Source organism: Hemitrygon akajei, unplaced genomic scaffold (genome assembly GCF_048418815.1).
Source record: "Hemitrygon akajei unplaced genomic scaffold, sHemAka1.3 Scf000194, whole genome shotgun sequence".
Classification (NCBI taxonomy): domain Eukaryota; kingdom Metazoa; phylum Chordata; class Chondrichthyes; order Myliobatiformes; family Dasyatidae; genus Hemitrygon; species Hemitrygon akajei.
This window is the reverse complement of record NW_027332079.1, coordinates 499,997-563,437: the sequence shown is the minus strand read 5'-3', so window position 1 is coordinate 563,437 and position 63,441 is coordinate 499,997. Positions and strand designations below refer to the sequence as shown.

General features: G+C 47.6%; 1 protein-coding gene and 1 non-coding gene across 2 annotated transcripts; one reads left to right on the top strand and one right to left on the bottom strand.

The window, feature by feature from the left end:
• Positions 1-6,996: 6,996 nt before the first annotated feature.
• On the top strand, positions 6,997-39,879 carry LOC140724350 (NACHT, LRR and PYD domains-containing protein 12-like). The gene is made up of 13 exons (XM_073038801.1): positions 6,997-7,033; positions 9,724-10,065; positions 11,708-11,874; positions 16,141-16,312; positions 16,418-16,483; positions 29,369-30,031; positions 30,473-31,106; positions 35,176-35,262; positions 37,829-37,999; positions 38,155-38,325; positions 38,481-38,651; positions 38,807-38,974; positions 39,139-39,879. The coding sequence occupies exons 1-13, from the start codon at positions 6,997-6,999 to the stop codon at positions 39,230-39,232; spliced, it is 2,943 nt and encodes a 980-aa protein (XP_072894902.1). The 3' UTR covers positions 39,233-39,879.
• An 8,053-nt stretch (positions 39,880-47,932) lies between these two features.
• On the bottom strand, positions 47,933-48,014 carry trnas-cga (transfer RNA serine (anticodon CGA)). Its single transcript has one exon. It is a non-coding gene; the product is annotated as a tRNA-Ser (tRNA).
• Positions 48,015-63,441: the final 15,427 nt, after the last annotated feature.

Genomic DNA, 63,441 nt, shown 5'->3' with positions numbered 1-63,441 from the left:
GTTTGTGATTCTCCAAAGTGGGGGGGGGGGGACATGGGCAACTCTGCACCCTTCTGCCCATCAGAGCTGTTCATCCTTCGTAACACTGGCAAGTCCACATCTGACATGTGGAGGGTGTTTAAAGTCCATCTGCACAGAGTATAGGACGGATATATTCCAGTATGACGAAATGACAAGATTGGTAGCGTCAGAGAACCTTAAATATCGTGAGAAGTGATGAATTTAGTCAAGCAGGAAAAGGAAAAGTATGTAAAGCTCAGGAAGGTCGAATCAAACAGAGCCCTCGAGAATGTGTGTCAGGTCCTTAATGAGTAACTTACATCAATATTTACCAAGGAGAAAGATAAGGAGGATAGGGAGATCAGTGCGGAGAGTACACGTATACACAGGCATTTTGAAGTAAGGGAGGAGACAGTGTTGGGTCTCTTAGAGTGCATTAAGGCGTAAAAGTCTCCAGGCCCTGATGGGATATACCCCACGTTACAGAGAGAGGCAAGTGAAGAGATTGCTGGGGCCTTGACCAATGTACTTGTGACCAGCCTAGCCACAAGCAAACTCCTGGAGAACTGGCTAGTACCTCATATTGATCCGTCATTCAGACGTGATCCAGGGAATAATTCTGATGAAAATTGAAACTGCCGTGATACAGTCGGCTATGAACCAAGTGCTGATAAATGGGACCAGTGTAGACAGTGAGTGGGTGGTCAGAACAGGTAAGGCCTGCCAAAGGCTGTTCCCGTGCTGTGTGATCCACCACTCCGAACACGCTACGCTAAATTAAAGATGGTGGCACCACAAGGCATTGATTTCAAAACTCCACATTCCTCCCCAATTTGAAATAAACCGGACTGAACCCCTTTGTCACCACTGCGAATATCCGTTCTGTCAAGGTAACATACAGATTGGACACTTCAGCTAAACAACTGGCAATTGATGAAGTTGCTTAGTCTTCTTCGATTAATGTTGCTTCCTTACAGCAAAGCTAACCCTCTCACTGTGTCAGAATCAGTGATTTAAACCTGCTCCAAACACTATGCTTTCATCTGCACATTTCCCTGCACAATGTAACTTGAACCATCTCACTGAGGGTCTGATGGAGACACAACCCCTGCCCTCAACACATGTGATCACATCTCCCCTGCTTCTGACATCTCCAATTCCCTCAGAATGGTTTTCTGATTTAGTCTGAAGGTTATGGTCCATTCAACCCGTTCTCAGAGCTGACAAACCATGTCTTCCCACTGCCTCTTCCCCCTCTTTCCTCCACCTCCAGCCCTGACAAACCATGTCTTCCCACTGGCTCTTCCATCTCTTTCCTCCACCTCCAGGGAAGCTGCATTTCCATAGACCTCCTTCCAATCAGGCACTGATTTATCAATGCTGGAATCTTTCCAGTAATACCATGGGCTCCTAGCTTGCTTAGCAGCCTCAAGTGTGGCACCTTGTCACAGGCCTTTGGAAAATCCAAGTACCCAACATCAACATATTCACCTCTCTCTATCCTGCTTGTTCTTTCTTCAAATAAAAATAGCCGAATATCCTGCTACTAATTCAATATGCCAGCAACAACCTCCGACAAATAAGAGACACCGTGAATTTAATGTTTCGAGTTTTTCCATCGCTCACTGATTGAAAACGATTGATGTACGTGCAAAGTAAATGCGATATCAGGCAAATTCACCAGCAGGAAATGGTCTGAAATGCAAATGATGGCGCTGTGAATCCTGCAATTTGCTTCCAGTAAGTGAAAAATACACTGATGGAGAAGGGCATCCATATCTTGCTGTCGACTCTGACCGGTTGTTATCTCTGGGAGATGGCAATCTCGCCACAGCCGCTCCCCATTGCCCATTACCCGAAGTGTACAACTGCGGACAACTGTTAAAGATGGCTTTTAAATGGGCCAACTTAAAATCAGTGCAGGCCCAGGCACAATTAAATCTGGAGAAAGGGAATGTCCGCTGATCAAAAGAGAACATTATTCCAAATGCATAATATTCCATCAGAGTTGAGAGCGCCCTTGCTTCTGCTCACTCTGTGCAATAAACCCACAGCGATCTTTGCCCTGAGCTGTCGCTGGAGTTTATAATCTGACAATAAACTGGTCCCAAGGTGAACAATAACTCAAAGCGACGGCACCAACCGAACGGAACCAGGATGCGGGTTATGATTCCTCTCTGGAGGTGGTAAAATGTCGCGCACTGAAGTATTAATTCTAGTTCGGACCACAAGTTAGAAAGACTCATTGAAGCAAGGTGAGTCTTTGTGTGGTTTAACACAAGCGTTGTGGAACAAGGTGTGGCGTTACATGCTGAATAGACTCAAGTTCTGGTTTATGAGCGTGTTATCAACTGAACATTGCTCAGGGTGTGTTCACTTACTGTTAGGGACATAAAATTCAGACACTCGTATTCCCTGAAACCAGACTCAGGAGTCCTGCATCAGGTAGGAACATGGACTGTATTCGGCAATGTTATGGTGTTTTAATAATCCTACTTGTAACGGCAGTACTTCTAATGTTTATACCATATCAACATTACCATTGAAATCGCGCGGATTACCGATCTGTGTGCTCGATTATTCTGTATGTGTCACTGAGTTCTCAGTCCAGCTGTGATCATAGAGAATGGCGGAACAGGATGAGGGAGTGAATGTCCTGTTACGATTCCACACCCTATGTGGTGTAGCTTGTGTGTGTGTTTGAATTCTCTTCCTCAAAGGAAACGAGAAGCAGGGATTATTTTCCGCAGTTTAATTCCGCAGCGGAGAGATTTTTGACAGGCAAGGGAGTGAATTGGTCGAGGTGGTGGCAGGGATGGGTCACTGAGATCACAGTCCCCTGTGATCACAGAGAATGACGGAACAGGACTGAGGGGGCGAATGTTCTGTTACTAATTCAACATACCAGCAGCACACTCTGACAGAGAAGAAACGCAGTGAAATTAATGTTTTTACCCATCGTTCTCTGACGAGGAACGGTACAAGTTCCTTTAAAATAAATGCGAAGTTGGTGGATGTATGTGTGAAGTAAACGGGTTGCCAGGCAAATTCGCCAGCGGGATATGATGATAATTCCATATGATTGCTACTCTGATGTGGTAACTTGTTTCCAGTAAGTGAGCAATAAGCTGAAGGAGAAGGGCGTCCATATCTCGCTGTCGACATTGACCGGTAGTTATCTCTGGGAGATGGTTATCTCGGGACAAGCTGCTCTCCAGTCGGCCCATTACTGCAATGGTCCAACTGCGGACAACTGTTAAAGATGGCTCGTTATAAACGGGGTGACCTTGAAGTCTGCTCCAGGCAGAGGGGTCACAGTTAAATCTGGAGAAAAGGAATGCCTCCTGTTCAAAAGAGATCATTATTCCAAATACATAATATTCCATCAGAGTTGAGAGCGCCCTTCCTTCTGCTGTCTCTGTGCAATAAACCCACAGTGATCTTTGCCCTGAGCTGTCGCTGGAGTTTATAATCTGACAATAAACTGGCCCTAACTGGTACAATAAATTGAAGTGACGACGCCAACCCAACCGGACCAGGATGCGGGTTGCGATTCCTCTCCAGAGCAGATAAAGTATTCTGGAGAGAGGAAATTACTGCACCGCTTGCACTGTAGTATTAATTCTGGGTCAGACCGCTTTTAAGAGTGACTTGTTCATGCAAATTAAGCTTTTATGTGGTTTAACACAAGCGTTGTGGAACAAGGGGTGGCGTTACATGCTGAATAGACTGAAGTTCAGGTTTATGAGCGTGTTATCAACTGAAAATTGCTCAGGTGTGTTCACTTACTGGTAGGGACATAAAATTCAGATGCTCGGATTCGCTGGAAACAGAATCAGGAGCCCAGCACCAGGTAAGGACAGGGTCATAGGGGAAATGCTATGGTGCTTTATTACGCCCACTGGTCTCCCTAGTAATGCTCTTGTTTCTATCAGTTCAATATTGTCCTTAGGGTTGCGTGGATTAACAAATATGTGTGTTTTATTCTGTTTGTGTGTGTTTTTTTTAACAAATACTTTATATATCTAGAAGTGATATTTAGGATAAAAATTCCTAAATCTCACTGACAGTTGATAAAAGTATGGAAGTCTACACTTAGTGGGCACATTTTTAAGTACCCCCTGTACCTAATGATGTGACACTGAGTGAATGCTCGGGGTTTACTGCGGCTGCACCCCGTCCAAATTCTATGTTAGGTGCTCAGTGACGCTCTCCTGCACTCCGCTGTTGGAGTGCATGGTTATTTGAGTTCTTGCCGCTTTCCTGTCGGATTTAATCAGTCTGCCAATCTCACTGAGTTCTCTCATTAACGCGGCCTTTAGAACCGCTGTTCACTGGATTTTCCTTTGGTTTGATTCCGGACCATTCTCAGTACACCGAGAGATTTATACTTGAGAATCCAAGCTGCTGATCAGTTTCCGTAACACTCAGACCACCCGGTCTGGCACCAGCCATCACTCCACGGTCAACGTCACCTACATCACATTTATTTCCTCTTCGGATGTTTGGCCTGAATAACAACTGAACCCGTTGACCATATCTGCATGTGTTTGTGCTTTGAGCTGCAGGCAGACGATTAACAGATTCGTATTAATGAGCTGGTACAGAGTTGTACCTAACAAAGAGTCCATTTAGTGCATTTAGGCAAACCCTCACCCATCTCGAATACGAACACGGATGAGATCTGGGCCTGATTGTTGATGATTTGCATGTTTGTAACAACAGCCTGTCGCTGACAAGGCAGTGGACAAAACACTGTTATAAATTGGGGATAATCTGGAGAGAGAGACCCGTCACTGTCCCTCTAAACTGCGCGTCTGTGTAACCAAAATGCTCCCGCGAACGGAGCCTTTGTTGCAGCGCAGATGGAATTAAACACTGCCGGATAAACGTTTATGAAACCTGAAAGTTTTTCTTTGTTGTACTGCATTTTTATCCTGTCCTTTTAATTAGTAATTAAAATCAAAAGAATTTTTTTCTCTTGTCTGTCTTCATCCTTAAATATTCATAGTTGCATTTACAAAAGAGGACACATCTACGATGTTGTGCTTTTCTCAGTCCGTGTGAAAATTCCCGGCTCAGAGCAATGGTTGATCCACGCAGCTGCAAAAAATAGTCATTAGAGGGAACATTGGAGATGGACCAACGTTACATTCTATGCATATTAATCACGATTGAATATGGTACATTATCGTGCTTACTGTTATAGAGGAGATGTTAAAAATCAATAGAGTGAACGAAACTGTTTCACCGGGAGCCTCTCTGTATCCAGGAAATAGTAATGAATAACGCAAGAAAAAATAATAATAATTTCGCCTTGTCCGTGGGAGGGTACTGTGAGGCAAAGACGCTCAGGTGCTTAACAATACAGAACTAACGTTGAGCAGCGAATACATAGAAGGTCCATTTACTATAAATTCAAGAGCTTTTCGTTTTCGTTTCTCGAAATATCACTACTAATGCCCCGATAATCACTATTACTACCTTTTCAGAACACTGGGTGTAGTACCTCCCCCATTATAGGTATGAGCAAGGATGTGATCTGGGCCAAATTGCGCAATTAAGCGTTCAGCATATCACGCATCATCCTGGATAATCCCAGTTCATATACTGGGTCTTCCACAGTGTCTTTTTCCACAGATGCAATCTGCTGTACCGAGTTTCCAGCACTTTATAAGAGGACGCAGGAAAATGGCATTGGGGCGAAAAAAAAGATCAACCATGATTGAATGATGGAGGGGACTCGATGGACTGAATCACTTCATTCTGCTCTGATATCTTATCATGACTGAATAATGAGTCCTTCGTATCTCGTATCAGGATTTGTGACGTGTGAGGGACAATTACAGATTTGTTCCATGAGATCCTTTATTTGTCTTCAGTGTTTAAATTTCAGTGAGATTCGCTTTTGAAAAAATTGACCACAGATATTTTTTCTCCTTTGTATTGTTAATGTGCTTCATTATCTCTCTGGTTAAAGTTAGACCTGCGGTGAGAGATTTATTGGAAGAAAAGCCCACAGTTGGAAAGCCACGAATGAGAACGAGGGAACAGCGACAAGTGAACCAGCCTGAGGACTGAGAGTACCAACTGAAGAGAACCCTCTGACTCAGAGTTTTCATTGATTCAGTCAGGAGAAAGTTTGGTGAGTCTCATTCACTCGAACACTGGTCCTGTAAACATTACATATCTTTACAAAGGAAGGTACGAAATAGGTGGAATGCCTCGGTCAGACCCAGTTGCAATCACTCCAAGTCTGGTAATGTGCTTTCAGTAGCCCAGCTCTTTACAGTCACTCACATTCTCTGAGTGTTTGCTCATTTGAAGGTGCTGCATCATCTGAAGAAGCTTTTGGTTAGTTCTGATGTTTCCTTGTTTCGTTATAATCATCTTAAAATGCCTTGACAATTTCCTCCCTTTATAAGAAGCCCCAAATGTGTCGTGTTGTAGTGATTGTAGAAATGTGGAATTACCATGAACTGCAGCAACATGCCCTTGATCCCATTGGCTATTGCAATCCGCAGTGATATACCGGTACTTACCCTCGAATATATCGTCGCGCAGGCCTCTGCTGAGAACAGACCATTTATAAAGCAAAATATCCCAACACCGCATTTTATTCAGTCCGAACTAGCACATGGCAAACCATAGTTTACATTGACATACCTTGGCCTCATCAAGTACTTTTCTGCTAATTACATTGTCAGAACCTGTGAACGTGACATTAAGCAGAGGTGGAATTCAAAGTTATGTTCCCATGGATGTTGTGCATGGGACTTCAGTAAAGCCTTTGACAAAGTGTCACATGACAGCTTGGTCTCGGTGATCAGGTCCCATGCTGTCCGGAGAGAGCAAATTGGATGTATTCAAAATTAGCTTCAAGGTAGCAAGCAAAGAGTGGTGGTTGAAGTTTTCTCCTCGCAATGGAGGCGAGTAAATAGCGGGTGTGCCGTGAGGCTACAAATTGGGACCTTTGATATTCGTTATTTTATAGCAATGATTTGGATGCGGTTGCACAAGGATTACTTGACAGGTAAGTTTGCAGAATGCACAACATTAGTAGTTGCTGTTCACAGAGAAGATTATCGTTGCATCTAGGGGATCTAAATGGACAGGGACTGGTAAAGAGATTGCAAAGCCAATCTGATCAGCAGCGGATTCATGCAGATGTTGGGGATCATGTGGAGGAAACAGCCAGAGGAAGTGGATGAGCCAGGTGCAGTTGCATAATTCAAAAAGCAGTTGGGGTGTGTAGATGGAGTGAAGAGGCCAGAAGGGAGATGGCCCCATCACAGGAAATTGTGACCATCTCAGTGGGCACTGTGGTTGGCATTGTCTCGTTGGGCTGAACGCTCTGAATTTGGATTTTATTGCTCTGTGACTCTGTCAGTAGATGCGCCAGGTATCAGTGGACAGATATGGTGTGGAAGTGGTTACTAACAGGGAATGTTTGGACCCCATGCCAAATGCTGCAGGGGATGGAAATACTGTCATATTTGCAAAGTAGTCGTACTCTCTGACTTACTGTCTGCTTGTTGTGAAATTTAGAGCATCACCAGCAGGTGGAGCTGTCCTTCAGAGCGACCAAAGTGTAAACAAGACGACGACAATCAGCAATCGCCAGTCAGAATCAGAATGGACAAAGGTATGATCACAGGGATCTTTGAATTAAACTTTTATCGCGTTTGTACACAATAGTTCAGGTGGAAAAATAACTGACAGAGTTGTTAACAGTGCATAGAAAAGTTTCATCAAGCAATGTCATTTATCCCACTGTAAAGCGGCCTTGAGCAATTGATCAATCCAACAGTTCCAGCGCAGGGACCTGACACCAGTAATGGTCGAATCACTCCGCTCATCATACAAAGCTTCAGCTGAGTGAAAGGAGCAGGGGCTCCTGAATCAGGTGGTCGTGAGTGAAACACAGACAGGAATGTGACAGCGATCTTGTCGTTTATGTAAATGTTCAGGGTCAGGGACCATTTCACCTCCAGACAGGCCCTGAAATGTAAGACATCTTCAACTTTCATTTATAAATTCAGAAGCAGATGATAGGAGCATTTCCGGGATTTCCGAGATTCTATGATAACACAGCATTTCAGGTTTTGGAAGGAAAGCTACCAACTCCCCCTGGTTTTTCTTGCCTGCTACGCAAAGGAGGAGGGGTGTCACCGAAATCTGTTTTCTGTAGCGGAGCGGAGATCATTGCCGGTGCTGGAATGGCTGAGGATCAGGAGGCAGCTCATTGTAGATACATTTGTGATCTGCTTCGGAGTTTTAAACACCCCAGTGAATGTCTGGGCTGTGGAGAAATGGTGACCCTGAGTTTCTAAATATTTCCCTCTTGATATGATCTTCTACCTGAATTTAAATTCCCAGGATCTTGGCTGGGAAGCCCGGCATAACCAATGACCAAATGTCTCTGTCACCTGTAGACATTGTGATTGTGCTCAAATCTGAGATTCCAGCTGGAATAAAAACGATGCTCCAGCCTGGAAACGGTCCTTCGGCCCATATAATTCATGCTGATCTAAATGTCTCATTTCCCTGCAGTTTTCCCAAATTTCCCTCGTAAACTTCTTCTCCCCTTTTTCCTGCCCACATGCTCTCAATTTTGTAATTTTATTTGTGTTTGCGGCCTCCTCTGGATGCATGTAATTTATACCCATCAGCCACCACGTGAAAAAATGCCCCTTTGGTCCCTTTTAAATCTCTGCCCTCGAGTCTCAGACACCCTTACCCGGGCAAAAAGACTGTGACCATCTACCCTATCTGCACCCCTGATTAGTGTGTGTGTGTGTGTGTGTGTGTGTGTGTGTGTGTGTGTGTGTGTGTGTGTGTGTGTGTGTGTGTGTGTGTGTGTGTGTGTGTGTGTGTGTGTGTGTGTGTGTGTGAGGTTTCCCTTCAAGCTCCTGAGCTCCAGGGCAAGCTGCCCCAGCCCAACCATATAACACAAAAAACAACACCCTAGCCCAGTACCGTAGTGTTCATTCTTCACTACACACTTTCCAGCTTCATCACCTCCATCCTATAGATGAGCAACTGCAACTACACACAAAGCTCTATAACCAAGACTTTGCCAATGACATGCATAGTTGTTACATGATGATCAGTAGGTGGGGGATAAGATGGGAACCAGGGGAGAGGTCAGCATAGATCTCAAGGGAATGGTCAGCCTGCGACCCAGGGGACTGGACAACGTGCGTCTCAAGGGAACGGTCAGCCTGTGACCAAGGGGACTGGAGAAAGCAACTCCAGTCCCCTTGTCCAGTCTCCAGCGCCTTGTGTGACAAAGCAACTGGAGAATGTGTGATCCAGCAGACTGGACCATGTGTAATCCCGTTGCTGGTCTTTGTGTGACACAGACTACTGGACAGTTAGTGACCGAGGGAGATTTTAGCTTGTGGAAGATAATCACAGTGATATTTCCCAGGATCACCGGACATCGGTGCATTATGATCCCGTGGTCATCCGTGCGTTCAACTGCTGTGATTGGTATTACCGTGCTATTTTACTGGGAGTAAATATGTCCAGTCACCGGCTTATCGGGATGGTCACCTGACAGGGTGTACAGTTCATATTAACCAGCACAGTTCCACTCCAAATCTGGTCACAACACAGATTCTCGGCTCCATTGCAATCTGAATCAGTTTTGCTCAGATCTAAATCATACTTGTATAACGTGCAATTCATTATTTATTTCATGTGGAAAATTGAAACTAGTACGGAACGTACTGAAGAGGATTTTACCAGGCAGATCGTCGAGGGAAGATGATCGGGACTCGGGAAGCAAGGTACCAACGCAGGGTCAGATTGAGAGCGATGTCCCAATGGAATGCGGTCCGGCCGCAGAGAAGGAGGAGAAAATTCAGCCCAGAGACAGTGACGTCAGAGACACCGATCAGGACCCTGGAACCGGCACAAGTGAGGCGACTGCCTGTCAGCCCAGAGACGGTGACGTCAGAGACACCGATCAGGACCCTGGAACCAGCACAAGTGAGGCGACTGCCTGTCGGCTCGGAAGCTCATTGAACACAGAACTGTCAAGTCCCCAAGAAGGAGCAGGTGAGTGAAATATGAGGGTGATGTGCTCACAGAATGCGGTAGGATGGAGGGTAAAGGTGAGGCCTTGTTGGAGGGTTGGTCAGAGGAGAGGGAAAATGTGTGGGTGTGGTACATGTGGTGCACTGGGCAGCCGTTACCCCACTACAGGAAATGTACTACCTGCTCTGAGGATTTCTAGGATGTGAATTGGAGGAAATGCAGCTGTCCAGATGAGGAGAGTGTTTCCGGGATGTGAATCAGGGGAAATGTATTCGCCAGGATTGAGAGAGTATCTCCGGGAAGCGAATATTACCGACAGTCCCAACATTTATGCCCATCCAAATTTAAATAGGTGAATGGGTCGGATGGGGAATGGACTGGTTTTTATTAAATGTGGTCCTTCTATTACGTAATGCCTAGAACATTGTTGGGTAGGCTTTAAGGCAAGTGTTACATTCAAGTCAAGTCAAGTCACTTTTTTATTGCCATTTCGACCATAACTGCTGATACAGTACGTAGTAAAAATGAGTCGCTTTTCAGGACCATAGTGTTACATGACACATTACAAAAACTAGACTGAACTACGTAAAAAAAAAACAACAGAGAAAAAGAAAAAAAAAAACACACAACAACTACACTAAACTACACACCTATCTAGGACTGCATAAAGTGCACAAAACAGTGCAGACATTACAATAAATAATATACGTGACAATAGGGCAGTAAGGTGTCAGGCCAGGCTCTGGGTATTGAGGAGTCTGATAGTTTGGGGGAAGAAACTTTTAACAAGTCTGGTCGTGACAGCCCGAATGCTTTGGTGCATTTTCCCAGATGGCAGGAGGGAGAAGAGATTGTATGAGGGGTGCATGGATCCTTTATAATACTGCTGGCTTTACGGATGCAGCGTGTGGTGTAAATGTCCATGATGGCGGGAAGATAGACCCCGATGGTCTTCTCAGCTGACCTCACTATACGCTGCAGGGTCTTGCGATTTGAGATGGTGCAGTTTCCGAAACAGGCAATAGTGAAGCTGCTCAGGATGCTCTCAATACAACCACTGTAGAATGTGATGAAGATGGGGGGTGGGAGATGGACTTTCCTCAGCCTTCACAGAAAGTAGAGACGCTGCTGGGCTTTCTTTGCTATGGAGCTGGTGTTGAGGGACCAGGTGAGATTCTCCGCTAGATGAACACCAAGGAAATAGTTGCTCTTAACGATCTCTACCAAGGAGCCGTCGATCTTCAGTGGAATGGTCACTCCGTGCCCTCCTGAAGTCAACAACCATCTCTTTTGTTTTGTTCACATTCAAAGACAGTTTGTTGGCTCTGCACCAGTCCGATAGCCGCTGCACCTCCTCTCTGTAAGCTGACTCGTCGTTGTTGCTGATGAGACCCACCACGGTCATGTCATTGGCGAACTTGATGATGTGGATCGAGCTGTGTGTTGCAGCACAGTCGTGGGTCAGCAGAGTGAACAGCAGTGGTCTGTGCACACAGCCGTAGGGGGACTCCGTGCTCAGTGTGATGGTGTTGGAGATGGAGAATTAATCCAGTTTTGTATCTGTAGGCAGGTTCAAGACACGGTTTTTTGTTGAGTTGGGTGAGAGCGGTGGAGACGAGGGATATCTGAGTTCAAGCCTACATTTTCCTTTTTATATTCACAGAGCCAGAGTTTACAATCTCCGACCTCCTGGCACAGGGGGAGGAATATCGACTGTACCAACTGACAAAGTTCTACAGAGACAGACTCAAACAAGCAATTGAAGAAAAGGTTGAGAGATTGGGTTGGATGTTGACAAAGGAGGGACATTTCAGTAGAGAAGAAAATGAGGTGAGTGCAGTTCGTGTATTGTCACTGATCTGCTGCTATCAGAGGGAATAGTGATCAACATTAATCTCCTGCACGTTTTAGGAGATCCACTTGTGAATGGAGACTTTGATCTCTGACTTGTCTCTCGCAGATCTGGTTTCAGTTTTTAAGGTGGGGAGCACTGGGAACTGCAGGTTTAGCATCACCTTTTCTTGTATCACCTGCTGTATTTATCAGTGTGAAGTAAGAGCAGTGGCTGCATATCTGGACTTCCAAAAGGCATTCGGTCTGAAACTAATTTCAAATCTTGGCTGAACCGTCGGGTAGCTTCACCTCATCTCATTAATCCAGGATGAGTATTAAACTGTCAATTGGGCCAACCGGCTTCACTGCGGTACCTGAGGCAGGGAAACCAGCTAACCACAGCTTGTCTTGGCTCCGTGAGTTCCCAAACAATGTGTGGCTGACTTGTCATAGTCACAGCAAAGTACAGTGCAGAAACAGGCCTTTTGGCCCATCTATTCCATGCCAGACTACAGAATCTACTTATTCCCATTGACCTGCACTGGGCCATGGCGCTCTATACGCTCATTACGCATGCATCTTTTCAGAATTCTTTAAACCACTTGCACTACTTGCCCTGCTAGCTAGTTTCACACTCTCACCACACTCTGAGTAAACCGGTTTCACCTTTGTACCCGTTGAACTTTTCACCTTTCAGCCTTTAGTGAAAATCTCTTGTTGTAGTACCTCTTTACCTCAGTACAAAATGCCTGCTTGCATTTATCCTACCTATATCCCAATGTAATTGTGTACACTTCTATCAAATCTCCGCTCAGTCTTTCATGTTCCAATGAATAAAGTCCTCATCAGTTCACTCTTTTCTTATAACTTAGGTCTTCCAGTCCAGGTAACATCCTTGTAATGTTTTTTCTGTACTGTTTCAAACTTATTTCCATCTGTCTCTCCATAGGCCTCTCCAACGTCTTATACAACATCATATCGTACACGATATTTTCATTTACCAAGGTTAATGCGCTAAGAAACTTTCTTTCAGAGCCTATCAACGTTTGCTGCCACTTTTAATGGCTTATGTACCTGTATTCCCAGATCACTTTGTTCTACCGGTCTCTCAGTAAGATCTACCCTGATTGGTCCATCCAAAGTGCTACATCTTGCACCTGCCTGCATTAAATTGCATCGGCCCCGTTTAAGCGCATTCTCCAGTTGGTCCAGACCTCACTGCAAGCTCGTGTAATCTTCCTCTTTGTCCACTGCACCTTCCAAATGTTGGAGTCAACAGCAAATTTGCTGATGCTGTTAACCGTAATTTCATCCAGATCATTGCTATAGATGACAAACAACAACAGGCACAGCACCGATCCCCCTGACACTGCACGAGATACAGGCGCCAATCAGAAATGCAACAGTCTATAGTGACACTCCGGATTCTTTCCAAAAAGTTAGTGTCTCATCCAGTTTACTACTTTATCTTGAATGCTAAGCAACTGAATCTTCTAGACCGACCTCCTATACGGGACCTTGTCAAATACCGTGCTGAAGTCCATGTAGACAATATCCACAACCTTGCCTTCATCAACTTTCCTGGTAACTTCCTCGAAAAACTCTGAGATTGATTAGATGTGAAAGATCACGCACAAAGCTGATATCTTATGACCACAAACATCAATAGTTTGATCTAAAAGTGCAGAAGAAAGCACAAAACATAAATCTGCTGACTGGCTGATATCTCATGATCCCAAGAAATCAACAGGTTGTCCTGAAAGGGAAGAAGATCAATAGGATTTCCTGAAAGGGAAGGGGCAAACAAAAAAAAAAACTGCTAACTTGCTGAATATCTGACTAATGAGAGACAGGGACACACCATTTCAGGTCACTCTCCTTGGAGCTCACAAACAGTGATTGTCTTGTCCTAGAACTGACCTATTCTGCCATGAGTGGTATTAGAAAATCAAGTGTGTTACACCCGTGAGTAACTCTGTTCTCTTTGGGATTCATTGGCGCTGTCTGTAATGAATCACACAGGCATTATCCAAAGGCAAGAATCTGTAAATATGATGCTGATCTATAAATTCATAATCTGGAGACGTCTGCTTTACTGGTTAAATTTCTTTCACAACTGTTAACTCATCTGATCAGGGGATCAAAATATGCGAGTGCGGTCTGGCCAGTGCTTGTTCTTATATTCTGATCCTCTCGAAGTGAATGCTAGCATTGTATTTGCCTTTCCGAACACAGACTCAAACTGCACGGAATCCTGCACCAGGTCTCCAGAGACTCTTTACAACTCCGATTTCTGAATTTTCTCCCAGATTCAAAAATAGTCTACGTCTTCATTATTTCTGCTAAAGTATATGGCCATGTAGCTCACTATACTACATTCCAATTGCCACTGATGTGTCCATTTTTTCATCGGTCTATGTGGGACACCTGGTCAAAGGTCCTCGGGAAGTCCAAGTAAACAATTTGCACTGACACTCCGTTGTCGACCCAGCATGCTGTTCTCTTAAACAATTCCAACAGTTCTGTCAGGCAAGATTCCCTTCCATGGATGTTGGTCTTTTTCTTATCATGTACGTCCGAATACCCCGAAACCTTATCCTCAATTACCGACTGCTGACATCTTCCCAAACGCTGATCAGACTAACTGGCCCATAGTTTAAAATGATCAGTCCTCCGGAACCATTCCAAAATCTAGTGATTCTTGAGCGATCATTACTAATGTCTCCACAATCTCTTGAGCCTCCTCCTTCAGAAGCAATCGGGTGAGTTGATCTGGACTCATCTATCTTCAGAACTTTCAGCTTACCAAGCGCCTTCTCCGCAATAATTGCAAATACACTCACTTCTGCCACCTGACATTCTCAAATATCTGGCACGTTCTAGTGTTTTTACAGTGAGGACTGACGCAAAATGCCGACCAATACCTTCCGGCATTTCCTTGTCCCCTGACAGTACCTCTCCACTGTCATTTTCCGGTGGTCCAATATCCACTCTCCTCTCTTTCAATCTTCATATATCAGACGGACGTTTTGGTAAGCCATTTTACATCATTCTCTCGCCTGCCTTCCTGTTCCATATTTTCTCTATTTACAGTTTTTGAATTGCCTTCTGTTGATTTGTAAAAACATCCCAGTCCTCCAGCTTTCTAATATATTTTGTCATATTCTGTGCCCTCTCCTTTGCTTTTGTGCTGCTTTGACTACCTCATCAGCCACGGTTGATCATCCTCCCTTTAGAATAATTCTTCATCATTGTGATTGTTTGTCCTCTGAGAAACTTCAGCCATTCCTGCTCTGCTATTGTCCCTGTTAGTGTCATTTTCGAATTTATTATTGCCCAGTTCCTCTCTCATACCGAGGTAATTCCTTTATTCAACTGTAGCACTGATACCTCTAACTTTACCTTCTCCCTTTCAACCTGCTGGCTGAGTTCTGCTATTTTATGATCACTGCCTCTTAAGGGTTTATTTAGCTGAAGCTCCCTAATCAAATCTGGTGCAATACACAACACAGAATCCAGATCCGCCTTCCTTATAGTGGGCTCAAGCATAGGCTTCTCTCAAAAGCCATCTCATAGGCATTCTATAAATTCCCTCACTTGGGATTCAGCACCGACCTGATTTTCCAAAGCTACCTGCATATTGAAACTTCCCGTGTCAATTTTAGCATTGACCTTTTTTCATGCCTCTCCTCTCCCCCGTTGTAATTTGTAGGCCACATCCTGGCTACTGTTAACATGCCTGTATATAATTTCCTTCAGGGTCATTTTACCACATCGTCTAATCCGACATCACCTCTTTCTCAGGACTTTTCATTTTTAATGACAGCAGCTTTGACCCAACACTTTCAACTACCTGCGTATCCTTCCGATTCAATATTTATCCTTGGATTTAAGCACCCAACTATAAACTTTTGTCAGCCACGATTCAGTGATGCCCGCCATCCATTTGATTTTGCTCTCTCTCTCCCCTCTCTTCCGTTCTTGTTGTCACATCTTGCTGATGTAATGCTGCGCATTGACAGATCAAGGAAATTAATCACATTGCATCTACTGCAGGGCGTAATCCTTATTCTTACACATTATTGATTTAGAATTTCCTTCAGTTACTGTTTCTCTGTTAATGACTGAACCCAGAGAGGATGAGGCAACAGCCCAGTGGCTGCATCTGTTCTGAAGCTACCGGGGCCATGAACAGATACTTTCCTGCACATTCTCCATGTCTGTCTGTCTGCTCCACAATAAGTCCACTGTTTCCTTTTGTAGAAAGTCACTGAACTGACAGAGAAGGGAAACCGGCCAGAGAGTTCCAGACTCTTCCTCAGTTTGATGTTGGAGAAAGGCTCCCAGGCCCGGAGGGCGATGTGGGAATCCTTTCTGATGTGGAGGACTGAGTTACCGAAGTTGGACAGAATACTGAGGGAAATACAGGAACTCGGTATGTTAAAACCACGCACTAAACACAAAGGCACATCGAGATAAACATTTTAGTTATTTTAATTATTTAAGTCTGTTTCCATGGATTTCTTTTATATTTAAACAGGTCCTGATCCACAGGAATACATGAACATCGCCCAAGGTTTATCGGAATTACCCACTCAGCTGATAGGTGAGTGATGAAATGCACAGTTCAAACCACATCTCAAGTGTTAGTCTGTGACTTGGCAAAGCCTGGGAATCAAAATTCGCCATTAATCATTCGCTGATCTCTGGATTCAAGTAACAATTCGACGAATCTCTCTTTGCAGCCTGAATATTCTACATTGTATTTTTCTATTAATCCAGCTGTTGGTTCTGCTGAAGCCTTCACTCCAGGTCCTAACGCTCTGGGAATCCCAACACACCCCAGGCAGGCTCCTGATACACTGTATGACCCAGTCCAGGTGACTTTTCTATCTTCAGACCTTTCATCTTCCAAGCCCCTTTTCCTTTGTAATAGCACTACACGCAATTCTGTTTGCTGATGTTCTTTACCTTTTGGAATTCTGCCAGTGACTTGCACTGAGTTTGTCTGGCATTTCCTTTTCACCCGTTACTGCAACTACAGCAGCAGTTTCTAGTGATCCGATATCGACCCTCTCCCATTTTCCACTCTTTATATATCCGGGAAAGGAAAAAAAAATACTTTGGTCTCCTTTCTTATATTATTGACCATTTCCTTGCATTTCCTGCACATTCATGTATAACTAGGAGCATCTATAACATAGTTGCCTCCGACATGACCCTAGTCACTAGACTCTAGACACTAGAATACTACAGCACAGTACAGGCTCTTCCGCCCTGGATGTTGTGCTGACCCATGTATTCCTTTAAAAAGAGTACTAAACCCACACTACCCCGTGACCCTCTATTTTTCTTTCATCCATGTGCCTGTCCAAGAGGTTCTTAAATACCCTTAATGTTTTAGCCTCCACCACCATCCCTGGCAAGTTGTTCCAGGCACCCACAACCCTCTGTAAAAAAACTTACCCCTGATGTCTCCCCTAAACTTCCCTCCCTTAACTTTGTACATATGTCCTCTAGTGTTTGCTATTGGTGCCCTGGGAAACAGGTTCTAGCAATCCACCCTATCTATGCCTCTCATAGTTTTTTAGACCTCTATCAAGTGCCCTCTCAACCTTCTACGCTCCAAAGAGAAAAGTCCCAGCTCTGCTAACCTTGCTTCACATGACTTGTTCTCCAAACCAGGCAACATCCTGGTAAATCTCCTCTGCACCCTCTCCATAGCTTCCACATCCTTCCTATAATGAGGTGACTGGAATTGAACACAATACTCTAAGTGCGGTCTCACCAGAGATTTGTAGATTTGCAACTTGGCCTCTCTACACTTGAACTCAATCCCCCTATTAATGAAGCCTAGCATCCCATAGGAGCTCTTAACTATCCTATCAACCCGTGCAGCGACCTTAAGGGATGTATGGATTTGAACCCCAAGGTCCATCTGTTCATCCACACTCTTCAGTAAACAACGATTAAATTTGTACTCAGCATTCTGGTTTGTCGTTCCAAAATGCATCACCTCACACTTATCCAGACTGAACCCCATCTGCCACTTTTCTGCCCAAATCTGCACCCGGTCTATATCCTCTTGTAACCTTCGACAACCTACAGCTCCATCCACAACCCCTCCAATCTTCATGTCATCCACAAATTTACTCACCCATTCTTCCACCTCTACATCCAGGTCATTTATAAAAATCACAAATAGCAGGGGTCCCAGGACAGATCCCTGCGGCACTCCACTAGTCACCGACCTCCAGGCAGAATACTTTCCTTCCACTACTACCCTCTGCTTTCTTCCTGTAAGCCAATTATTTATCCAAACAGCCAAGGTTCCACTTATCCCGTACCTCTTGATTTTCTGGATGGGTCTCTCGTGAGGACCTTGTCAAATGCCTTGCTAAAATCCATGTAGACCACATCTACTACCGTACCTTCATCAATTGCTTTTTGTTACCTCTTCAAAAAACCCAATTAGCCTCGTGAGGCACGACCTTCCCTTCACAAAGCCATGTTGACGCAGACAGTAAATTCCAGGCACCCAGAACTCTGTTGAAAAACTACGCACAATTGCTGTAAATTTACCCCATCTCAACTTAACCAAATACCCTCTGGTATTAGACACCAGTCATATGTAAAAAATAACAAACAAAATACAGGCTGTCGACCCAGACTCATATCTCTCAAACTTGTACACCTCAGTCAGATCTCTATTCTAACTCCAGAATAAACAAACCAAGTTTATCAAAGCTTTACTTGTAGCACATGTCACCGAATCCAGGCAACATCCTGATGAACCTGTTCTGCACCCTCTCCAATCCTTCCAAGAGCTGGACAATCAGAAGTGAACACAATACTCCAGGTGCTCCCTAAAACCATAAGACCTTGTAGCAGAATTAAGCCATTCGGCTCAGTGAATTTGCTCTTCAATTCCTCTCTACCCCATTATCCCAGTAAACGTTGACGCTGTTCCTAATCAGGAACATATCCAATGAAGTGTCTTCCTCAGACGTCTATGACAATAATTTCACAGATTCACCACCCGCCAGCCAAGACATTTCTCCCAGTTTGTGTCCCGGCAGCCAGGACAATTCCCCACAGTTCTCAAGCATGTTAATATTCTGTATGAGCCTCCTATGTGGGACTTTGTCAAACACTCTACCAATATACAAGTTGACAATATCCATGTGTAACTTCATCCATCACCTTTGTCACCTCCTGGAGGAACTCAATCAAGCTGGCAAGACACAAACCCGAGCCAAAGCCTTGCTACTGAACCCCAAACCACCTCATACATCCTCTCTGTCATACTCCCATGGGGCAGAACATATAAAAGGCTGAAGGTCTGTACCACCAGTCTCAATGACAGCTTTATTCTGCATTTATAAGACTACTAAATGGTCACCTACTATGTTATTATTGGCTCTTAATAATAATAAGACAATTTTAAATCTAAAATTATAGCATCATACATCTCGTAACTAATAACAACTCAGATAACAACTTAGATAACCACAATATACTCACAGGAGAGCAGACAGAATACCGTTCGGGTTTGAACAACAGATAACAGATTATGTAATTCTATTTCAAACGCTGTGGAAAGCAGAAAACTTTCAGTGTTATATTGTCAATCAGAAAAATAACACATCTGATTCAGTTCCTTGTGTTTAAAAGAAGTTCCAAATATATATAAAGTCATACAATGCTTGTGAAATTTCTAGAACTGATGAAGCATTCACGTAAAATAATCGTCCTATTAACAACCACAGAGGAACAACGACCACTATCAAAAGAAATGGAGGGATTTTCCAGAGTGACTCACTAAGCCCACTATGGTTTTGTCTAGCTTTAAGCCCACTCATAATTTACTGAAAGAGATAAAAATCTGGTATCTCATCAGAAAAATATACGAATTATACCTTGACACAGCTATACATTGAGGATTTGAAATTATTTGCTCTTGCATCAGTAAAGCTGAAACAAACAATTCAAATACTGGAACTAATTTCCAAATATATAAGCATGAACTTTAGACTAGAAAAGTACAGAACATGATTAAACATAAAGAAAGGAGCAATAGAGCCGGTAGAATATCAAACAGAGCATCGGGATGCAATGCAACAGAATATGAAACGGATATTTAGGATATCAATAAGCAAAGAAAATAGACAATAGTGTGATAAAGGAAAACCTTCCAACCAAATTTACTTCAAGTCTGAAGAAAATCTGAATTTACTGCAAGGCTGAACAAACTTTGAATTTACATCAAGGATCAAGAAAATCTGCTAAACAGAGCTGAACAGTAAAAATATAACAAAGGTAGTAAACACTCACTGTGCCCATATTGACGTATAATTTTGGTAAAATATCCTGGTCTGAAACAGATCTGGAAAATACGCAAAAAACTAAGAACTTAAATAGCAATTTCTGGAAAACCCCATGTGCACTGGAGTGCACTTGGATTGATATGAACGAGGACAGTATGAGGATGATGAATAACAGATCTAAAAAAAATGAGACAACAGCCAGATAAAAATTTTCAGGATCAGGGTTAATATCATGGACACATGTCGTGAAAATTGTTTTTCTGCGCCAGCAGCACGATTACAGTAAAGTGTGTGCAGTGAGTCTGTATTTATGTATTCAATTGTGGAAATAGAGTTGTATCAGCGTGAATTAATCAGTCTGATGGCCTGGTGGAAGAAGCTGTCACGGAGCCTGTTGGTCCTGGCTTTTACGCTGCGGTACCATTTCCCGGATGGTAGCAGCTGGAACAATTTGTGCTTAGTGAGACTTGGGTCCAGAATGATCTTTCGGGCACTTTTTACCCCCTATCTCCGAAATGACCTGAATAGTAGCAAGTTCACATCTACAGATGCACTGGGCTGTCCGTACCACTCTCTGCAGAGTCCTGCGATTGAGAGAAGTACAGTTCCCATACCAGGCAGTGATGCAGCCAGTCAGGATACACAAAATGGTGCCCCTATAGAAAATCGTTAGCATTTAGGGGCCCATCCCAAACGTCCTCAACCATTTGTTTTTCTGTTTTTCTTTTTTTTTTGTTCAGACTAGAGAATATGCCAGGCAGGATGTTGGAATGCTCCTCTTGCAGGATGTGGGAAGTCAGGGAGACCTCCGGTGTCCCTGACAACGATACCTGCAAGAAGTGCATCCAGCTGCAGCTCCTAACAGACCGCATTAGGGAACTGGAGCAGGAGCTGGATGACCTCCGGATCATTCGGGAGACTGAGCAGTTTATAGATAGTAGCTTCCGGGAGGTAGTTACACCTAAGAAACAGGGCACAGGTAATTGGGTTACCATCAGGCGAGCGAAGGGGAAAGGACAGTTAATGTAGGGTTCTTCTGTGGCCTTTCCCCTCCAAAATAGGTATACCAATTTGGATACTGTTGGGGGTGGGGGGGAGGATGGCTTACCTGGGACAAGCTGCGGCAGCCGGATCTCTGGCACTGAGTCTGGTTCTGCAGTGCAGAACGGAGGGAGGAGGAAGAGGAGAGCGGTAGTGATAGGGGACTCCATAGTCAGGGGTTCAGACAGGAGATACTGTGGTTGTGACAGAGACTCCCGGATGGTTTGTTGCCTCCCGGGTGCCATGGTCAGGGATGTCTCTGATCGTCTGCACAGCATTCTGAGGTGGGAGGGTGATCAGCCAGATGTCATGGTACACATCGGTACCAATGACATAGGTAGAAAGAGTCAGGATGTCCTGAAGAGTGAGTACAGAGAGCTTGGTAGGAAGTTGAAAAACAGGACATAGAGGGTAGTAATCTCCGGATTGCTGCCTGTGCCACGTGCCAGTGAGGGTAAGAGTGCGATTCTCTGGCAGATGAACACGTGGCTGAGAAACTGGTGTAGGGGGCAGGGTTTCCGATTTCTAGATCATCGGGACCTCTTCAGGGGCAGGTGGGGCCTGTACAAGAGAGACGGGTTACACCTGAACTACAAGGGCACCAATATACTTGCAGGGAGGTTTGCTAGTTTCATTGGGGAGGGTTTAAACTCGATGGGAACCAGAGTGCCAGAGCAGATAGTGGAACGGGGGTAAAAATAAATGATGTTGATAGTTCATGCAAAGTCACAAATAGCAAGGTTGTGTGTGCTGGTAATAATCTTCTGAGGTGTGTATATTTCAAAGCGTGGAGTATTGTGGGAAAGGCAGACGAGCTGAGGGCCTGGATTGACACATGGAATTATGACATCATAGCCATTACTGAAACTTGGCTACAGGAGGGGCAGGACTGGCAGCTCAGTGTTCCAGGGTTCCAATGTTTCAGACGTGATAGAGACAGAGGGATGAAGGGTGGGTGGTGGCTTTGCTAGTCAGGGAAAATATTACAGCAGTGCTTCGGCAGGACAGATTAGATGGCTTGTCTACTGAGGCCATATGGGTGGAGCTGAGAAACAGGAAGATATGACCACATTAATAGGGTTGTATTATGGACTACCCAATAGTCAGTGAGAATTGGAGCAGCAAATCTGCAAAGAGACAACAGACAACTGCAGGAGACAGAAATTTGTGATTGTAGAGGATTTTAATTTTCCACACATTGATTGGGACTCCCATACTGTTAAACGTCTAGATTAGAGTTTGTAAAATGTGTTCAGGAAAGCTTTCTAAAACAATATATAGATGTACCAACTAGGGAGGATGCAATATTAGATCTCCTATTAGCAAATGAGTTAGGGCAGGTGATGGAAGTCTGTGTAGGGAACACTTTCGTTCCAGTGATCATAACGTCATTAGTTTCAACTTGATCATGGATAAAGATAGATCTGGTCCTCGGGTTGAGTTTCTAAACCTGAAAAGGGCCAAATTTGAAGAAATGCGAAGGGATCTAAAAATCGTAGATTGGGACAGGTTGTTCTCTGGCAAGGATGTGATTGGTAAGTGGGAGACCTTCAAAGGAGAAATTTTGAGAGTGCAGAGTTTGTATGTTCCTGTCAGGGTTAAAGGCAAAATGAATAAGAACAAGGAGCCTTGGCTATCGAGGGATATTGGAACTCTGATAAAGAAGAAGAGAGAGATGTATAACATGTATAGGCAACAGGGAGGAAATAAGATGCCTGAGGAGTATAAAAAGAGTAAGAAAATACTTAAGAAAGAAATCAGGAGGGCTAAAAGAGGACATGAGGTTGCTTTGGCAGTCAGGGTGAACGATAATTTTAAGAACTTCTACAGGTATGTTAAGAGCAAAAGGATAAAAGGGGATAAAATTGATCCTCTTGAAGATTAGAGTGGTTGGTTATGTATGGAATCAAAAGAAAAGGGAGAGATATTAAATGGGTATTTTGCATCTGTATTTACTAAGGAAACTAGCATGGAGTCTATGGAAACAAGGCAAACAAGTAGGGAGGTCATGGAACTTATACAGATTAAAGAAGAGGAGGTGCTTGCTGTCTTGAGGTAAATCAGAGTAGATAAATCCCCAGGACCTGATAGGGTATTCCCTCGGACCTTGAAGGAGACTAATGTTGAAATTGCAGTGGCCCTGGGATAAATATTATGTCGATATCCACGGATCTGGTGCCAGAGGATTGGAGGATAGCTCATGTAGTTCCGTTGTTTAAAAAAGGCTCAAAAAGTAAGCCGTGAAATTATAGGCCGGTATGTTTGACATCGGTAGTAGGTAAATTATTGGAAGGAATAGTAAGAGATAGGATCTCCAGGTATTTGGATAGACAGGGACTTATTAGAAAAAGTCAGTATGGCTTTGTGCGTGGTAGATCATGTTTAACCAATCTATTAGAGTTTATCAAGGAAGTTACCAGGAAAGTGGATGAAGGAAAGGCAGTGGATGTTGTATACATGGACTTCAGTAAGGCCTTTGACAAGGTCCTGCATGGGAGGTTAGATAGGAAGATTCAGTCGCTAGATATACATGGAGAGGTAGTAAATTGGATTAGACATTGGCTCAATGGAAGAAGCCAGAGAGTGGTATTGGAGGATTGCTACTCTGAGTGGAGGCCTGTGACTAGTGGTGTGCCACGGGGATCTGTGCTGGGTCCATTGTTATTTGTCATCTATCTCAATGATCTGGATGAGAATGTGGCAAATTGGATCAGCAAATTTGCTGATGAAACAAAGATTGGAGGTGTAGTGGACAGTGAGGAAGGTTTTCAAAGCTTGCAGAGGGATTTGGACCAGTTGGGGGAATGGGCTGAAAAATGGCAGATGGAGTTTAATGCGGACAAGTGTGAGGTATTGCACTTCGGAAGGTCAAACCAAGGTAGAACATACAAGGTAAATGTTAGGACACTGGGGAGGGCAGTAGAACAGAGGGATCTGGGAGTATAGATACATAATTCCCTAAAAGTGGCGTCACAAGTAGATAGGCTCATAAAGAGAGCTTTTGGTACATTGGCCTTTATAAATCAAAGTACTGAGTATAAGAGTTGGAATGTAATGGTGAGGTTGTATAAGACATTGGTGAGACCGAATTTGGAGTATTGTATGCAGTTTTGATCACCTAATTGCAGGAAGCATATTAATAAGGTTGAAAGAGTGCAGAGAAGGTTTACAAAGGTGTTGCCGGGACTTGAGAAAAAAAACAGTGGTCATGGGTTAAGGGTGAAGGGGGAAATGTTTAAAGGGAACATTGGGGAAGGTGCTTCTTCACGCAGAGAGTGGTGGGAGTAGGAATGAGCTGCCAGATGAAGTGGTGAATGCGGGCTCACTTTTGACATTTAAGAAAAACTTGGACAGGTATATGGATGAGAGGGGTTTGGAGGGATATGGTCCAGGTGCAGGTCAGTGGGACTAGGCAGAAAAATGGTTCGGCACAGCCAAGAAGGGCCAAAAGGCCTGTTTCTGTGCTGTAATGTTCTATAGTTCTATGGTTCTATCTGAGGTGAAAGAGGTGCTGTTGTGCCTTTTTTCACCACACAATTGATGTGTACAGACCACGTCACGTCCTCAGTGATGTGAATGCCGAGGAACTTAAAGCTGTTCACTCTCTCAACCCCAGATCCATTGATGTCAATAGGGGTTAGCCCGTCTCCATTCCTCTTGTCTTTGCAACATTGCATCCAGCTCCTTTGTTTTTGCGACATTGAGGGAGAAGTTGTTTTCTTGTCACCACTGTGTCAGGGTGGTGACTTCTTCTGTGTAGGCTGCCTCGTTATTATTTGAGATTTGGCCAATAAATATAGTATCTTCAGCAAATTTAACTAGCAGATTGGAGCTGTGGGTGGCGACACTGTCATGCGCATACAGAGAGTAAAGAAGGGAGCTTAGGACTCAGCCCTGAGGGGCTCTTGTGTTGAGGGTCAGAGGGGCAGAGGTGAGGGAGCCCACTCTTACCACTTGCTGGTGATCGGACAGGAAATCCAGGACCCAGCTGCACAAGGCAGGGTGAAGGCCGAGGTCTCTGAGCTTCTTGTCAAGCCTGGAGGGAATGATGGTATTGAATGCTGAACTGTAGTCTAATAACATCATTCTCACATAAGCATCCCTCTTCTCCAGATGTTTAAGGAGGTGTGCAGAGCAGTGGCTGTTGTGTCATCTGTTGATCGGCTGTGTCGGTAGGTGAATTGTAGGGGGTCCAGTGTGGGTGGTAACAAGCTGCAGATGCAGTCCTTGACCAGCCTCTCAAAGCATTTGCTTATTATTGAGGTGAGTGCGACAGGACGCCAGACGTTCAGGCATGTTGCCTTAGTTCTTTTAGGTACAGGAACAATGGTGGATGATTTGAAGCAGGAGGGAACTCTACATTGGGAGAGGGTGAGATTAAAAATATCCGTAAATACACCTGCCAGTTGTGCCGCGCGCATCCTGAGTACCCGCCCTGGGACGCCGTCAGGTCCCGCAGGCTTGCGACTGTCCACTCGTGGGAAACACCTGCGAACTTCAGCCTCAGAGATGACCAATGTGCAGGTAGCTTTGTCGGCTCTCCTCGGGGTCTCAGTGTTGGCGATATCGAACCGAGCGTAAAGAGGCTTAGATCCTCTGGGAGACAGGCAGCGATGTTGGCAGCACCACTGCACTTAGCTCTGACGTCTGCATTGGGGTGCAGAGCTTGCCATAAGCTGTGTGTGTTGTTGGTGGAGAGCTGTGCCTGAATACGATCTCTGTATTGTCGTTTCGCTGCCTGGATGACTTTGCACAGATCGGAGCTGAATTTCTTGAGCTCCTGCTGATCACCGGCAATGTAAGCAGTCGGTCACACGGCAAGTGCTGTTCACACAGAACTGTTGATACAAATTTTGTGGTTTGATTTCTGAAGGAAATCATCTCCCTTCTGTGACAATAACACACAACTGGGGGATGTTGTTATTACACAGCTGTGATAATAACAGCCGGGAACTCCCTTGGCAGCCGGAAAGGTTTACACAGCAGCACCAGGTACTCCAGATCTGGGGAACAAAAGGGTTTGAGGGCATGGACATTCCGGGGTTCCACCAAGCATTAATGATCATGAAACATACCCTAAATCCTGTTCTCTTCCCAAATAGTGTGTGTGTGTGTGTGTGTGTGTGTGTGTGTGTGTGTGTGTGTGTGTGTGTGTGTGTGTGTGTGTGTGTGTGTGTGTGTGTGTGAGGGGTGGGGTGGTGGTACTGGATGACGACATGATTGTTGGTGACGGTCGGGGCCAATTCTGGATCTGTGGACTCGGGAGCAGTTGGGACAGAGGGACAGCTGGGATGCAGGCGCTTGGGTAGTTGGATCCTTCTTGCATCCCCTCTTCTTTCCAGCAGTCGCTCTTCTGGGTTCCACAGAATTCCTGGCTTTTCCGTGGATCAGCGGCTGCCACTCGTTGACCTCCATATTTACCTGAGAGAGCCTCTGCTTAATTTGGTCCTTGTACCTCCTGCGCGGGGCACCACGATCTCTTTTGCCCTGAGAGAGTTCTCCGTAGAGTACTGCTTTCGGTAACCTGGAGTTATCCATGCGAGACATGTGGCCTGTCAGACGGTGGATCTGGCTGAGCAGCGAAGTGGCTTCAGGGCCTGGAAGTTGAACATATATAACTGTGCATGTCTGTGTGATTATATGAAATATTAAACTAAATAAGTAGTGCAGAAATAGAAATTTAAAAAGAGATTAGTGAGTCACTATCGATGGGTTCAATGTCCAGTCAGAAACTAGATGGCAGAGGAGAAGTTGCTCCTGAATCGTTGAGTGTGCGCCTTCCTCCGTTCCTCGTGAACCAGACGGTGAAGCAGCCAGTTCCAATGCTCTGCAAGTCACATCTGTAGAAATATTCGAGTGATGTTGGAAACTCCTGATGAAATATAGCCACTGTTGTGCCTTCTCTGTAGTTGCATCGATATATTGGGTCCAGGTTAGATACTCGGAGATATTGACAGCCAGGAATTTGGAATTGCTCACTCTTTCCACATCAGATCCCTCTGTGAGGACTGGTGTGTCGTGTTCCCTCATCTCGCCTTTTCTGAAATCCACAATTAGCTCTATTGACATACTGTCATAACGCAAGCAGGATTCAGCACTCCATGCACGCATATGCAAATCTGATAAGGGGTACACATCACTGAACGTAAATGAATGCATAACCCATAAAAATGAAGAAGCTATCATAATAGTAGAAAACGTTAACCAATGGAAGAGTCTGACTCCCCACGGAGGACATCCCCACGATCTGAGCCGATTAGATGTCGACAAGGAAGTGTCGAGCCCCTGGCTCAGAGTTGGAGACCTCTTCCCAGAAACAGAAGGGATCATTGTAGCAATACAGGACAAGGTTGTTGACACATGTAGTTATCAATAATACAGAATAAACGACTAATAGGTCCAAGACGATATAGGGGCAGAGGTGGGTTACTCGTGCCTTACAACCAGTCGCTTTGGGCAGATGGGGCTTGTCGGCAGTGATTGGCAGCTCACCCAGGAGCAGGAAAACTCTGATCTCAAAACTCCACTGCCTTGTAACTGTTACCCCTCATGGGGAAGAGTTTGGGAGTAAACCCAATGGGAAAAGCCTGGAGCTGGAGTCCCTGAGTCAGTGTTAAATGGTGTTCAACGCAGACTGGCATCTCCTGCGACACCTCTGGTGCCAAGCTGTGTCAGTCTATGTCGTTCCTTTGTGTACATCAGATGCATGGAGAGAAGGAGCTTGCTACATCGGCAGAAGCTTCCTCTCCATATCGGAGTGTCCCGGCTTGCAGGGGCAGGACATCCATGGTCGACTCTGACAGACGGAGGCCTCATTAGACAGAGCCCCACACCCCCACAGCAAGACTGATGAGTAGCAGTTGCCAAGACTTCACCACCCTCTCCCACAGACACGATGTACATCACTGAGACAGACCCTTGTGGCTTCTTCCATTAACACAGATTCCATCTTTCCACCAATCCTCCATCACTGCGATTGAAAACTACCCATTTTCATTCCTGTCATTCCGATGGGTTATCGATCCGCAACTTCAGTGTGATTCTCCCCCAGACGCTGCCCGACTTGAGTATTTCCCGCGTCTTCTGCTCCTGTTTTGATGCAAGAGCAGTGGACACCTGTGACTCCCCAGTGTGCAGATTGGCCAAAATGCACAGTGTCCCGCTCTCCATAGTTCCACACCAGATCAACATTAACATCCTCTGTTAATGAGGCAAACAATGCCTTAAATATAGTGAAATGTTGTTGTAACGGGAGTGCAGTCAGAATTGCAATAGGATATTCAAGATTCAAAAACTTTATTGTCGTTCCAACCGTACATCAGTTCTGCAGGGTAGAATGAGACAGCGTTTCCCAGGAACAGTGCAATCATAACATAACAAACGCAACACTAAATAATAAACACAACAATAAATAATAAAACACAACAGCCACATGTCGCTTTAAATCAAGTTATAAGTGTCCGGTGCGAGTTAAAAGTGCCCAAAGCAGAGTCAAATAGAGCAACTATTTAGCAGTCTGACTGCCTGTGGGAGGAAGTTGTTCAGTAGCCTTGTGGTTTTAGTTTTGATGCTCCTGTAACGTTTACCTGATGGCAGAAGAACAAACAGTTCATGGAGAGGGTGTGAGGGGTTTTTAATGATGTACCGTGTCTTCTGGAGGCATCGTCGTTGAAAGAGGTCTTGGACAGAATGTAGGGAGACCCCAATAACCTTCTCTGCTCCCCTAACCACCCCCTGCAAGGCTTTTTTGTCGGCAGCACTGCAGCTGGAGTACCAGGTTGTGATGCAAAAGGTCAGCACACTCTCAACCACGCCTCTGCAGAATGTAGTTAAGATGTTAGTGGGGAGTGATGGTTGTTTAAGTTTCCTCAGAAAGTGCAATCAGGGGAATGGTCACCTTCACAAATAACTAGAACCAGAACATGAGGATTGGACATTTTCAGGGATATCCATTGCTGTCAATTCCGTGTCTGTGAACAGAATTTTACTTTCTGTCCTAATATCCATGGAAGCATTGAATTTATTCATGTAATCACAAACACTGAATGCTGAAAAACCATTATAAAGTTCTTTGTCAGATGAGCCATTTAACGTTTTGAATATGTTCTCTGTTCCCATGGAAGATGTTCAACAGAAACACAAGGAGACTCTGCGGGCACAAACTGAAACACTGAGAGTGAACACGATCCTGATGACGGAGAAGGTGAAGGTTTTCCAGCTGGCTGATCGATACGCTGAGCTCACGGTCATTTCTACTGTTCGTGATCGGAGACTGGTGGAACATGAGCTGCTGGCAAGAGGCAGAGACCATGAGGATTATAGAGAGGAACAACTCCGCAGACAGCTGGAAAAAATCCGTACTGATCAGTTATTCCAGAGCAGCTTTTCCCGGAGTAAATTCAAATCTGGGAGTTCAGCAGCAGTGGCCGGAGTCCCGGGGATCGGGAAAACAACGATGGTACAAAAGATTGTTTATGACTGGGCCATGGGGAAAATATACCAACAATTCCAGTTTGTCTTCAGTTTCAAATTCCGAGATTTAAACACCATTAATTGTAGAATAAACCTGAGGGAACTGATTCTGGATCAGTATCCTTACTTTGGGAATTTCCTGAGTGAAGTCTGGAAGAACGCAGAGGGATTACTGTTTATATTCGATGGTTTGGATGAATTCAAACACAAAATCGATTTTGCGGACAGTCGGAGAGAAACAGATCCGAAGTACCAGTGCCCAGATCCCGAGTGGTGGTGTGAAGTATCTGACATTGTGTACAGTTTAATCCAGGGCAATCTGCTCCCAGGGTGTTCAGTGCTGGTGACCACTCGTCCCACTGCGTTACATTTATTGGAAAAGGCGGATATCAGTGTCTGGGCTGAAATTCTGGGATTTGTTAATGAGGAACGGAAGGAATATTTCATCAGACATTTTGAAGATCAGACGGTGGCGGAAGCTGTTTTCAAACACGTGAAGGAGAACGAGATCCTGTACACCATGAGCTACAACCCCTCCTACTGCTGGATCCTCGCTCTGGCACTGGGCCCCTTCTTCACACAAAGAGTCAGGGACCCACAGCGAGTTCCCAAGACCATCACCCAACTGTACTCCTACTATATTTATAACATCCTGAAAAACCACGGCCGTGAGATTGAGAGACCCCGTGATGTGTTACTCAGGGTTGGTCAGATGGCCTTCAGAGGAGTGTCTGATAAGAAGATTGTGTTTACAGATGGAGATTTGATCAACTACAATCTGCAGCCTTCCCAGTTCCTGTCCGGGTTTCTGATGGAGCTTTTGCAGAGAGAGGATTCTGCCCAGAGCGTGGTGTACACATTCCCACACCTCACCATCCAAGAGTTTGTAGCTGCAGTCGCACAATTCCTGAATCCACATCCCGGGGATATCCTGAAATTCTTCACTGACGCCCACAGCACGGCAGATGGGCGATTTGAGGTATTTCTCCGTTTTGTTGCTGGTCTCTCCTCCCCAATGACAGCTCGGGGCCTGGAGGAGTTTCTGGGTCCATTTCCTCATGAAACAATCTGCCGGGTGATTGATTGGGTGAAGGAGGAGGTTAAACGCAAGAGTGGAAACACAGGGAGTAAAGCTGGTAAAAGGAGCCTCCTGAACACATTGCACTACCTGTTTGAGTCTCAGAATCGTGGACTGGCTCAGGACACACTGGGATCTGTGGAAACACTTTCATTCCGTGGAATGACACTGACCCCGATTGACTGCGCGGTCTTGTCTCATGTCATCGGACTCTGTGATACAATAAAACACCTCAACCTGAGGAAGTGCCACATTCAGTGTGAAGGAATCCAGCGGCTGGGACCCGGGCTGCACAAGTGCCAGGAGTTGAGGTAACTTGATTTATCTCTCACTCGGAACTGTGAAACAGTTCTATTGTGTCATTTCAATGTAAAGGGATTTGGGTTAAACTGTGATAAATCAGATTGTGAAGAATTGTAACAAATGCCCAGGGGATCGGTCAGTAATACCCCAAGGACGGGAGGGTTCTGTGGTTCCTTGTGAAGGGATGTTGGAGACTTCATCAGATCAGTGAACAACGACCATTGGTTTAATGGTAGTAAATCACAGGAATGGCCGTGTTTCCTGCTGCCTGTGACACGTCCATTGACAATGTTCCTTCTCACTGTTACTGACACCCAGACCGACACTGACTGCAGCAGGTGGGTCAGAGATTCACACCCCCTTCCCGGTGAGGGACAAGAGACCGTCAGCAGACTGTCCCAGTGAGAAGGAAAGAAATACCATTATGAGATTGTCCTCACTGTCCTTTCCTGTTTGTGACTTTGCTCACTACCAGATCCACAGAGAGCGAGGCCTCATCTCCTCTGGGTCTCGGTTCAGACCCAGCACAAACGTACAAAAATTTTCTGCATTCTCTCGTTTTGTAGGATTATCGTTTACCCTTGGAATCCTCCTGTGGGACATTTTATCCCAATCCCCCTTCGATTCTTAGGGATCTCGTCCCCATCCCCATTCCTCCTGTCGGCTCTCTATTACCCTTTCCTCATCCTCCAGTGGAATGTCTTTTCCCCACCCCCCTTCCTGCGCGATCTTTCTTCCCCATTCCCCTTCCTCCTGTGGGTTCTCTCTTCCCCATTCCCCTTCTTCCCGTGGGATCTCTCTTCCCCATTCCCCATCCGCCTATGGGATCTCTCTTCGCAAACCCCCTTCATCCTGTGGGATCTCACTTCCCCATCCCCCTTCCTCCTGTGGGACCTCTATTCCCCAACCCCCCTCCTCCTGTGGGACCTCTCTCCCACATCCCCCTTCCTCCTGTGGGATGTCACTTCCCCATCCTCCTTCCTCCTGTTGGATCTCACTTCCGCATCCCCCTTCCTCCTGTGGGATCTCTCTCCTCCATCCTCCTTCCTCCAGTGGGATCACTCTCCCAAATCCCCTTCCACGTGGGATCTCTCTTCCCCATCCCGCTTTCTCCAGTGGGATCGCTCTCCCCAATCCCCCTTCCTCCTGTGGAATCGCACTCTCACATCCCCCTTCCTCCTGTGGGATCTCTCTTCCCCATCCCCCTTCCTCTTGTGGGATCTCTCTTCCCCATCCCACTTTCTCCTGTGGGATCTCTCTCCCCTATCCCCGTTCCTCCTGCGGGATCCCTCATCTCCATCCCCCTTCCTCCTGTGGCATCACTACTCCCCATCCCCCTTACTCCTGTGGGATCTCTATTCCCCATCCCCCTTCCTCCTGTGGGATCGCTCTCCCCCATCCCCCTTCCTCCTGTGGGATCTCCCTTCCCCATCCCCTTCCTCTTGCGGAACCTCTATTCCCAATCCCATCTTCCTGTGGGATCCGTCTTCTCCATCCCCATTCCTCCTGTGGGATCTCTCACCCCCATCCCCCTTCCTCTTCTGGGATCTCTCTTCCCCATCCCCCTTTCTCCTGTGGGATCGCTCTCCCATCCCCCTTCCTCCTGTGGGATCGCTCTCCCATCCCCCTTCCTCCTGTGGGATCTCTCTTCCACATCCCCCTTCCTCCTGTGGGATCTCTCTCACCTATCCCCCTTCCTCCTGTGGGATCTCTCTCACTAATCCCCGTTCCTCCTGTGGGATCTCTCTCACCTATCCCCCTTCCTCTTGTGGGATCTCTCTTTCCCATTCCCCTTCCTCCCGTGGGATCTCCATCCCCATCCCCGTTCCTCCTGTGGGATCTCCCTTCCCCATCCCCCTTCCTCCTGTGGGAACTCTCTCCCCTATCCCCCTTCCTCCTGTAGGATCTCTCTCCCCCTTCCCCCTTCCACCTGTGGGATCTCAATTCTCCATCCCCCTTCCTCCTGTGGGATCTCTCTTTCCCATTCCCCTTCCTCCCGTGGGATCTCCATCCCCATCCCCGTTCCTCCTGTGGGATCTCCCTTCCCCATCCCCCTTCCTCCTGTGGGAACTCTCTCCCCTATCCCCCTTCCTCCTGTAGGATCTCTCTCCCCCTTCCCCCTTCCACCTGTGGGATCTCAATTCTCCACCCCCCTTCCTCCTGTGGGATCTCTCTCCCCTATCCCCGTTCTCCTGCGGGATCCCTCATCTCCATCCCCCTTCCTCCTGTGGCATCACTACTCCCCATCCCCCTTACTCCTGTGGGATCTCTATTCCCCACCCCCCTTCCTCCTGTGGGATCGCTCTCCCCCATCCCCCTTCCTCCTGTGGGATCTCCCTTCCCCATCCCCTTCCTCTTGCGGAACCTCTATTCCCAATCCCATCTTCCTGTGGGATCCGTCTTCTCCATCCCCATTCCTCCTGTGGGATCTCTCACCCCAATCCCCCTTCCTCTTCTGGGATCTCTCTTCCCCATCCCCCTTTCTCCTGTGGGATCGCTCTCCCATCCCCCTTCCTCCTGTGGGATCTCTCTTCCACATCCCCCTTCCTCCTGTGGGATCTCTCTCACCTATCCCCCTTCCTCCTGTGGGATCTCTCTCACTAATCCCCGTTCCTCCTGTGGGATCTCTCTCACCTATCCCCCTTCCTCTTGTGGGATCTCTCTTTCCCATTCCCCTTCCTCCCGTGGGATCTCCATCCCCATCCCCGTTCCTCCTGTGGGATCTCCCTTCCCCATCCCCCTTCCTCTTGTGGCATCCCTCTTCCCCATCCCCCTTCCTGTAGTGGGATCTGTCTTCCCCATCCCCCTTCCTACTGTGGGATCTGTCTTCCCCATCCCTCTTCCTCCTGTGGGATCTCTCTCCCCCATCCCCTTTCCTCCTGTGGGATCTCTCTCCTCCATCCCCCTTCCTCCTGTGGGATCTCTCTCCCCCATCCCCCTTCCTCTTGTGGGATCACTCTTCCACATCCCCCTTCCTCCTGTGGGATCTCTCTTCCCCATCCCCCTTCCTCCTGTGGGATCTTCCTTCCCCATCCCCGTTCCTCCAGTGGGATCGCTATCCCCCATCCCCCTTCCTCCTGTGGGATCGCTCTCACCCATCCCCCTTCCTCTTGTGGGATCTCTCTTCCCCATCCCCCTTCCTCCTGTGGGATCTCCCTTCCCCATCCCCTTCCTCCTGTGGGACCTCTATTCCCCATTCCTTTTTCCTGTGGGATCCCTCTCCCCCATCCCCCTTCCTCCTGTGGGATCTCACTTCCGCATCCCCTTCCTCCTGCGGGATCCCTCTACCCCATCCCCATTCTGTGGGATCTCTCTTCCCTATCCCCCTTCCTCTTGTAGGATCTCTCTACACCATCCCCCTTCCTCCTGTGGGATCTCTCTCCCCCTTCCCCCTTCCTCCTGTGGAATCTGTCTGCCCCATCTCCCTTGCTCTTGTGGGATCTCTCTTCCCCAGCCCCTTCCTCCTGTGGGATCTCTCTACATCATCCCCCTTCCTCTTGTGGGATCTCTCTCCGCCATCCCCCTTCCTCCTGTGGGATCTCTCTCCCCCGTCCCCCTTCCTTCTGTGGGATCTCTCTCCCCCATCCCCCTTCCTCCTGTGGGATCTCTCTCCTCCGTCACGCTTCCTCCTGTGGGATCTCTCTTCCACATCCCCCTTCCTCCTGTGGGATCTCTCTTCCACATCCACTTCCTTCTGTGTCTTTCCATCCTTTACCTTAGGTGATGTATCTTCCTCCAACTCCCATCGACATTTCCCTATTCTCAAATCTTCCTCACTGTTTGACTTTCTCCCCTTCACCCATGCCCTTTCCGACTGTCTCGTGTCAGGAACCCTTTTCTAATCATCAGGGAATAAGAGAGAATATGTGGAGTTTACAGGGTCACACCGACATACAAAATCACTGACATTCAATGAAATCATTGGATCTGGGCAGTGAGGGACATTGACAGTGATGGGAACTGCGATCAGTGAATTAATAAAGCGTTTAATTTTCCCTGAAATATCCGAGTGAGAGAAACGCCCTCAGACCCACTGTTTTAATCACTATGTTCATCAATTTGTCTGATGGTGTTTAGACTGAACGATAATAAATTGGGAGATTCAGGAGTGAAACTGGTGTCTGCGGCTCTGACAAACCCGGAGTGTGAAATACAGAAACTGCGGTAAGTACCAGACTGTGGGAGATTGTGTTTACAGTCACTGGGTGTCTGACACTGAACATTAATGTGATCAGTAATTGTATTACTGATAAACACTGGGGATTTGTACCGTCTCCTGTCTCTTTGTGTCCTTCACCCTCACTCTCTCTCATCTGCAGGCTGAGGGATGTCGGTCTCACAGATTCTGGTGCCAAGGATCTCGTCTCCGCTCTCAGTACAAACCCATCACTGACGGGGCTGAACCTGATATCAAACTCGCTGACAGACTAGCCTTATAATCTTCCAGATTCATATCATTACCTAGTTTTTGACCCTTTTGGAAGCTCTTCTTTTCTCCTTCACTAGATTTACAACGGCCTTTGTGCACCTCGGATCTTGTACCCTCCCATCCTTTCCATGTCTCATTGGAACGTATCTACTCAGAACCCCACGCAAATATCCCTTGAACATTTTCTACATTTCTTTGGTCAGTTTCCCCGAGGACATTTTGTTTCCAATTTATGCTTACAAGTTCCAGCCTGATAGGCTCATAGTTCTCCTTACTCCAATTAGAGGTTTTCCTAACTTGCCTGTTCCTATCCCTCTCTAATGCTATGGTAAAAGAGATAGAATTGTGATCACTATCTCCAAAATGCTCTCCCACTGAGAGACCTGACACCTGGCCAGGTTCATTTCCCAATACCAGATCAAGTACAGCCTCTCCTCTTGTAGGCTTATCTACATATTGTATCAGGAAACCTTCCTGAACACACCTAACAAACTCCACCCCGTCAAAACCCTTCACTCTAGGGAGATGCCAATCAATATTTGGGAAATTAAAATCTCCCACTTCAACAAGTCTGTTATTATTACTTCTTTCCAGAATCTGTCTCCCTATCTGCTCCTCGATGTCCCTGTTACTGTTGGGAGGTCTATACAAAACACCCAGTCGAGTTATTGACCCCTTCCTGTTCCTAACCTCCACCCACAGAGACTCCACAGACAATCCCTCCATGACGTCCTCCTTTTTTTGTAGCTGTGACATCATCTCTGATCAACAGTGCCATGCCCCCACCTCTGTGGCCTCCCTCCCTGTCCTTTCTGAAACATCTAAAGCCGGGCACTCGAAATAAACATTCCTATCCCTGCACCATCCAAGTCTCTGTAATGGCCACCACATCATATCTCCGAGTACTGATCCACGCTCTAAGCTCATCCGCTTTGTTCACAACACTCCTTGCATTAAAATAGACACACCTCAAACCATCGGTCTGAGAGCGTCCCTTCTCTATCACCTGCCTATCCTCCCTCTCGCACTGTCTCCAAATTTTCTCTATTTGTGAGCCAACCTCCCTTTCCGCCATCACTTCATTTCAGTTCCCACCCCCTCCCAGCAATTCTAGTTTAAATTCTCCCCAATAGCCTTAGCAAACCAGGATATCGGTTTCCCTGGCGTTCAAGTGCAACCCGTCCTTATTGTGCAGGTCACAGCTGCTCCAAAGGAGGTCCCAGTGATCCAGAAATCTGAATCCCTGCCTCCTGCTCCAATCCCTCAGCCACGCATTCATCCTCCACCTCATTCTATTCCTGTACTCACTGTCGCGTGGCACAGGCAGTAATCCCGAGATTACTACCTTTGCCGGTCCTGCTTCTCAACTTCCTTCCTAACTCCCTGTGGTCTGTTTTCAGGACCTCTTCCCTTTTCCTACCTATGTCACTGGTACCAATATGTACCACGACCTTTGGCTGTTCTCCCTCCCACTGCAGGATATCTTGGACGTGTTCTGAAACATCCCGGACCCTGGCACCTGGGAGGCAAACGACCATCCGCGTTTCTTTCCTGCGTCCACAGAATCGTCTATCTGGCCCTCAAACGACAGAGTCACCTATCACTACCGTCTTTCTCTTCCTTTCCCCGCCCTTCTGAGCCACAGGGCCACTGTTGCCTCCACCAGGAAGGCTGTCCCCACCCCTCTCCAGCAGTACTTGAACAGGGGTACTTATCGTCAAGGGGAATAGCCACAGGGGTACTCTCTAGTACCTGCTTCTTGCCCTTCCCTCTCCTGACTGTGACCCACTTCTTCAGTCACCCGTGGCCCCGGAGTGACCACCTGCCTGTAACTCCTCTCTATGACCTCCTCGCTCTCCCTGACCAGACGAAGGTCATCGAGCTGCATCTCCAGTTCCCTAACTCGGTCCCTAAGGAGCTGCAGCTCGACACACCGGGTGCAGATGTTGCCGTCCAGGAGGCTGGGAGTCTCCAGGATCTCCCACATCTGACACCGAGCACAGAAAACCAGCCTCACACACCTACTCTCTGTCTGTATTGTAAACAGATAACCCACCTCGCCTCGACCCTTTATCGCCGAAGCCCGATTGAGCCAAAACCTTCCTACTCTGTCTCCCGCTCCTCTGAGGCTCGCTCTGTAAATCTGTCTTCCTTTTAAACTCTTCTCGCTGTTCTCACTGGCCGACTTGCGCAGTCGTGCTGAAGAAAAAAATCAGTAATTGTGTTACTCATAAACACTGGGGATTTGTAACCGTCTCCTGTCTCTCTGTGTCCTTCACCCTCACTGTCTCTCATCTCCAGGCTGAGGGGTGTCGGTCTCACAGATTCTGGTGCCAAGGATCTCGCCTCCGCTCTCAGTACAAACCCATCACTGACGGATCTGGACCTGAGTTATAATGAACTGGAGGATTCAGGAGTGAAACTGGTGTCTGCGGCTCTGAGGAACCCGGAGTGTAAAATACAGAAACTGTGGTAAGTACCACACCGTGGGAGATTGTGTTTACAGTCACTGGGTGTCTGACACTGAACATTAATGTGATCAGTAATTGTGTTACTGATAAACACTGGGGATTTGTGCCGTCTCCTGTTTCTCTGTGTCCTTCACCCTCACTCTCTCTCATCTCCAGGCTGACCCGTGTCGGTCTCACAGATTCTGGTGCCGAGGATCTCGTCTCCGCTCTCAGTACAAACCGATCACTGACGGAGCTGGACCTGAGTAATAATAAACTGGGAGATTCAGGAGTGAAACTGGTGTCTGCGGCTCTGAGGAACCCGGAGTGTAAAATACAGAAACTGTGGTAAGTACCAGACTGTGGGAGATTGTGTTTACAGTCACTGGGTGTCTGACACTGAACATTAATGTGATCAGTGATTGTGTTACTGATAAACACTGGGGATTTGTACCGTCTCCTGTCTCTCTGTGTCCTTCACCCTCACTCTCTCTTATCTCCAGGCTGACCCGAGTCGGACTCACAGATTCTGGTGCTGAGGATCTCGTCTCCGCTCTCAGTACAAAACCATCACTGACGGAGCTGGACCTGAGTGATAATAAACTGGGAGATTCAGGAGTGAAACTGGTGTCTGTGGCTCTGAGGAACCCGGAGTGTACAATACAGAAACTGGGGTAAGTACCAGACTGTGGGGGATTGTGTTTACAGTCACTGGGTGTCTGACACTGAACATTAATGTGATCAGTAATTGTGTTACTGATAAACACTGGGGATTTGTACCATCTCCTGTCTCTCTGTGTCCTTCACCCTCACTCTCTCTCATCTCCAGGCTGTACAATGTCGGTCTCACAGATTCTGGTGCCGCGGATCTCGTCTCCGCTCTCAGTACAAACCCATCACTGACGGGGCTGAACCTGAGATCAAACTCGCTGACAGACCGATCTGTCCCCGCTCTCCGCCGCCTCATACTGACCCTCCCGAGTCTGAAGCTGATCGAGTGAGTGTTTGTGTTAATGTTCAATGTGATAAAATATCAGCGGATCCGCGGGTTTTCTGGTGATATTTGTCTGTGAGTGTTGTTGAAACATTAACCCCGGTCCCCTGTCACTGACACTGTTGTGTAATCTGTTTATTTCATCTTTATTCTCCCATCTGTTTCAGGCTGACGGGGAATCAGTTCAGTGAGACCGGGAGGAAGGAACTGAAGCCTCTGCAGGGATTCAGACCCGGACTGAGAGTGGATCTGAACATCTGAATGTGTGAACATCCCCGCCCGCGGGATGGGGACATTTGGCCGACTCCCCGCCCTCCCCTTTAACTCCCGCCCTTACCTTTAACGGCCGCGCGCCGGCGCTGATTCCCAACGGTTTTAACGGAACCGGCTCGGGGCCTCGCGCTGTGTGCGTCGATCGCAGCGGTCCCGCAGTGACGCGTTTCCGCCTACTGTCCGGCGGGGCAGCTTCCGCCGGATGTGCGTGATCGAGACTCCCCACGTGACACCCCCAGGGAATTTCCCGGACAGGAAGAGCCCGGGGGTCCGGGGCTCAGTCTGGGACACCGGTGTCCCGCGGTGGGGGGGATGATCCCGGGAGAGAATCCTTTTGCTCCCTTTGCTGAGGATGGTGCATTCGGCAGCCTGGCCGATATAATGATGTTAAATGGACAAATCCCTGGGCAGTGACCCTGGATCTGCAGCGATCCCGGACGCGGCCCTGAAGTGTGATTTCATAATCATCGGTTCCCCGATGCAGAGTGACGGTGAGAAACGGGACTGATTATTCAACCGGTCACTCCTTGTCGCCGGTCAGTTAATTGTGTGTGACTGTGAGCAGATTATTTATTCCCACACATTGTTTCATTTATATTTCTCATAAAAAATCAATAAACCGCTGTATCTTCCTGTCTTGTGTCGGACTCGAGTTTTATTTGAGGTTTCTGTTGCCCTCCACACCCTGTGCACTGCAACAATGGGTCGGAGCTCCTCACACTGACACAGCAGCGTCTCAGCTCCAGGCTGAGGGAGGTCGGACAAGCAGAGTCTCGGAGCCCAGGATCTCATTTCCACCAAAGCCCATTCCTGGCTAATTGACCCCCACCTGTCCCCCGCAGTTAAAATCGACGTGAATCCACTGAGGTCCCGAGTACGAGAGTGATGGGGGGGGGGGGGGGTGTGGAAAACCGGCGTCAGACACAGAATGATTCTCCCTCCACACCGTCCCATCACACACTCCCGGGGTCAGACACAGAGTGAATCTCCCTCCGCACCGTCCCATCACACACTCCCGGGGTCAGATACAGAGTGACTCTCCCTCCGCACCGTCCCATCACACACTCCCGGGGTCAGACACAGAGTGAATCTCCCTCCACACCGTCCCATCACACACTCCCGGGGTCAGATACAGAGTGACTCTCCCTCCGCACCGTCCCATCACACACTCCCGGGGTCAGACACAGAGTGAATCTCCCTCCACACCGTCCTATCACACACTCCCGGGGTCAGACACAGAGTGAATCTCCCTCCTCACCGTCCCATCACACACTCCCGGGGTCAGACACAGAGTGAATCTCCCTCCAGACCGTCCCATCACAGACTCCCGGGTTCAGACACAGAGTGAATCTCCCTCCACACCGTCCCATCACACACTCCCGGGGTCAGACACAGAGTGAATCTCCCTCCACACCGCCCCATCACATACTCCCGGGGTCAGACACAGAGTGAATCTCCCTCCACACCGTCCCGTCACACACTCCCGGGGTCAGACACAGAGTGAATCTCCCTCCGCACCGTCCCATCACACACTCCCGGGGTCAAACACAGAGTGAATCTCCCTCCGCACCGTCCCATCACACTCCCCCGGGGTCAGACAGAGTGAATCTCCCTCCGCACCGTCCCATCACACACTCCCGGGGTCAGACACAGAGTGAATCTCCCTCCGCACCGTTCATCACACACTCCCGGGGTCAAACACAGAGTGAATCTCCCTCCGCACCGTCCCTTCACACTCCCCCGGGGTCAGACACAGAGTGAATCTCCCTCCGCACCGTCCCATCACACACTCCCGGGGTCAGACACAGAGTGAATCTCCCTCCACACCGTCCCGTCACACACTCCCGGGGTCAGACACAGAGTGAATCTCCCTCCGCACCGTCCCATCACACACTCCTGGGGTCAGACACAGAGTGAATCTCCCTCCGCACCGTCCCATCACACACTCCCGGGTTCAGACACAGAGTGAATCTCCCTCCACACCGTCCCGACACACACTCCCGGGGTGAGATACAGAGAGGAGCTGTTCTGATTGCGCTGGGAGAAATCGGGGAAAAAACTGCTTTATGAAGGTCGTGGGTTACTTGGAAATTGCTTTGAAATGTCTCTTGAACATCTAAGTGAGCAGCCGGTTTAGAGTGGAAGCTTCGTTTGGAGTTTTTCTGCCAGTTTGGATGGGGTTCGTTGACGGCTTCGAACTGCGTAGCACCCAGCTGTGGCCGCCGGCAACTCGCCGGGAAGCCGGGTCGCTCCAAAAACCGGAGACAAACGACGTTGCTTGTCCCCACTGACATCGGGACAACCTCCTTCCATCTCTATCGTCGGGATTCTCGTTCGGTGCAGGAGCCGAAACATCGTTTGAGACGTCTCGACGTCTCACGGCCTGGAAGTTCTGCAGGACTAACGGAGCCTTTCCTGGCGTTGGAATTTCTGGCACTGAGCCAGCAAGGTACTGTCGGTTACAAACTTTTCCCGCCAGTTACTCAACTCGCTCCAGGACTTTATAACCAGCACCACCGTATCATTCTCAATTCGGACACAGAAGCAACATGCCGGACGGTCTACAGGGAGTCGCAGGCCTTCGGGGAGTTATGTCAAGGCGGCTGCCTCTCCAGCATCGGACAACGCCCTGTTTCGGTCGGTGAAAGTTGAACGCGGGGTGCAATGTATTTTGCGAACTGGAACTACCCTGGAAAAGTGCGCGGAGGCTATGGAGGACTTGTTGGGGAGAGATGGTGTTTTGGCCATCGAGAAAGCGGTCGGGAAGGCAGTGTTTTACCTGAGGAATGAGTTGGTGCATCGGACCCTCAGTACTAGGATCACGGTGGAGAACATATTGTTTACAGATGGAGCTAGTGACAGCTCCCACACAGCGCATCGTCCTCAGTCACGTAAAGCCTTTCATCCCCAACGAGGACCTGCTTCCCGCACTGGCCCGCTTGGGGCAAGTACGGTCAGAAATAACTGCCATCAGGCACAAATTCAGGAGACGCACCCTCCGTACCGTAATCTCTTTCCGGAGACAGGTATTCATGCAGCTGGAAAAGGAGGACGAAGTTGAGGGCCAGTTTACTGTCCGGCACGAGGGGATAGGTTATCAGGTGTATTGGAACTCTGAGCGCCCACGGTGCCATGCGTGCGGGGAGGTGGGGCACTTTCGGAGGGATTGTCCGAACACCCGAAAACCCAGGGAGTCCACTTCGGGAACTAGTGCCCCAGCTACCTCTGCCCCTGATCTCATTCCTGCTCCTACACCTGTTCCGACCCCTGCTCCTGCCCCTGACCTTGTCTCTAACCCTGTCCCTGTTCCTACGTCTGTTCCAGTCTCTGCTCCTACCCCTGTGGTTCAGGCGAGTGTTCCTGAGGCTACGTGCAGGGAGGTTCAGGCGAGGGACGGGGTGGAGACTGTGCGGGGAAGGACAGTGAGGAAGAAATCCAAACACATGAAGAAGTCGGCCCCCGAGACCGCAGAGCTCACGCCCATTTGCCCTAAAGTGGAGCGGGAGGCTCGGGGAAGTGCACAGTCGGGCGGGGTGATGGAAGCGGAGAGTAACGCTCCATCGGTGAAGAGGAGAAGGGAATGTTCCCCCAAGAGGGCAGGGAATGTAGATGAGGGGGAATCCCAGAAAGGGGTGGGAATCCGGGTGGAAGTTGTGTCTAACCCTGAATCCCCGGATGTAGCCACCAGTCCTGTGGTGGGTGGTGGGGTTGTGCAGGAAGCTAGTGCTGGGCCTGTTTGCACAACTAAAACAGACCTGGAGCCCTCCACCCAGGACTTAGCAGTAAGCGCCTCCCTGGAGGCAAATGTATTAAATAGGACAAGCGGAGAGGAGACCAAGCTCTCTCACTGTCAGCATCAGGCAGCCGGTGAATCCATTGGACCAGAGCTGCTGGGGTCCCCTTCATGCCTGTCTCCTGGGGAGGGTGATATACCCTGCATGCCGACCCCATCGACTAATGTCCTGTAGGGAGTCCCTGGGGACTTTCCCTCCATCGTCGCAACTGTGGATAAGACTGATGCGACGGTGGAGCGGGAAGGTATGAGGGAGGTACCCGCTGTGCAGTGTGGGTTACAGGGGCAGCCACCTTATACACCACATGAGGAGGAAGATGGGGGATCTGTCTGCAGTGAGGGGTTGGAGGGAGATTCTATTGATAGCGAGACAATGGACATTCTCACCCCTCCTGATAAATCCCCATTGATAACTGTGGAGGAGATCAGAGAGTTTATTCACTCCTCCGTGGGTGCAAAGCATCGGCCTAAACTAGCCTCACTTCGCTGGCCTAGCGTGCCGAGGCTGGTGAAGTCCCTACGAGTCATCCTCGGACGGAAGTGGAAGGGGAAAGGGAAGGGGAGGAAGAATGCTGTGTCGGGGAATGACAGACGGCAGCTGAAATACTTCCTGGATGACCTGGTGAGGGACATCAGGGTGAGAAATAGCCTCGCTCCTTCGGGAGATGGTGGGTCACAGGGTAGCGATGGTAGCAGTCGGGCCCGGAAAGCAAAGAATGCTCTTGGTTTTCTTCGGGGTTGTGCGGCTGAGGGCGCCACCGCTCTCAGTGGGAAGGGGACTGGTGCTGAGGCCTAGTGTGCTCCCGATATGAAACTTATCATAGCTAGTTTGAATGTAAACGGTAGCAGGGGCTCTCTCCGCAGATAGAACAATCTCTCAGTCCTCAGGGATGGGAGATACGCGGTGAGTTTCCTGCAGGAAACCCATACCACCCCGGGGGACGAGTCCGCTTGGCTCCTGGAGTGGCAGGGCGGGGTCTACATGAGTCACCTTAGCTCCAACTCTAGCGGGGTGGCGATCCTGTTGGCCCCAACCTTTCGGCCAGAAATCGTAGGAATCCAAGATGTTGTGCCCGGCCGTCTGCTCCACCTGGCTGTGCGCCTCGATGGAGTACCGCTGCATTTTATCAACGTGTATGCTCCGAGGCGCAGGATGATGCAGACGCGCCTATTCTGTCTGCTGTCCATCTTGCTGAGTTCCATCGATCCTGGGGACTGCGTCATCCTCGGGGGAGACTTCAACTGTACCCTCGAGGTGGAGGACCGCTCGGGCCTCCAACGCGACCTAGCCTCGGCGAAAAAATTAAAGGAGCTAGTCGGCTCCTTTGACTTGGTGGACAGCTGGCGGAATCTTCACCCCGACTCTAGCGCCTTCTCCAGAAGATCTAGAGAGGGGGTGGGGTTCCCGGATAGACCGCCTGTATATCTCTCGGGCTTATGTCTCCCGCGTGTCGGCGTCCTCCGTGCGGCCGGTGTCGTGCTCGGATCATCACCTTGTGTGCATGGAATTTACTCCTCTGCACCCTCGGGTGGGATCCGGGTATTGACACTTTAACAACCGGCTGCTGGGGGAGAGCCGATTCCGGGATTCATTCCGAGCGTTCTGGGCCACCTGGAGAGAGAGACGGAGATAGTTCTGCTCCCTACGGCTGTGGTGGGATGTGGGCAAGACCCACATCCGGTTTTTATGTCGGGAGTACACTAGGGGGTCGACAAAGAGGCGGGGCTCTGAGATTGAGCGGCTTGAGAGAGCGTTGCTCGACCTAGAGTCCCGTATTGGTCCGACCAGTGGAGACCATCAAATGTGGCAGGAATACCAGGAGAAGAAGGACGCACTCAGGAATCTGCAGCTTCAGCAGTCCCGAGGTGCATATGTGAGGTCGCGGATCCAAATGCTGCAAGATTTGGACCGCGGCTCACCCTTCTTCTCCTCGTTGGAGAAGTGGTGGGGAGTTCAAAAGCAGCTGGTGGAGCTACTGGCTACTGATGGCTCCTCCATCACGGATGCTGACAAAATTTTCAAAGACGTCCGCACTTTCTATCGGTCCTTATTCTCACCAGATCCGTCAAATGCGGGGGCGTGCAGTGAGGTCTGGGAAGATTTACCAAAGGTCAGCCCAGAAGACGCAGCGCGTCTGGATCTTCCCTGACTAGGGAGGAGCTGTCTACTGCCCTTCGGCAACTCCGGAGGGGTAAATCCCCTGGCTTAGATGGTCTGAGTGTAGAGTTTTATCAGGCTTTTTGGGAAGTCCTGGAGGTCGATTACAGCCTTGTTCTAGGGGAGAGCCTAGCCACCGGGGAAATGCCCCTCTCATGGCGGAGAGCTGTCGTGGTCCTGCTGCCCAAGAAGGGAGACCTTCGCCTGCTAAAGAATTGGCGCCCGGTCTCCCTCTTGTGCGCGGACTACAAGATCTTCGCCCGGGCAATGGCCAACCGTCTTGGTTCAGTACTGAGACAGGTGATTCACCCTGACCAATCTTACACGGTCCTGGGCCGCTCCATCCAGGACAATGTCCACCTAGTACGGGACCTGATCCACCTGCAGCAGGAGACTGGGTCCCGGGCAGCGTTTCTCTCTCTTGACCAGGAGAAGGCATTTGACCGGGTAGACCACAGTTTCCTGGTGGGCACTCTGCAGGCCTTTGGGCTCGGACCACACTTTGTGGCCCGGGGTCGGCTCCTATACTCTGCCGCGGAGTGCCTTGTTAAGGTCAATGGATCACTGGCAGCGCCCATTCCCTTCAGGAGAGGAATACGTCAGGGATGCCCCATGTCCGGTCAATTGTACACGATCTGTGTCGAGCCATTCCTAAGCCTCCTACGGCGAAGGCTGACGGGTCTGGTTCTGCGTGAAATGGACATGGAGGCCGTCCTCTCGGCCTACGCCGATGATGTACTCCTCATGACGACAGATCCCAATGACCTGCGGAGGGTGAGCGAGTGCCAAGAAGTTTTCTCGGCAGCATCCTCCGCTAGGATCAACTGGGCGAAATGTTCCGGACTCTTAGTGGGTCAGTGGCAGGTGGACTCCCTGCCGGAGGAGATGAGGGCTTTTGAGTGGAACACTGACGTCTCCTCTATCTGGGAGTCTACCTGACTCCTTCTGGGGAGACCTGGCTGGCGAACTGGCAGGACCTGGAGACGAAAGTCATGGCCCGGCTGGGGCGCTGGTCAGACCTTCTCAGGGTACTTTCCTATCGAGGCAGGGTGGTGGTCATAAACCAGCTGGTGGCCTCCATGTTGTGGTATCGGATGGTCACCTTGGCCCCTCCTGCCCCGTTTGTTGCGAGAATGCAGAGGAAGTTAGTGGACTTCTTCTGGGGCAACAGGAAACACTGGGTCTCTGCAGCGGTCTTGAGTCTCCCAGTGGGAGAGGACGGACAGTCGCTGGTGTGCGTTCGAACGCGACTGGCGGCTCTCCGCCTCAGGACTCTGCAGAGATTCCTGTACGCCGAGCACCCTCCCAGGTGGCACGTGTTGGCGACTTTCTTCCTCCGGAGGGGCTGCTGTCTTCACGAAGACATGCGGCTACCACCGGCGGGCGTCAGCCGTACTGCTTTGCGGAGTCTGCCTGGCTTCTTTCTATAAGGACCTACTGAGAGTCTGGAACATGGTCGCCTCAGGCCGGGAACTGATACACCGAAAAATCCATTACGACTACCATGACCGCCAGTAAGCCCCAATTTCCTGCGTACAGCCCATATTCACCCAAGCCCCGTCCTTCCATGAAATAGCCGTACCTGCCAGATCTATCTCTTCTACCAGCGCATTCCACATATTCAGGAAACTCTCTGAGAACACGTTGCTGCTCATGTTCTTTTCAAATCTTCCCCTCTCATTCTAAATCTATTTCCCGGGTTTTGATTTATCCTGCACAGGAAAGATTGTTATCTTTAACCTCTGCCTTACATAATTTAAATCGCATTCTTCTCATATTGTCATGAGTAAATGCCAAACCTGGACAAACTCTTTATATAATCCGGTTCTTCTTGCCCTGACAACGTCATTGTATAACTTACTTGCCTCCTTTCCAGTTTAACGGCCTGTTCTATAATAAGCGTCCGAAATCGTGCATGGCACTCCAACCACAACCTCGACAATGACTTATACAACTGCATCATAATGTCCCAACTCACGGTCCTTCCTGATGCCCTGAATCAAAACAGCCGGCGTGAGAAACGGCGTCTCACTATTCTATCGAACTGGGACGCCGAAATAAGCGAACTGGACACCCCGGCTGACCTGCGTACAGAACAGCGACTTAAAATGCCAGCACCTGATTATTCATTAAATGACGTCGGGATGACGAATAGTATCTGTCGGGAAATGTACTACGTTTAAATCTCAGGGATTGGGGATCTGTGGTCAATGAGACTGTGGGCCATTCGCCGTGCAGTGCTAGCTTCTACCGCTTGCTGCCCGTAATCAGCAACATCTCCAGGTGCAGAGACTTACCGGATATTGTATCAGGGGGAAGCTCCAGCTACAGCTGAGGGAGACGCTAATGCTCCTGGGTGGACTCTGCCAGAACCGCAGTAACACCGGAATTGATTGAGGTTAGAGTGTGGGAAAGGATGAGAAGGCGTCGCCATGCGTCTCATAGAGCGAAAGGGTGGAGTCCGCTTCTCTCTGCTGACGCTGGATCAGTTCTGTGTTTATTTCATGTAGTTTTACGAGACGGTAAAGATCCAAGCTGCAGAAATTTTAAGCTGCCTGAAGGAGATTGATGAGAGTCGGAATAGAAATGAACTCAACTTAATGAGCAGGAGTGCACTGTATTGTAAAAATCTGAACACCTGTCGCCCTTCTCAGTTGTCAAAAGGGAGGATTCTGCAGGGACGTTAAATTTTATTGGCAGACAGATGGATTTCTGTAACGCCTGACTGTGGTGTGTGCGCTGCGAGCAGGGTTCGAACCTGCGTGGGGAATCCCCATCGGATTTCGAGTCCAACGCCTTAACCACTCGGCCATCGCAGCTCTGTCCGCATTAAACACCCACCCTAGCACAACATCTGAAGTGAGGGTTGAATTGGATTTGATTTTAGAGAAGGAAATGGCGTATCGTCATTCCGATACACCTGGTATGGTTGGACATTTTTAGAATTTTCTTCTCCACTGTCAGGTGAAAACTAGCGTGTGGAGGGATAACATTGCCGTCAGTGTAGTAAATGAAGGAGATTCCCTCTGTTGGGAATAAAGGTCAGAATCAGGTTTATTATGACAGCGATATGTCATTTTTTTCCTTTTATGGCAGCTGTACCACGTAACACATCCAGAAACAATATAAAATCATAGGTCCATAATACAGAATCAGGACATCCGGCCATTGTAGCAGAGCTGATTTGTTTTCCCCCTCAACCCCATTCTAGCGGGCATGGACATTGACGTCCTTAACAATCAAGAAATTGTCAACTTCTGCTTCAAACACACCCAATGACTTGGCTTCTGTGACAACTATTCCCGCAGGTGCACCTCCCTCCGGCTAAAGATATTCAGTCTCAGCACTGTTCTACACCATCATCGCCCTCCTCTCTAATCCTGGGCTGCCCAGCTATAGGAAACACACTCCGCAATTCTACTCTAAGTAGGTGTTTCAGTATTCGATAGATTTCATTGAAATACCCTTGCAGTGAGCACAGCCACGGAGCCTTCAAACGCCCCTCGAAATCTACCACTTTCCTTAGAATCAATGACTGATCAGCCCCAGTATCTCTCCAGATCCGCACAGGAACTGGGGTTTCTCCTTTCTTCACAGACACCGTCCCTTCCGAGATCAACTTCTCACGCCCCTCTTGTGCTCTGTCTATCTTTGCCTTCCTCATCGATCTGCTGACCGACTCAATGCAACCAGTCGGGATCGCTGCTTTCCCTGTTCCTGGCTCCTCCTTCGGAGCAAAGCACTGAGATGCGATATGACCAGCTTTCCCACAATTATAACAGGTAAAGCTAGGAACCTTCCTGCCAGCCTGCTTTTCCTCCTCCTTACCTTTTCCACCAACTCCCGGCTTATTCTCTGCCTCAGCCGGTGGGCTTTCTCTACCCTCCCTACTGCCTCTCTGGTAACTCTTATTTGAGGAAAACTTTGACTTGTTGGTTAAGGCATACCCGTCTGCTAACTTGGCAGTCGCAGACAGAGTCTCCGTCTCCTTCTCGTCCAAGAACCTTCATACTTTTAGGGATACAACCTTTGAACTGCACAATCAGCATTAACTGTAACAACTTATCATAATCTCCAACGACCCCTTTTGAGGCGCACCAACGCTCACAATACATTTGCATCTCACGGGCAAACTCTGAATACGTGTGGTTCCACGGCTTTCTCAAGTTCCAGAACTTCTGCCGGTATGCCTCTGGCACCAACTCGTAACTCCTCAGAACAGCCCCTTTTTACTTCCTCATAAGTCCTAGACTCCTCCATGGACAATGCCGAATAGGCTTGCTGAGCCTTCCCCCTAAGTACGCTCTGTAACAAAACAGCCCATTCTCTCTCAGGCCAGTTCTGATTCACAGCCACTTTCTCAAAATGGAGGAAGAGCTTATCGGCATCCATCTCCTCGAACGGAGGTACCAACTGGATCTCCCGACCAATCTTGAACCCCTCATCTGGGTCTGCCGTCCGGTCTCTTCCCTGCTGTACCTTTACTTCTCTATTTCCAGCGCATGCTGCCTGTCTTTCTTTCTTTCCTCCATCTGCCTTTCAGCTTCTTCCTTCTCCCTTTCAGCCTTCCTTTCTTCCTCCTCTCTCCTCCTTTCAGCTTCCTCTTTCCTCCTTTCAGCATCCTCTCTTCGCCCTGCAGCTTCTCTCTCTGCTTCCAGCTGCCTCATCCGAAGTTCATGCTCCCTCTTCTTCTCCTTCTCAGGCAACCTTAATGTTTCCATCTCTAACTGAACCTCCCCCTCGGCTGGTTTCCTCTCAGGGAACAGGTCCAATACATCTGGTGTGAACACACCCTTGGATACATAATGCACAGTTATTTCTCTCTGTATATCCACCTTTCTCATCGACGATTTCACCTCTGGGAGATCTAATCGTTTCGCAACAATCACCAATTCAGCATTCCTGGCAACGTGTAATGCCCCCGCAGTCGGGTCTTGTAAAAAAATTGACAATGTCCATCTCAGCTGGTTTCCCGTCTGGTTAATCTCACAACCAGATCAGATAAGGGACTTACATCCTGATTCACTGGCCCCCTAATTTGGTAATCAAATCTCGAGACGAGGCCCCAATTTGTTACGTACCCCGTAACTTGGTGTCTAACCAGCAGAGAAAGAAGAATCCGTTGGAGTCTGGTGGTACCAAATTAAAGGTTTTTATTAATAAAAATAAGCAAAACCGTATCAATAATGAAAATATACATATAAAACCAGTTAGCAGTAATAAACCTAAAAGTGTAGGAATAATAATAATCAATAATAAACAAGCTCTATCGATGTCTAGGGGTAAATGAATTGTCATAGAATATAAAGCTCAGTTCAGTTCATGAGTGATGAGGTAGTTATGCTTGACCGACCTCCTTGTTCGGTCTTCGAAGCCCCCACCTTTCTTGTGGGTTCCAACACTCAATCAGTGTCCACTGGCGTGTCTCGGGGGTGTCTCTCCAGATCTGTCTTTTATCCCTACCAACGGGGACTCAGCTATCCATCACTCCTGAATGACCGTGTCCATCAAATCAGGCCGCTCCTGCAGTCCACTGAAGAATGTTATTGAGCAAACTATTGTCCTTGCAGCGAAACAGTAAATAATTCAAAAAGGAGTCACAATACAGTTAATCAGCAATTTCCCCCTCTCTCTTATCTGTCGGAGATGTTCTTGCCTGTTTTTCGTCTCCCTTTCTCATGGTCACCATAACAACAGTAATAGTTCGTGGTTCTCAGGAGGGGGGGCGGTTGGGAATTGTTAATCGTCCACCCCATTGACCATCAGGTCTGTTCATCACTCATAACAGGGGTAAGCTTTTTACACAGAGGGTTGTGAGTGCCTGGAATGACTTCCCAGCGAAGGTGGTGGAGGCTAAAACATTAGGGGTATTTATGAGCCTCTTGGACAGGCACACGGATGAAAGAAAAATGGAGGGCAATGGGGTAGTGTGGGATTAGTTTGTTTTTTAAGGATTATATGGGTCGGCACAACATGGAGGCTGAAGAGCCTGTACTGTGCTGTAGTGTTCTATGGTTCTATGGTTCTATGTTGAAAAGTTGTTGTTTTTTTCTGATGTGCATTAATAATACGGCTGCTGGGTTAGCCAAAGAGAAAAGACATTGCGTCCAGTGCAAGCTCCATTTTCAGATTTCTTGTCCATTTCACCCAAAATATCACTCATGTACCCCTGAAGTTTGGGACTAGTCCACAAACAGTGGGTGAAAGTTCCAGTATTTACTTTACATTCAGAATACATTGGAGAAACTCCCGTTTCAAATTTCGAGAGACGCTCTGGAGTCAGATGGCCTCTATGCAGATTTTTGAGTTGGAATTATTCGGCTCTATTACGAACTGAAATTTTCTTTGCATTATAACAGATATCTTCCCATGTTTCAGCTGTAAATTCTACTCCCAGCTCTTCCTCCCACACCCTTCCCAGCTGCTCAGCCTCTCCACAAGAACATTCCCTCAGGATGCTGTATAAAGTACTAATGGAGACTTCACCCTTAGAACAAAACACCCGCTTTTCTGTGTCAGAACTGTAGAAATCAGTTAACAATGATGGTTTTTTTTCTCTGTATTTCATCACTTATCTGAAGGAAACGAAAGGGATCCTTCCTGGGAATGTTAAATTTCTGTACCATTGGTCTAAAATACATCATGGTTCCTTCATCAAACAAATCTACCAGATGGTAAATACCCTTAGAAACCCAAAGTTGAAATCCATACTCCATTATGCCAGGCTGAAAATGTGGACTGCCAGTTATTGGAGTGAAGGGTGATATTTTCGCTGCTTTGTCCTCAGTTTGTCGCGCCACACTCTGAACCCTGACTGTATTAATTATTACTGGATTGCGACAATATTCCTTAACTAATTTCATATTACAGTATTGAGGAAAAGCAAATGAGAGGACATTTTGCTTTTGAAGCTTCAATGTCTAGCCAGATTGAGGAGGGGTCCCAGTCAACCACATAAGATAAAAAGGGACTGAATCGATACTTTTTTGAAAACTTCGCTGGTTGGCTGCCTTCTCAGGTAGACCGGTGATCCGAATGTTCTTCCTCCTACCTCTGTTCTGAAGGTCATCGATATGGTTGGACAGGCGTTGAAGTTGCTTTTCCAGCGCCCGGATGTGGCTTTGGCCTCGGTCAGCTGCAGTCTCTACCGCGGAGACTCGGCCCTCGGCCTCGGTCGTTCTTGTATCAAGATTCCTAACTCCAATGTGTGATTCTGGAGTGTTAGAGAGAGCGGACCCAGCTTCTCGTCCATCACTTTGACTACGTTCTCCGTAACTTCCTGAGCTACTTGACGAAAATCAGGGTCCAACGTGTTAGCCCAGCTAGCTCCTTAGCTCAGGGTGAGCTCTCTGTGCAGTCCATATTGGCCGCCATTTTAACTTTCCGATGGCATGGTGTTGAAGCAGCTCAAAAGTAAAAACTCATCGATGTTCATGTTGTTAAATCCGACACTTGGGCATTAAAAACCGTTGAAACGGATAGGTTTACATGCGAAATCATCAGAGTTACGGTGCTGAGCTGTGCAAAGCAGACTTCTCACTGCGCCGCCATCTTGAAAAGCCCCCGCATGCCTTCTTCACCACAGAGTCAACCTGGGCAGCAGATTTGAGTGACCTCTGGTGCTGCAGATACTAACGTTGTTCTCTCTCCCGCCACCACCGCCGATCTTCTTTTGGGCAGGAGGGGCACGACAGTCAGTTCGTTACAGAGACAAGAAAGGGGTGAATATGCTGGGAGGGGTTTCAGAGATGCAGTTGTGTGAAGGTTGGAATCCCAGAGACGGAGACAGTATTCATCCAAGTGGGTGCACGGAATGCACTGCCAGCGACAGCGGTAGAGGCAGATACAACAGGATCTTTTAAGGGACTCATAGATTGGTACACGGATCTTTGAAAAACAGAGGGCCATGCGGCAGGAAAATTCTAGGCTGATTCTGGAGTAGGTAACCTGGTCGGCACAATATTGTGGCCTGCTGGTGATTTCCCTGTCTATGCCCTCTGTTTTGTGTTGTTTCCTCAAATCTCAGCGCTCTCCATTTGTTTTGTTTCCATAGTGACTGACGAGATTATACTGACTGTTTACAGTTGAGAAACAGAGTTCAGACTGGACAGACGGAGACTGATGACGAGATGTGGGGGTGGAGTTTTGAAAATTGTTTGGAACCGGAGCGTTCTGGAGCATTGGAGATGGCGCCGAGGAAGTTCACCAGGATGCTGCCTCGATCAGAGGGCCGTGTGCGTTGAAGAGAGTTCGGTTAATCCTGTGTTATCCTCTCCGGGGTGTTGGAAGCCGCCCGGATATCGCTCACGGGTTCCCAGCCGAGGGTCCATGGGCGCCTCGGTTATTGACAGAGGTCTATGCAGTAAAACAGAAACTCAGGAATCGCTGCGACTGAGGTTTATAATATTATGGGATGCACAGTTAAGATAGACAAACAGCATAATTCAATCATGGTAGGATTGTGAAATATTGGGGGTTGTATATTAGAGGGGTGAGTGTGAGATTTGAAGGAGGTGCATGGGGAAGTTTCTTTGTACAGAGTTTTGTGGCCCATTGGCACTCACATACTCTGAGATAAAGGGCTTTAAGAGGCTGGTCATCGCCTGAGTCAACTCGTGGCTCTGCAAAGATCTGAATCCCGCTGCAAGTTACCGACCACCACAATAGTTCAACGGTATTGCATTTGTAACTGGCTCTCCACCTGGTCTTCGATGAACAGCACAGCAACCTACGTCAGAAAGACAGACATACAGACAGACAGACATACTTTATTGATCCCGAGGGAAATTGGGTTTCGCTACAGCCGCACCAACCAAGAATAGTGCAGAAATATAGCAATATAAAACCATAAATAATTAAATAATAAGTTAATCATGGTAAGTGGAAATAAGTCCAGGACCTGCCTACTGGCTCAGGGTGTCTGATACTCCGAGGGAGGATTTGTAAAGTTTGAATGCCACAGGTAGGAATGACTTCCTATGACGCTCAGTGTTACATCTCGGTGGAATGTGTCTCTGACTGAATGTACTCCTGTGCCTAACCAGTACATTATGGAGTGGATGGGAGACATTGTCCAAGATGACATGCAACTTAGACAGCATCCTCTTTTCAGACACCACCGTCAGAGAGTCCAGTTCCACCCCCACAACATCACTGGCCTTACGAATGAGTTTGTTAATTCTATTGGTGTCTGCTACCCTCAGCCTGCTGCCCCAGCACACAACAGCTATTGATTGTTACCAGATCAGAATTGAACACCATCATTACCTCAGTACTCAGCTACATGATTCCAATTCCAGCCTCTAGGCGGCGTTCGGCACCTCGGTCCTTGATTCCCTCAGCAGCAGGCCACAGTCAGCCAGGATTGGAAATACCATCCCCACTTCACTGATCATCAGTGCAAGTATAGCAAAAGGATGCTTGCTTAGCCGACTGCTCCAAACTCTCTACGATCAAGACTTTGTAGCGAGACAGCTCAATCGCCATCTGTCTATTCATCACTTGACACAACAGTTCGCAGATTCTCTGAAGCTGACGAAGAGCCATCATGTTGTGAGGTAGTTGGGTTGATAGCGTCGTGTTGCAACCGTGCACTCAATGTCAATAAATTCAAGTGAATAAATTTGTGCCTCAGGGAGAGGATTTCGGGGGAGCACACACCAGTCCTCAACGATGGATCAGAAATGGAATGGTGACCAGTTTCATGGTTTTGGGTGTCAGCATCTCAGAGGATCCATCCCGTGACGGGCATATTGATAGAATGAGAACAAAGAGATTGATCTACTTTACTGGGAGGTTAAGAAGTCTTGGTATTTCACCAATGATTGGCTGAAAGTTCTTCACACACACACACACACACACACACACACACACACACACACACACACACACACACACACACACACACACACACACACACACACACACATCTCGGGAGGTACTTGGGAGCTGTCGGGCATCGGCCCCACCCATGGGTGCGCTGTGACCGATGTTGCAGAAGCGACAAACTCCAACATACTGTCAGGGACCCGGGTGGGTGGCAACAATTGGCTGATGCGGGTTCAAACTCCTCCGCGATCGTTGTAAATTGTCGAACACGTTTCTTTAAATAATCTGAGAGTTGTTTTCACACGCTCAGCAGTTACACACACACACAATGCTCGAGGGACTCAACAAGTCTTGTAGAATACATGGAAGGACAGTGTTGCAGTCCAAAGCCCTTCATCAAGACTAGAAAAGAAATGACAAGAAACCAGCACAGGAATGTTGGGGGAGGGAAAGCGAGTCAAACTGAAACGCCAGTGATCGCGTCTTCAGCAGTAACTAGACTCTTGGTCAAATCCAGCTGACGTGCAGTTTACAAATCTAGTTTCTCCTCCGCGGATCAACAGGGTCCCAATACTGGCCCCAGCAGCCAGAAGAGCATCAGAGACATTGCAGATGTTCCAGAAAGCGGCTGAGGAAAGGTAATGTCCAGTTTGGGTGTGTTAAATTACACGTGGAACACTGCCTACCGTCTGGGTGGGAGAACCAGCTGATGGTTTGGGTCCTGGTACCTTCATTCGGGATCTCGGACCCGAAACACAGACTACGTCTGCTGCCTGAACCAGCGTGTCCTTACAGTAATTTGTCCCCATTCCAGGAAGAAATGACACTGGGACACAAAGCACTGACAGGAGATCAGAGACCAAAGTGTTCTGCAGTGGCGCAGCCGCAGAGTCCCGTGTTCAATCTCGCTCTCCGCCCTCTCTCTCTCTGGGCGTTTATAAAGGGTTAATAAGGTTGTTGTGGGCCTGATTTCTGCAGCTGCAATCGGCTCCATCCTTTGTTGTAAATGAAGTTGGTTCTGAGCAAACTGGCATTGTGTAACCAACACTTCCCGAGCGCAATTCAACGAACCCTCAATTGTACCAAAAACAATGGAAAAACATTTCACGACAGTCAACCTTTGACGTGCTTCATCCTGTTTTGTCAGATCAGAGACTTGTTTTGTACCTGCAGTGTCCAGAACATCTGATGTCGGATGCACACATGGAGACAACTACGCAAGCGCTGGCGATTTTGGAAGTCTCTAAAAGAAAAGGGAAATCCCGGAATACACTCAGGCTGTCGAGCAGCCTCCGTGGAAAAGGAACAGTTAAGATTTCAAGCCGAAGATGCTCTGTCAGAACTGCTGCACGAATCCCATCGGCCCCATTTCCCTCTCTCTCCGGTGAAGGTTCATTTAATACTTCATTGTTTCCCCACCTCCCAGCCCTGCATTGCAATGTCGACTTCTGTTTTCCCTTTCACAGATGCTTCCCGACCTGCTCACTGGCTCCATCAGATTCTGTTTCTGCCCCTTAATGTTATGTGACTTATACCCCGGGTAACTGGCTGCAAGATTAATTTCTTCAATATGTACAACGGCTGTATTTTATTCACAAACGTGTTGTTTCCTTAACTTCGTGAAATCAGGTTTACACTGCTCGGGGATCTGTATTCTGAGAAACGCATCTACTTCTCAAAACGTCAGGAGTTTCACTCGACAATACGTCGTGACGTCAACTGAAGCTGCGACTGTGAAGAACGGCTTTGAGCGATCCTGCTGACAGGCCTGGGCACAGTATGTCCCTCGGGTACCGAAGCAGATAAACCGACATAGCTCTCCGTAATTTTAACTGAATAGTTCTGCCTGCTCTTTAGTTCTCCATGCTCTGGGAAACATGAAATACTCTTCGCCGGAGGGTTAAATGAAGATATTAAATTTCCGGCAAATTGACATCTAAATAAATCACTCCAGACCTTCCATGGTATCTATAACTCTGCTGCATATTCACAATGTCTTTTTTTTATACTTCTCGTGACCGAAGTCTACAGAAGAGCAAGGCGTGAAAATTACAAAATTGCAAAATAAAATTACTTGGATGTTTATGTTCAAGTGATCTTTACAAGTATAATTTCCACTTATTTAGCAACGTTGATAAATGACTCGATGGTGTTGCCCTGTTCTGTCTGCTGGTCATTTGCTCCCTTGCGCCATCTGTAGTCAGTATTGGGAACTGACTGGACAGAACAAGTTAATTTCAGACTTGTGACAGTATTTTGAAAACAGAACCCTGCAGCTGAATCCTGATGTTGTCTGGCCCATCTACAACAGAAATAGAGATTGTATGCTGTTTCTGTTATCGGTAATATTGAATGTAAACTAATGTAATGAGCAACCTGCGTACCTACAATTAACTTGCAGGTAGATCTTTGCGCTGTCGCTGTTGCAATGAATATTGACAGCACGTCTATAATTTCCTGTGTCATTTCTGTTCAGACGGGTTATGTTCAGACTAGATATTGATGTTAGATGTCTTCTAATGATGTTTTATCTGAATTGCACCCTTAGCGTCACAGGTGTATACAACTGTATCGTTGTTTTTCTGAGAGTGTACGAGTTGATGTTTACATTGACACAAGACACGGGCTCTGACAATAGAACTGAAAGAGTAATGGAATCACTCCTTTCTACTGCAGTCCAATCACATCAGCTGAGCTCTGTAGACCAAGTTACCATCGTGACCGACATATTAGCCTGAAAGGCAAACGAATTGGAGTTTATAAAAAGGAGTTCCCGGATATAATTCTACGGAATAATGGAGAGGATACGTTTCATTTTGTCCGGTTCTTTTTTCCACTGCCTACTTAATTTAGTTTGCATAAGATTGGTTCGTTCAGTCTGTGCAGTGGCTGAATTTCATTCACAAAGTGATCGATTCCTTAACGTCGTGAAGTCACGTCGGCGCTGCACGAAGGTCTGAACTCTGAGAAAGAGATCTGCTTCTCAAAACTTCAAGAGCTTCATTTCACAGTCAGCGGTGATTCGAAATGAAGCTGCCGGTGTGAAGAGAAGCGATGGGCAATCCTGCTTACTAACATGGGCACAGAACGTCCCTCTGTGACAGAGGCAGATAAACCGGCACAGTTCTCCATTATTTTAAATGAAGGGTTAAAATGTTTTGGCAAGCATGGGACGTTATTCGCTGTAGACTTAAATGAACATCTGTGGAAATTTGACATAAATAAATCCCGGAACTTGACTTACAATTAATAAGCCCTGAAGGACCTGTAGTATATCTGTTACTCTGCTCCACCTTCCCTATCCCTGATAAACAGTTTTTTTTTCTTTGATATGACGAATAAAGTAGATAGAATAGAACTGCAAAATAAAATTGCTCAGAAGTTGAAGCGGTGTTTGGAAGTTGAATATTGACGGAAACTTTCACTTGCCCTGTACTGTAATCTTTATAGAAAAGCCGCTGCGTTTCATGGTTACTTTGATCTCAATCTGACAAGTATAATTTCTACGGTCAACGTTGTTTACCGACTCGGTGGGGTTGTCCTGGCCTGTCTGCACATAGGTTATCCCATTGCGCCATCTATTGTCAGCAGTGGGCAGAACAAGATAATTTCAGGCTTGTAACGATATCTGTATCAGGTGGACCCTGAAGCTGAATCATGAAGTTGTCTGGTCCATCATCAAAGGAAATCGAGATGGTATGCTGTTTCTGTAATCAGGGATACTGAAGGAAATTTGATGTAATGAGCCATCTGCAAACTTACAGTTAACTTGCAGGTAGATCTCAGCGCTGTCACTACTGAAATAATTGTTTATAGTACATTTATGTCATTTCTGTGAACACGGGTTATGTTCAGATTAGCTTTTTCTGAATACTGAACCCTTTCATTATCCTGAACGGGTTTGTTATCATTTGTCCATGTTCGTCTTTGAAGAATTCTCTTTTTCGTCACAAGTGACTTCAACTTTTTTTCGATGAACGAAGGCTCTGATCCTGCACTGTCCTGCTCTATGTGTGATATTAAATTGTTTTCACCCGAGGGAGAGTGACGAGCAAAGTGACTACGAACGATATAGGTACACCTATACAGTCCTATACACAGGAGGTTAGTGTGCAAACTTAAAGCACACGGTATTGGGGTATGGTATTGATGTGGATAGAGAATTGGTTGGCAGACAGGAAGCAAAGAGTGGGAGTAAACGGGACATTTTCAGAATGGCAGGTAGTGACCAGTGGGGTACCGCAAGGCTCAATGCTGGGACCCCAGTTGTTTACAATATATATTAATGATTTAGACGAGGGAATTAAATGCAGCATCTTCAAGTTTGCGGATGACACGAAGCTGGGCGGCGGTGTTAGCTGTGAGGAGGATGCTAAGAGGATGTAAGGTGACTTGGATAGGTGAGGTGAGTGGGCAAATTCATGGCAGATGCAATTTAATGTGGATAAATGTCAGGTTATCCACTTTGGTTGCAAGAACAGGAAAACAGATTATTATCTGAACGGTGGCCGATTAGGAAAAGCGGAGGTGCAACGAGACCTGGGTGTCATTGTACACCAGTCATTGAAGGTGGGCATGCAGGTACAGCAGGCAGTGAAAAAGGCAAATGGTATGTTGGCATTCATAGCAAAAGTATTTGAGTACAGAAGCAGGGAGGTTCTACTGCAGTTGTACAAGGCTTTGGTGAGACCGCACCTAGAATATTGTGTGCAGTTTTGGACCAATAATCTGCGGAAAGACATTCTTGACATAGAGGGAGTACAGAGAAGGTTCACCGGATTGATTCGTGGGATGGCAGGACTTTCATATGAAGAAAGACTGGATCGAATGGGCTTATACTCACTGGAATTTAGAAGATTGAGGGGGGGGGGGATCTTATTGAAACGGATAAAATTCGAAAGGGATCGGACAGGCTAGATGCAGGAAGATTGTTTCCGATGTTGGGGAAGTCCAGAACAAAGGGTCACAGTTTAAGGATAAAGGGGAAGCCTTTTAGGACCGAGATGAGGAAAAACATCTTCATACAGAGAGTGGTGAATCTGTGGAATTCTTTTCCACAGGAAGCAGTTGAGTCCGGTTCATTGGCTATATTTAAGAGGAAGTTAGATATGGCCCTTGTGGCTAAAGGGATCAGGGGGTATGGAGAGAAAGCAGGTACAGGGTTCTGAGTTGGATGATCAGCCATGATCAAACTGAATGGCGGTGCAGGCTCGAAGGGCCGAATGGCCTACTCCTGCACCTATTTTCTATCTTTCTATGTGACGTAATCATCAGATAAATGTCCGGCCGTTGAGAAACCAAAGGTCCATGCGCCAGTAATCCGCAGAGGATCAGAGGTGGAGTGGGTCAGTAACTTTACATTTCTGGGTACGACTCTCTCCGAGAACCAGTACTGGAGCCCCCGTATAAATATCACTGCGAGGAAAGCACGCCAACACTTTTAAACCCGCAGGAGCCTGCCGAGTTTCGGCATCTCATCAAGTACCTCGGCAAACCGCTGCAGATATGTCGAGTGAACTGTAATGACGGCCTGCAGTAAGATATCGTCTGGGAAGAAGAGGCACAACTGCACACTGTGATAACTGACGCCGGTGGCAATACAGTGACGGCCGTGCTTCCATTGGCAAAGTTGAAAGAACAACAGCACAGAAAGCAGGCGGCACAGTGTCACCACAAGGGGGCAGTGTCGGAATGCGGAGACGAGGTCAGAATGGGAGCAATGGTCACACGGTCCCTGAGCCGCTCAAACCTTGCAGTCTGATCTCGCACCTCGTCTCCTTTAGATGTACATTTTCTGAGGTGTTATCGGCGCCGTCTTCTGCCAATTAAGCACAAAAAACACGCGAATTCTCTACATGCACCAGCGATCATACGACCTCCACATGAACAGTAAGGAGTTCTCGAATATAAACTCACAGCAATGCAAGTATTGCACCTGGAAGTGAGCGGAATTCCGCCAGAGAAGCGAGGTCGACCAGTGGTAGACGGGGTGCGGTGGGTATCAGGCCAGAGTGAAGCTACGGGAACACGACCGCTGCTCCATCGCATCTTCCAGGCCAATGTACATTCATTAGAGAGCAGAGCACAGGGCCTAAGGACAAGATTGCTGTTTCGAAGGGGTAGAAAGGATTTCTGCGTCCTCTCTTTCACTGAGACGGCTCACTGACACACTCTGAATGTCGCTCTCCAGCCCAAAGGTTTCTCAGCCCACCAGGCAGACCGATAGGCTGCATCAGATAAGAACAGAGCAGCGGCGACTCCTTCATGATAAACCATGGATTCGGAGCGCAACTGGGTGTCTCTTCCATGTCCACTGAATATGTGTTCCGATCCTCTAATTGAGGATCCCCAATCGCTATTCCACTCCCCTTTCACCATCCCCTTCTGTGCCACAGGGCCAGTCTCAGTACCTTCCTCCTGGTAATTTCCACAGCCGGCAACCCACCAAATGCATCTGAAGCGGTACACCTGTTATTGAGGGGTACGGCCACAAGGGGGCACTGCTCCACCTGTTTATCTCTTTTGCCTCTCCTGCAGGTCACCCATGATACTGCCCCCTTCATCTCGGGGTGATTCCCTCTCTGTAGCTTCTGTCTGTTACCTCCTCATTGTCCCGTGTAAGTCAAAGCTCAAGGAACATCAGCTCCCATTCCTTAACATGCTCCCTCAGGAGCTACCCGATGCACATTGTGCAGATGTGTTAATGAGGAATAGAAGTGGTATCTCAATGTCGCTAAATCCCGCACAAGCAGCATGACACTGACTCCGCATCTATTTTCAGTGCACTAGCTATGTAATTTTAAAAAAGCAAAAAATCAACTTACTTGAAACTTCATTCCTTACTTCGAGCATGCGGCTGTGTTTGTCCAAGCGTGTTCTCGCCTAAGCCTGTTTCCCCAAAGCCGGACCGCTCTAACAATTCACCACTCCAGCAATGGCCGTTCCAACAATGGAGAGTCATTCTACATCTGGCTGGCCAATTCAGAGAAGTCCCGTCATTTCTGTCATAACCGCCAGGTGGCACAATGCGTCCTCAGTTCATTAATAAGTAATATACGCGTAAACTATATAAAGTATTTAGGTAAGTAAACAAATGAATGAACGAATAAATTAATTAACTAATGAAAAAGTAAATGAACTAACAACTAAAAAAGGAATTATGAGGTCGTTTTCATGGGTCCATGGACCGTTCAGAAATCTGATTGCAGAAGATTTAGGTAAATCTCTGAGCGTGGGTCTTCAGGGTCATGTACCTACTTCCGGATGGTGTTAAGGACAGGAGAACATATCCTCGATTATGTAAATGAGAGAAGAGCATAAACCGGATGGTAGTAATGAGAAAAGAGCATATCCCAGATGGTAATAATGAGAAAAGAGTATATCCTGGATGGTAGTAATGAGAAAAGAGCATATCCTGGATGGTAGTAATGAGACCAGAGCATATCCCGGATGGTAGTAATGAGACCAGAGCATATCCCGGATGGTAGTAACGAGACGAGAGCATATCCCGGATGGTAGTAACGAGACGAGAGCATATCCCGACTGGTAGTAACGAGACGAGAGCATATCCCGGATGGTACTGTTGGGAAGAGAGCATATTCCGGATTGTACTAATAGGAAGGGTGTATATCCCGAATGGTTGTAATGAGACAAGAGAATATCCCTGACGGTGATCGCCCTTAATTATGGACCTGGTATTCCTGAGAAACCACCTTTTGAAGATTTTCTCGATTATGAAGAGGCTTGCACTGTGATGAATGTGATTGTTGTACACAAGCCTCTGCAATCTGTGTCGATCCTGTGCATTGCAGCCTGCTCACCAGACGGTGATGGAAACAGTCAGAATACTCTCCGCCTTGCACGTGCGAACATTTCCCAGTTTTTGGTGACAAACCCATACCAAATCTCTTCAAGCTTTGTGGGCCGAATGGCCTTTATTGCGCTGTAGGCTTTCTCTGTTTCTATGTTTCTATCACCTAGTGGATCACCGCTGACGTGCCTTTCTTTGTGAATGTATAACTATGTGAGGCCAAGCAGAGATTCTCTCAGAAGAGCTTAAACCTGCTCACCCTCACCACCGCCGACCCTTCAATGAGGACTGGTGTGTGATCTCCCGACTTCTCCTTCGCGGCGTTCACAGTCACATCCTTGGTCTTGCTGTCCTTGTGTGCAAGATTATTGCGGCGACAACACTCAGCCTGTCTCCCTATCCCGGAGGGAAGTAGTTTTGAGGAAAATTCCACATGATCTGGTAGAGGACGACAGCAGAGTATCGAGGGCCGAATAGCCTTCTGTTTCTCCAGCGTTTTAGGTTCGTTCATTCTCCTCCTTCTCGTTCTGCGCTCCAGTCAGCTCCGTCTTTTCAGATAACGGGCTCTCGGGATCTCTCCTGGAGACCAGGAAATGAGGCTCACTCTC

Excerpts from the sequence above, each read along its gene's own strand:
- LOC140724350 (XM_073038801.1), top strand. The coding sequence starts at position 6,997 with ATGATTTGGATGCGGTTGCACAAGGATTACTTGACAG. Across the intron at positions 31,107-35,175 it reads CACAAGTGCCAGGAGTTGAG|ACTGAACGATAATAAATTGG; the intron begins GTAACTTGATTT and ends GATGGTGTTTAG. Across the intron at positions 38,652-38,806 it reads TGTACAATACAGAAACTGGG|GCTGTACAATGTCGGTCTCA; the intron begins GTAAGTACCAGA and ends TCTCATCTCCAG.